Source organism: Gossypium hirsutum, chromosome A08 (genome assembly GCF_007990345.1).
Source record: "Gossypium hirsutum isolate 1008001.06 chromosome A08, Gossypium_hirsutum_v2.1, whole genome shotgun sequence".
Taxonomy (NCBI): Eukaryota; Viridiplantae; Streptophyta; class Magnoliopsida; order Malvales; family Malvaceae; genus Gossypium; species Gossypium hirsutum.
The window spans coordinates 64,921,162-64,993,250 of NC_053431.1; the positions used below are offsets into that span (position 1 = coordinate 64,921,162).

At 36.2% G+C, this 72,089-nt stretch overlaps 2 non-coding genes across 2 annotated transcripts; both read right to left on the reverse strand.

Annotated features, from left to right (window-relative positions):
- Nucleotides 1-17,443: 17,443 nt before the first annotated feature.
- Nucleotides 17,444-17,550, reverse strand: LOC121205524 (small nucleolar RNA R71). Its single transcript, XR_005900600.1, has one exon. It is a non-coding gene; the product is annotated as a small nucleolar RNA R71 (small nucleolar RNA).
- Nucleotides 17,551-40,254: 22,704 nt separating this feature from the next.
- LOC121205776 (small nucleolar RNA R71) lies at nucleotides 40,255-40,361 on the reverse strand. Its single transcript, XR_005900851.1, has one exon. It is a non-coding gene; the product is annotated as a small nucleolar RNA R71 (small nucleolar RNA).
- Nucleotides 40,362-72,089: the final 31,728 nt, after the last annotated feature.

A 72,089-nucleotide genomic window follows, 5' to 3' on the forward strand; every position in this document is an offset into this window, starting at 1 on the left:
CAGAAATCATCCATAAAAGCCTCTAAAGAATCTTCAATCATATCCGAGAATATTTCTATCATGCACCTTTGAAATGTGGCTGGTGCATTGCAAACACCGAAAGGCATATGGCGAAAAGAAAAAGTACCAAAAGGACAGGTGAAAGTTATTTTCTCTTGATCCTCCGGTGCAATAGCAATTTGATTGTACCTAGAATAGCCTTCTAAGAAGCAGTAACAAGCTTTTCCAGCAAGCCTGTCCAACATTTGGTCAATGAAAGGAAGTAGGAAGTGGTCCTTCTTTCTAACAGCATCAAGTTTGATATAAACCATATAGACTCGCCATCTCGTAGGAATGCGTGTGGGAATTAATTCATCTTTTTCGTTGCTAACCACAGTGATGCCACTTTTTTTTAGAACGCATTGCACTGGGCTTACCCAATTCCTATCAGCAATAGGGTAAATAATTTCAACATCAAGCCATTTTCTAATTTCTTTCTTAATAACTTCATTCATCTTCTCGTTTAATCTTCTTTATTGCTCAATCGATTGCTTGCCTTCATTTCCCAACTTGATCTTGTGCATGCAAAAAGATAGACTAATACCTCGAATATCGAAAATACTCCAAGCAATAGCTCATTTATGTTGCTTTAGAATATGGACCAATTTCTCTTCTTGAGTTACATCCAGTGTTGCAGAGACAATAACCGGGAGAGCATTGTTATCACCAAGAAAGACGTATTTGAGATGACTAGGTAGTGGTTTCAATTCCAGAGTAGGAGGTTCATCGATAGATGGCTTGAAAATTGGAGCTATTTTGTTGGCTAAGTCTAAGGATTCAATTTTCCATCCATGCCTGAGTTCAATATTATTAGTTTCAACCATACTGTCACAATTATCTAAGAAGTCATCAGTAGATGTCACTGCAAACTCCTCAAAAAGTATTGTGCTTTGGTCTTTGAATTCTTCCTTAATTAGATCATCTAAGACATCGACAATGTGGCATTCTTCTTTATCCTTGCATTGAATAGATTCGAAAACACTGAAGGTAAGGTACTCATCATTAATTCGCATGGTTAGTTCACCTTTGTAAACATCAATAAGAGTTCGTCTGGTGGCTAAAAATGGTCGTCCCAAGATTATAGGAACCTCCTTGTCTATCTCACAGTCAGGTATGATAAAATCAGTCAGAAAAATGAATTTATCTACACGAACTAAGATATCTTTGATTTTCCCTTTAGGTTGAGCCAAGGATCGATCAACTAGTTACAATGTCACTGCAGTAGGTTTCATGTGACCAATTCCCAACTTTCTGAAAGTAGATAGTGGCATTAGGTAGATGCTAGCTCCCAAGTCACATAAAGCCTTGCCCAACTAATGGTTTCCAATTGAACATGGGATAGTAAAGCTCCTAGGATCTTTCATTTTAGGGGTAACTTATTTGTCAAAACAACACTACAGCCTTCTGTGAGTGCAATAGTTTCAATATCACTAAACTTTTTCTTATTAGACAAGAGCTCCTTCATAAATTTCCCATAATTTATAATTTGCACGACAGCTTCAGTGTCTTCAGAAACTGTTGGTACTGCTTATCCTGCTCATTCGTCCTAAATCTTTGTGGAAAAGGTAAAGGTGGAGATACATCTAATTGCGTCGACACCTTTAATTGCGTCGATAGTTCCGAAGGTCGGACATTAGCCATATGAATGACAATTGTTGGAACTGCTTTGTCTGGTACATCGACCTTCTCACCAAGGGTCACTTCACCAGTATCTTGAGGTGCTAAAGTAGAGTCTATAGTAGACTTGCTAGTTTGTTTACCACTCTTGAGAGTGATAGCCTTACAGTGTTCTTTCCCTCTTAGACTGGAATTTTCTGTGTCACTTGGTAATGTACCCGGTGGTAAAGTATTAAGATTCGAAGCAAGTTGTCCTAATTGTGCCTCCAACGCCCGAGTAGAAGATGAATTCCCTTGCACAATAGCTTTTGTGCGAGTCATGTGCTCCCGCATTAAAGCTTCAAGAGCTGTTAACGGGTTAGAAGGAAAAGCTTGCGTGTATTGTTGTCGTCGATGTTCTAGAACATGTTAATTTGGCATTAAAGAGTGCTGTGGCTGTGTCTAATTCTGATGTAGATGCATCTTGCTCTGATTGTAGTTCTGCTATTATTTATTGTAATTCCCTTTTCTTGAGTTATAATTGCCTTGGGTAGATGTGACAGCCCAAAGTTGACCCTAGTCGGGAAGTGGTTTCGGGACCGCTAAACCGAGTCACCAAAATGTTTGAATGTGATACTTATTGTCTAGAATATGTAATTATGAATGTGTGAAAATTTCAAGCTTCGATTTAGTCGATTGCATGTGAATTTAGTCAATAGGACTTATGTGAGAAAATTTTAAAATGTGATAGGTCAATGTGTGAGGACCTATTAGTGCATGTGGACAAAAGGGGAGGACTTGCATGTCAAATTTCCCCCCCCTAATGAGTAGTGGCCGGCCATGACAAGGAATGATGGGCAAAACATGTCATGAAACATGTTTTGTTAATGGAAGAATAAAATAAGGAGTATGGGTAATAAAGAAATGGAAACAAAAGAAAAAAAAATGTGTGGTTGCCCCCCATTGCCGTGAGCTAAAGAGAAGAAAGGAGAAAAATTTGTGTTCATCCTTTCTCACCTTCATTTAGCCTAAATTAGAAAGAAAAACAAAGAAAAAAAAATTTCTCATCCTTTGGTTCATCCTTGGCCAAAAATTTTGAGGAGGAAAGAAGAAGAAAGGTGAAGAGATTCGGCCATGCATGTAGCTAGGCTAAGGTATGTTTGATGATGTTCCATGAGATGCATGCATGTTTTAGTTGTTAGCTTGAGTTCTACCTAGCCCATGGTCTAAATCTTGCTATGTGATGGAAATGGCACTTGACCATGGATGCATCATTCTTGGTTGATGTTTGATGTTGTGGTGATGAGGCATGAGGATGAGTTAAGATTCGGCCTAGGTGGAGGTTGTGTTAATGCCATTGCATGCAAAATAAGAAGCTTGTTAATGATGCATGTGATGATGGCTTGATGATTCTTGAACCTCCTTTTTAGCATTTTTTTGTGTGAGCACATATGTGCATTGGTTGCTAAATGGAGAAGAATCGGCTAGCAAGATGTGTGCTAAGGCCGAATGTAACTTTGCATGTTAATGAGCAATGCATGTGTTAAATTAATGAAAAGGGGGAGGATGCTTTACTAGTGTGTATATGTGTGTATTAAGTGTTGAAATCGACCCCAAAAATAGACATGCATATTCGGCCAAGGGGAAAGAAATTAGCTAATATGTTGTGTTGATGCATGATTTTTGCATGTATGAGACTTTAATGTCTAATGTATAAATATGGGCTAAGTGCCTTGTGTTCATCTTTTGATGCCTAAATGATGAAATCAATTTATTTGTTTAATTAAGCTCAAGAGCAAAGGGGAAATAAATCCGATAAAGGGAAGGAAAAAGTGGTGAATAGCTAGCGGAATCGTTCGACAACACCCGAGGTAAGTTCTTGAGTAAGAGAGCTTAAATTACGATGTGATTAAATCATGCTCTATGATGAGGCTATTGAGCCGAATGTGCAAGGATGATGTGTGCCTTGTGTTGAGTTTCGCAAATGAAAATGAAATATGAATGTGCCATGAATTATTGTTAGATGTGCATGATTAATTGAATGCTGTCCGGGCTAAGTCCCGAAGGCTTGTGCTAAGTGAATATATCCGGACTAAGATCCGAAGGCCTTTGTGCGAGATACTAAATCCGGGTTAAGTCCCGAAGGCATTCGTGCGAGTTATTAAATCCGGGTTAAGTCCCGAAGGCATTCGTGCGAGTTGTTAAATCCGGGTTATGTCCCGAAGGCATTGTGTGAGTTACTAAAACCGGGCTATGTCCCGAAGGCATTTGAACGAGGAGCTATATCCGGTTAAATCCCGAAGGTACGTGATTTGGTAATGAATGAGCTTGCTGTAAAATTCCAGCGAATACTCGAAAAACATCCCAATATGGGGATATGTTACGTATGTGTTGAATTAATCGAGCCCTTACAAATAAATGTTCGCTCAGTTGACAAACGAGCTACCGGCCTTCGGCTAAGTTAGTCTATTGTGTATGTACATAAGGGTTGTAATGTTGTGAAGCAAGTTTGATATCGGTAAATTGCGTATTATGAAATATTCCATTTAGCCAAATGTGTGTTATTCTTTGTTTATGCTGGAATTCCTTGCTCAAACTTACTAAGCATAAATTGCTTACTCGTTCCATGCTCCTCTGTTTTATAGATTTTTGGTTCTCCAGCTATCGGACTCGGGATCTTGAAGTCGAAGTCGCCCACACTATCAAAGGCTCTTTTGGGTACTATTTTGGTTGAATTTTGATATGGCATGTATAGGACTACCCATGTTGTCTTTCGAGTACTTTATGAAATGTATAAGTGTACAGCCATGCGAAAATGGCTTGTAGAAGTGGAGTATGGCATTAGACCATTCGTGTTTATGAATGTATAAATGGTTTCATGATGTAACTATAGTTGGAATGGAAGTGTTGAGCAAATGATCAGCCACTGGAATGGCTAAGTATGATCATATGTGGGCTATGTTTGACAAGGCCCTAGTTGGTCCATGAAACCCCAAATAGGTAAGGTTTACTTTGAAAACAGAGCTGATAGCAGCAGTGGTGTGGATTGGAAAAATCACAAGAATTCGTAGGAGTGGAATTAAATAGTGATAAATTATGTAATCGAACCTTGATGAATCTACTTTCATATGGAAGTAACGAAACAATCATAGAACAGTACAGTAAGAGATATTCGGTTCTTGTGGACAGGGCCAGAACAGTTTCTGGATTCCCTGTTCCGCTTTGGAAATTCACTATAAATTACCAGAGATAATTAGGGTCATACCATATATGTATGGATTCCTCTCTGAGTCTAGTTTCCATAGAAACAAACGGCATCAGTATTGAAGCTCTGTGCAGAGAGATATCCAAGTCGTAATGGAAAGGTCAGTGTAGTCGACCCCTGTAACATGGGAGACTTTGACTAATAAACTGTACTAATTGGCCGACCAAAATTCTAGAAAAAAATACATAGGTGGGGACATGAGTTTAGTTTCAGGGAAAAATCACAAAACTGAATTTCGAGTTGTGAAACTCAAGATATGATTTTTGAAGCGACTAGTACTCAGACTGGGCAGTGTCTGGAAAATTTTTTCAAAGTTTGTTAACATCTCGTGTCCGACTCCGGTGTCGGTCTCGGGTTCGGGGTGTTACATTTTATTGGTATTAGAGCTACGGTTTAGTCGATTCTAGGACTACCGTAATGTTTTGGGTCTAGCTATACATGCCATTTTATGTGATTACTTGATAGTGTGGTGATTTCTGACAATTGTAAATGTGTTTATTTATAGTAATGGATCCCGATCGTGACCGAGAGGTAGCTGATGATCTTGAGAGTGTAGCGCCTGCTCCCGCACAGGGGACAGTGCCGGCAGACTCTCAACCTAATGCTAGTAATCCGAATGATGAAGCTAGACAAGCATTCTATAGCGTGATGAATGATTGGTTTAACCAATACATTCGAACTAATATGGCTGTTCCACAACCTCCATTCCCGGCAAATACTACCCCCGCACCTACAATACCACCGGTAACGGACCAAATAAGGTCAAATAAGCCCCCAGTTGACAGAATCCGAAAACATGGGGCTACTGAATTTAAGGCTATGGATAGCGATGATGCCGAGCAAGCTGAATTTTGGCTGGACAACACTATCCGGGTACTCGATGAGCTATCTTGTACACCCGATGAATGCCTAAAGTGTGCTATCTCCTTGCTACGTGATTCTGCCTACTATTGGTGGAGTACTCTGACTTCTATTGTGCCCCGAGAGCAAGTAACTTGGGAGTTTTTCCAAACTGAGTTTCGGAAAAAGTATATCAGTCAGAGATTTGTTGATAAAAACGGAAGGAATTTCTTGAGCTTAAGCAAGGCTCCATGTCGGTTACTGATTACGAGCGAAAATTTGTTAGACTTAGCAAATACGCTCGGGAATGTGTTTCGTCCGAAGCTATTATGTGTAAACGCTTCGAGGATGGGCTGAATGAAGATATAAAAATGTTCGTTGGCGTTCTTGAAATACGAGAGTTCGTGGTACTTGTTGAACGAGCTTGTAAAGCCGAAGAGCTTAGAAAAGAAAAGCAAAGAGTTGATGAGGGAACTGGAGAGTTTCGTAAAAGATCCTCGGGGAGGTCTCTTCAACAGACATCGAAGAGATTTCGAGATGATGCGGGCCAGTTTAGAGGCACTTCGGGCCTTTTTGGACGAGATCGTGATCGACCCCCTGTGGGTACACGAGGCACTTCGGTCGCCAGTGTTGGGAATGAACGTCGAGACAGGACGAAATGCCGATATTGCGGTAAATGGCATTCGGGGAGTTGTAGATTTCCTGACCGCTCCTGTTACAAATGCGGATCAGTTGACCACTTCATTAAAGATTGCCCGAGGTTGTCGGGACAGAATGCAAATCAGAGTGGGAGACCGGGTGCTACCACTGCTCGAGGTAGACCATCTGGAAATATGGGCAATGCTAGTGGTGGTCAGAGAGGATCTAGAGATGATATAACCAGATCCGAAGCCCGTGCGCCTGCTAGAGCTTATGCTATATGTGCCCGCGAGGATGCTTCTTCGCCTGATGTTATTACCGGTACATTCACTCTCTTTGATACTAATGTAATTGCTTTGATTGACCCCGGTTCTACTCATTCCTACATATGTGAAACCTTAGCATCCAGTAAGACTTTACCTATTGAGTCTACTGAGTTCGTAATTCGGGTGTCAAATCCCTTGGGTCGTTACGTGCTTGTCGACAAAGTGTGTAAGAAATGTCCCCTGGAAATTCGAGGTTCCTGTTTTCCGGCGGACTTGATGCTTTTGCCGTTTGATGAATTTGATGTTATCCTTGGGTTGGATTGGTTGACCGCGCATGATGCGATTGTGAATTGCAAGAGCAAGACTATTGATTTGAGGTGCGCAAATAACGAAGTAGTCCGAATTGAGTCTGCGGACTTGGAGGGGATGCCAGCTGTAATATCAGCAATGTTGGCACAGAAATATGTAAGAAAAGGGTGCGAAGCATACCTTGCGTATGTACTTGGTGACAAAGAATTAGAAAAGAAACCCGAATCTGTGCCGGTGGTTTGTGAATACCCGGATGTTTTTCCGGAAGAATTACCGGGTTTACCACCTGTTCGGGAGGTAGAGTTTGGTATTGAGCTTGTACCTGGGACTACGCCGATTTCGATAGCTCCGTATCGTATGGCACCAACCGAGTTAAAGGAGTTGAAAGATCAGTTGCAAGAACTGACGGATAGAGGTTTCGCTCGACCAAGTTTCTCACCTTGGGGTGCACCAGTATTGTTCGTGAAAAAGAAGGACGGAACCATGAGGTTGTGCATTGACTATCGTCAGCTGAATAAAGTGACATAAAGAACAAATATCCGTTGCCGCGCATCGATGATTTGTTCGACCAACTGAAGGGAGCCTCAGTGTTCTCAAAAATAGATTTGAGATCGGGCTATTATCAGTTGCGAATCCGAGATTCAGATATTCCCAAAACTGCCTTCAGAACGAGATATGGTCACTACGAATTCTTAGTGATGCCGTTTGGGCTCACTAATGCCCCTGCAGTATTTATGGATTTGATGAATCGGATCTTCAGACCGTATTTGGATCGGTTCGTAGTGGTGTTCATTGATGACATTTTGGTCTATTCAAGAGACGAGACCGAACATGCTGAGCATCTGAGGCTAGTGCTGCAAATTTTACGGGATAAGCAGTTATATGCTAAGTTCAGTAAGTGTGAGTTCTGGTTAAGAGAGGTTAGCTTCTTGGGTCATGTGGTATCCGCGTCGGGTATTCGAGTTGACCCGAACAAAATTTCAGCCATACTTGACTGGAAACCTCCGAGAAATGTTACTGAAGTTCAGAGCTTTTTGGGGCTCGCCGGTTATTACCGACGATTTGTGAAAGGTTTCTCGATGATAGCCACACCAATGACGAAGCTACTTCAAAAGGATGTTAAGTTCGAGTGGACGGAGAAATGTCAGAAAAGTTTCGACCAACTGAAAACTCATTTGACTGAAGCTCCAATTTTGGTGCAACCCGAAGCAGGTAAAGAGTTTGTCATCTATAGTGACGCATCCCTACTTGGGTTGGGTTGCGTATTGATGCAAGAAGGTCGAGTCGTGGCCTATGCGTCGAGACAATTGAAGCCACACGAGAGGAATTATCCGACCCATGATCTCGAACTAGCTGCCATCGTGTTTGCTTTAAAAATATGGCGACATTATCTGTTTGGTGAGAAGTGCCATGTATTTTCAGATCACAAAAGTCTCAAATATTTGATGACTCAACGAGACTTGAATCTGCGACAAAGACGTTGGCTTGAGTTGTTGAAAGATTACGAGCTTGTCATTGATTACCACCCGGGAAAGGCTAACGTGGTTGCGGACGCCTTAAGCCGGAAGTCATTGTTTGCTTTACGAGCGATGAACGTGCATTTGTCTGTTCTACCAGACAGTGTGTTAGTAGCTGAATTAAAAGCTAAACCATTATTGACTCACCAAATTCGTGAAGCTCAGAAAGTCGATGATGAATTGGTTGCAAAACGGGCTAAGTGTTTTCCGAACGAGGAATCGGAGTTTCAAATTGATGATGATGATTGTTTGAGGTTCAGAAATCGTTTGTGTGTTCCAAGGAATTCGGAACTCATTTCGATGATTCTGAACGAAGCCCATTGTAGCCGAATGTCAATTCACCCGGGGAGTACGAAAATGTACAACGATTTGAAACGTCAATTTTGGTGGCATGGTATGAAACGGGACATCTCCGACTTTGTTTCGAGATGTTTGATATGTCAACAAGTGAAAGCGAAACATCAAGTGCCTTCAGGATTACTCCAGCCGATCATGATACCCGAGTGGAAATGGGATCGAGTCACAATGGACTTTGTGTCCGGACTGCCCTTGTCAGCAAGTAAGAAGGATGCGATATGGGTTATTGTTGATAGACTGACTAAGTCGGCTCATTTCATCCCCGTACGTACGGATTTTTCATTGGAGAAACTAGCTGAATTGTACGTTTATCAAATTGTGAGATTACACGGGGTACCTGTTTCTATCGTGTCGGATAGAGATCCGAGATTCACCTCACGATTTTGGAAGAAATTGCAAGAAGCTCTGGGTACCAAGCTGCATTTTAGCACTGCTTTTCACCCCCAAACCGATGGTCAATCCGAGCGGATAATTCAGATACTTGAGGATATGTTGAGATGTTGCATCCTCGAGTTCAGTAGTTCATGGGAACGGTATTTACCTTTGATTGAATTCGCTTACAACAATAGTTTTCAATCAAGTATTAAGATGGCACCTTACGAGGCTTTGTACGGTCGTAAATGCCGTACACCATTGTTTTGGACCGAGCTCGATGAAAGTAAAATTTTCGGAGTTGATTCGATTAGAGATGCTGAACAGAAAGTAAAGGTAATCCGTGAAAGTCTGAAGGTAGCCACGGATCGTCAGAAATCGTACGCAGATTTGAAACGAAAAGACATCGAGTATCAGGTGGGAGACAAAGTGTTCCTTAAGGTTTCACCTTGGAAAAAGATACTCAGGTTCGGCCGTAAGGGCAAGTTGAGCCCAAGATTCATTGGGCCGTACGAAATCTCCGAACGAGTTGGTCCGGTTGCGTATAGATTGATTTTGCCCCCGGAGCTTGAAAGGATTCATGACGTCTTTCATGTTTCGATGCTTCGACGCTATCGATCTGATCCATCGCACATAATTAGCCCATCAGAGGTTGAAATTCAAGTCGACATGAGCTATGAAGAAGAACCGATGCGTATCCTAGCTCGTGAAGTGAAGGAGTTGCGAAACAAAAGAGTTCCGCTAGTAAAGGTGTTATGGCTCAAACACGGGATCGAGGAAGCTACTTGGGAGACCGAGAGCTCGATGAAAGAACGATACCCAAACCTATTTACCGGTAAGATTTTCGGGGACGAAAATTTCTTAAGTGGGGGAGAGTTGTGACAGCCCAAAGTTGACCCTAGTCGGGAAGTGGTTTCGGGACCGCTAAACCGAGTCACCGAAATGTTTGAATGTGATACTTATTGTCTAGAATATGTAATTATGAATGTGTGAAAATTTCAAGCTTCAATTTGGTTGATTTCATGTGAATTTAGTCAATAGGACTTATGTGAGAAAATTCTAAAATGTGATAGGTCAATGTGTGAGGACCTATTAGTGCATGTGGACAAAGGGGGGACTTGCATGTCAAATTCCCCCCCCTAATGAGTAGTGGCCGGCCATGACAAGGAATGATGGGCAAAACATGTCATGAAACATGTTTTGTTAATGGAAGAATAAAATAAGGAGTATGGGTAATAAAGAAATGGAAACAAAAGAAAAAAAAATGTGTGGTTGCCCCCCATTGCCGTGAGCTAAAGAGAAGAAAGGAGAAAAATTTGTGTTCATCCTTTCTCACCTTCATTTAGCCTAAATTAGAAAGAAAAACAAAGAAAAAAATTTCTCATCCTTTGGTTCATCCTTGGCCAAAAATTTTAAGGAGGAAAGAAGAAGAAAGGTGAAGAGATTCGGCCATGCATGTAGCTAGGCTAAGGTATGTTTGATGATGTTCCATGAGATGCATGCATGTTTAGTTGTTAGCTTGAGTTCTACCTAGCCCATGGTCTAAATCTTGCTATGTGATGGAAATGGCACTTGACCATGGATGCATCATTCTTGGTTGATGTTTGATGTTGTGGTGATGAGGCTTGAGGATGAGTTAAGATTCGGCCTAGGTGGAGGTTGTGTTAATGCCATTGCATGCAAAATATGAAGCTTGTTAATGATGCATGTGATGATGGCTTGATGATTCTTGAACCTCCTTTTTAGCATTTTGTGTGAGCACATATGTGCATTGGTTGCTAAATGGAGAAGAATCGGCTAGCAAGATGTGTGCTAAGGCCGAATGTAACTTTGCATGTTAATGAGCAATGCATGTGTTAAATTGATGAAAAGGGGGAGGATGCTTTACTAGTGTGTATATGTGTGTATTAAGTGTTGAAATCGACCCCAAAAATAGACATGCATATTCGGCCAAGGGGAAAGAAATTAGCTAATATGTTGTGTTGATGCATGATTTTTGCATGTTTGAGACTTTAATGTCAAATGTATAAATATGGGCTAAGTGCCTTGTGTTCATCTTTTTGATGCCTAAATGATGAAATCAATTTATTTGTTTGATTAAGCTCAAGAGCAAAGGGGAAATAAATCCGATAAAGGGAAGGAAAAAGTGGTTGAATAGCTAGCGGAATCGTTCGACAACACCCGAGGTAAGTTCTTGAGTAAGAGAGCTTAAATTACGATGTGATTAAATCATGCTATATGTGAGGCTATTGAGCCGAATGTGCAAGGATGATATGTGCCTTGTGTTTGAGTTTCGCAAATGAAAATGAAATATGAATGTGCCATGAATTATTGTTAGATGTGCATGATTAATTGAATGCTGTCCGGGCTAAGTCCCGAAGGCTTTGTGCTAAGTGAATATATCCGGACTAAGATCCGAAGGCCTTTGTGCGAGATACTAAATCCGGGTTAAGTCCCGAAGGCATTCGTGCGAGTTATTAAATCCGGGTTAAGTCCCGAAGGCATTCGTGCGAGTTGTTAAATCCGGGTTATGTCCCGAAGGCATTGTGTGAGTTACTAAAACCGGGCTATGTCCCGAAGGCATTTGAACGAGGAGCTATATTCGGTTAAATCCCGAAGGTACGTGATTTGATAATGAATGAGCTTGCTGTAAAATTCCAGCGAATACTCGAAAAACATCCCAATATGGGGATATGTTACGTATGTGTTGAATTTAATCGAGCCCTTACAAATAAATGTTCGCTCAGTTGACAAACGAGCTATCGGCCTTCGGCTAAGTTAGTCTATTGTGTATGTACATAAGTGTTGTTAATGTTGTGAAGCAAGTTTGATATCGGTAAATTGCGTATTATGAAATATTCCATTTAGCTAAATGTGTGTTATTCTTTGTTTATGCTGGAATTTCTTGCTCAAAACTTACTAAGCATAAATTGCTTACTTCGTTCCATTGCTCCTCTGTTTTATAGATTTTTTGGTTCTCCAGCTATCGGACTCGGGATCTTGACGTCGAAGTCGCCCACACTATCAAAGGCTCTTTTGGGTACTATTTTGGTTGAATTTTGATATGGCATGTATAGGACTACCCATTGTTGTCTTTCGAGTACTTTATGAAATGTATAAGTGTACAGCCATGCGAAAATGGCTTGTAGAAGTGGAGTATGGCATTAGACCATTCGTGTTTATGAATGTATAAATGGTTTCATGATGTAACTATAGTTGGAATGGAAGTGTTGAGCAAATGATCAGCCACTGGAATGGCTAAGTATGATCATATGTGGGCTTATGTTTGACAAGGCCCTAGTTGGTCCATGAAACCCCAAATTAGGTAAGGTTTACTTTGAAAACAGAAGCTGATAGCAGCAGTGGTGTGGATTGGAAAAATCACAAGAATTCGTAGGAGTGGAATTAAATAGTGATTAAATTATGTAATCGAACCTTGATGAATCTACTTTCATATGGAAGTAACGAAACAATCATAGGAACAGTACAGTAAGAGATATTCGGGTTCTTGTGGAACAGGGCCAGAACAGTTTCTGGATTCCCTGTTCCGCCTTTGGAAATTCACTATAAATTGACCAGAGATAATTAGGGGTCATACCATATATGTATGGATTCCTCTCTGAGTCTAGTTTCCATAGAAACAAACGGCATCAGTATTGAAGCTCTGTGCAGAGAGATATCCAAGTCGTAATGGGAAAAGGTCAGTGTAGTCGACCCCTGTAACATGGGAGAATTTGACTAATAAACTGTACTAATTGGTCCGACCAAAAATTCTAGAAAAAAATACATAGGTGGGGACATGAGTCTAGTTTCAGGGAAAAATCACAAAACTGAATTTCGATTTGTGAAACTCAAGATATGATTTTTGAAGCGACTAGTACTCAGACTGGGCAGTGTCTGGAAAATTGTTTTCAAAGTTTGTTAACATCTCGTGTCCGACTCCGGTGTCGGTCTCGGGTTCGGGGTGTTACGCCTCCTCTCCATTCCACATCCTTAATGTATATAGCATTCTTGTAAGTACGATTTCACAATTTACTAATAAATACTCACATCAAACTGTCCACACGAGTCATAGTCACTTACTTATAATTCGAGCTACAGACCTCCAAATTAAGATCCGTAAATTTCCCCTAAAACTAGACTCACATATATTTTCACCATGAAATTTTAATAATTTTTGGTTTAGCCAATTAGTACAGTTTATTCATTAAAATTTCCCCTATTTCACTTTCTGGCAGTTCTGACCTCTCTTCACTAAAAATTAATTATCTCATAGTACAGAACTCAGATAATGTTCTTGTTGATTTATCTTGAAAATAGACTCATTGGGGATTTTAAAAATATAAGTTTAAACCTCTAATTATTTTTATCCAAATTTTTGTGATTTTCCAAAGTCAGAATGGGGGATCACGTAATCATTCTAAACCAGTCTCACAAAAACATAAATATCTCAAAATATAGATCTCCTTTTCTTGATCTGTTTCTTTTATATGAAAATATACTCATTAAGCTTTAATTTGATATCTCATTCAGTCTCTGATTCAATTTCTACTATTTTTGGTTATTTTTCAAAGTCACGTCACTACTACTGTCCAAAACAGTTTTATTGCTAATTCACTCTTTCACACTTTCTTTGTATTAACCTCATTTTAACATACATATCACAAATCATTTTCACCACATTTCATACATCACAAGTATAGGCCAATGATCACAAGGTCACCATAAAATCATCCTCATGTATAACTTACTTGTTTATAACCTCACCACATCCTGGTCACTTAATGAAGACATCATTCACATAATCAAGTTCTTGCACTTATTCATCACAAAACTCACAAAGCAATACATAGAGAGTCTCCCGTTGAACACTTCGGATCAATCCTCGATACTTGGTGGTTTCAGCACATAGCTCCACCCATCATATAGTTCGGCTCTCTTGTACACATGGTGAACACTGAGTACCACCCATGTGACCTAGCCAGTTTATCTCGTAGCTCTCTTGTCTACATGGTGTCCTTCACCTGGAACCACGCATGCGACCTAGCTACATATATCCTGTAGCTCTCTTGTCTACATGGTGTACACATAGTATCACCCATGCGACCTAGCTACATCATAATGTCTTGTAGCTCTCTTGTACACATGATGTGCACTCAGCACCATACATGTGACCTAGCTACATACTATCTGTATCATCCAATCTTTCCGAAGGTTCAACAGGGATTTCTCTCTCTTTTCTAACAATTTTCACCAATCAAGTAATTATCCACAAATATATTTCCAATATTATTATAAAATATCATAATACAAGTAATATTGATGTATTACTTACGTATAAACTTACATCTCATTTAATATCAAGGCAATAACATTAAATTACACATTGCCTTATTAAAAATCATATGAACTTACAATTTCCCATAATATCCATAATCATAGAAATCACATTTATGTATGATAATTCAATGCACTTCATGTACCATAGACATATTTTTAAATCAATTCATAAACTTGGCACCATAATCATTTAATTTAACATAATTCAATTAATTTACTAAATTTAACTTTCAAATATAAATTACAGCATTATTGCTATATTATTATCATGCCAACTTACATACTTTCAACACCTCGGAAATCTTAGTAAATATATCAATTTTACATTGAAACATGCATAAATTAATGCTTATTATACATATGAACTTACCTCGATACTAAAACGACCATTTTACCAACTTTTCCAATTTTCGATTTTTCTCTCATTCTAGGTTCAAATCTCGTTTCCGGGGATCTAAAACATCATATTTTACTTATTTAATGAATGTACTATTCAAAACAGTCCTTAACTCAAACTTTGGAAAAATTACAATTTTACCCCTAAACTTTTGCATATTTACACTTTTGCCCCTAGGCTCGGGAATTAAACTTCATCCCTTATTCTTATGTTTTATGGCATGCTGATTATTTTTCCCTTCTATGGAAACATCGAATTCTCACTCTAACATATACTTATGACTATTAGGTATTTTTACCGATTAAGCCCTTTTACTCGTTTTCACTCAAAACCGAGTAGCACAAGTTGTCTAGCATAATTTAAAACCTCATATTCTATTATAAAATAGAAAAATAAACACATTTCACCTATGGGTATTTTTCCAAATATGAACCCTAGCTTAAATTATTGCTAGAATAAGCTTAATCAAATTACCGGGATTCTAAAAACGTAAAAAAATTGAAAAACGAGGTTAGAACGAACTTACTATTGAGCTTGGAAAGCTTGAAAACCCTAGCCATGGCTTCCCCCATGCTAATTTCGGCCTCCATGAAAAAGATGAGTCAATTTTGGCTTTATTTTCTCTTTTTATTTCTTTTAATTACCAAATGACCAAAATGCCCTTCCTTACTAAACTTTCAAAAATTCCATCCATGTCCAATTTTTGTCCATAACTTAGAAATTGGTCAAATTTCTATTTAAGACCTCCTAATTAATATTTCAAAGCAATTTCATACTAGAAACTTCTAGAATGCAAGTTTTGCAACTTATTCAATTGAGTCCCTAACTTTAAATTGAGCACTTTATGCATAGAATTTCTTCACGAAATTTTCACACAATCATGCAATCATATCATAGACCAAAAAATAATCATAAAATAATTATTTCTATCTCGAATTTTGTGGTCCCAAAGCCTCTGTTCCAACTAGACCCAATTTTGGGCTATTACACCATGTCTAATTCTACTTGGAAAAGGCTAATTTTGAGGGTTTGGAAGCATTCCAAAGTCTCTATAAACACACTAGAAGAGGATCAAAGGGGGACACAGAGAATAGAAGGAACAAAACACTCAAGAACAGCCATCGGGATCAGCTCGGAAGGAGATCTACATCAAGACTGAAGATTTCCATCTAATTTCCTAAAAGTTCTTTGGGTTTCTTTATGTTTTGTTGTTTTCCCAATTTTGAGATGTTTTCCATTATTATGAACTAAACTCTCTAAATACTTAAGGGAGATGAAACCTAAGACGAATCTTATTACTATTTGAATTATATGATAAATACTTGTTATTATTCTTAATTGTGAGTTCTAATTCTTACTTTAATATTCCAGGATATTAATTCAGGTTTTTGATGTGCTTATTCAGTTGAGCAAAAGTCCCTATTTAAAAGTAGATCATTCATAATTAAGCGGAGTTGCATGCAATACTAGAGATAGGACAACATAAATCTATCGGATTAGAGTCAAATCTAATAAGGGAATCCATAGATCGAGTTAATTTGACAATAGGGGTTTTAATTAGAAAGAGATTTCGATTAATCAACCTAGAGTCAGTTGTTTTTAGTCTCGAGAGAGATAATAACATAAACTAGGGATTTCTATGGATTAAGTCAAGTGAATAAATCGTCTAATTCAGAAGTAATAAGTGAAGTCTAGGTGGATTCTTCCTTGGGTATTGTCTTCCCCATCTATTTTCTAAAAAGTATTTTCCAATTTTTTATCTCTGTCGTAATCTTAGTTAATTAGATAATTAGTTTTAGTTAAAAACACTCTCTTAATTTTTAGGCTAGATAAAAAAAAGATAGTAATTACTAGTACTTTTAGTCATTTTTACTTTTATTGCAATTTACTTTTTGCTTTTAGTTTAATTTTTCTTGTCTAAATTTTTCTTTTTAGTTGCTTCTCGCAGGTGTCTCTAGTTTATGACTAGGAGGAACCCGTCAGGACCTTTTCTTTTTGATAGTGAGATCGAGAGCACAGCTTGCAGAAACTCAAGAGAAATAAGGTGAAGCCTACAATAAATAGAGGAAGGGCTGATAATCAGAATAACCCTTTACCTCCGGTGGTTGTTGCAAATCCAGTAGATCATAATCCTGCTTCTCGTACTATGTATGATTTTGCTAAACCTACTTTAGCAGGAACTGAATTGAGTATAGTTAGACCTGTTGTTTCTGCAAATAATTTTGAACTAAAACCTAACACTATTCAAATGATACAACAGTTTGTTCAGTTTGATGGTTTGCAGGACGAAGATCCAAACACTTATTTAGCAAATTTTCTGGAATTCTATGATACTTTCAAAATATATGGCGTTTCTAATGATGCCATTCGCCTTCGGTTGTTTGCCTTTTCATTAAGGAATAAGGCTAAACAGTGGTTGAACTCATTACCATGAGGGTCAATCACCACTTGGGAACAAATGACCAAAAAAGTTTTACTTAAATATTTTCCGCCGGCTAAAACAGCTAAATTGAGGGATGATATCTCTTCTTTTGTGTAGATGGATCTAGAAACTCTTTATGATGCATGGGAGAGATACAAGGACTTATTGAGAAGGTGTCCTCACCATGGGTTACCTCTACTTTTTACAACGGTGTGAACCCCTCTACAAGGCAACTTATCGACGCAGCTGCCAGTGGAACTTTAAACAACAAAACACCTGAAAAGGCTTAGGAATTCATTGAAGAGATGTCACTGAATAACTATTAGTGGCAAGTAATGAGAACAAAGCCAACAAAAGTAGCTGGTGTTTTCAGCCTCGACGCGGTCACTATGCTATCTAACCAGGTAGAACTTTTAATGATGGTTTGTATGGTTCTACTCAGGTACATCCAGTGATGAGGTGTGATTCATACGGAGGAGGAGTACACAACACAGATTATCCATCCTTCAACTCTAGCACCGAGGAGGAACAAGTCCACTACATGGGTAATAATTCTAGACCTCAAAATAACCCGTATAGTAACACTTATAATGCCGGTTGGAGGAACCATCCCAATTTCTCGTGGGGTGGTCAAGGAAATCAAAGACCACAACATCCTCTAGATTTTCAACAACCACCTTACCAACAAGAGAAGAAATCGAACCTTGAAGAGATGCTTACAAAATTCATATCGGTGTCAGAAACTCACTTTCAGAATACCGAAACAGCACTTAAGAATTAGCAAACATTGATTCAAGGGTTTGAAACTCAAATAGGATAACCTGCTAAGTTGATTTCTGAACGACCACAAGATAACTTGCCAAGCAACACTGAAACTAACCCAAGAGAACAGCTTTATGCGATTACTGTTTGAGATGAAGAAGGGTTAGTTGAACTTGAACCAGAACCAAGGCAAGGACTTGTGGTAAGTAAAGGTAAGGATGAGGTGAACCACAGTAAGCAGCAACCAGTAAGTAGAGAGTATACACCTCGTTTGCCATATCCCAACGCAACTAAGAAAGATTGCACCAACGAACAATTTGGTAAATTTTTTAAACTCTTAAAAAAGTTGCATATTAACTTATCGTTCATTGAAGCTCTTTCGCAGATGCCCAGCATAGTTAAATTTTTGAAAGAACTTCTGTCAAATAAACGGAAGTTAGATGAGTCATCGCATGTTGGAATTAAATACAGTCTGCTTGGCTATTTTGCAAAACAAGTTACCTAACAAACTGAAAGATCCGGGGAGTTTTACTATTCCTTCTTTAATTGGTAGTTTAAATATTATGCGTTGGCTGATCTAGGGGCGAGCATTAATGTCATGCCTTATAAAATGTTTAAACAACTTGGTCTTGGGAAACCCAAAAAAACTAGGATTAGAATTCAATTGGAAAATAAAACAATTAGATTTCCTAGGGGTATTACTGAAGACGTTCTTGTCAAAATTGATAAATTTATATTCTCAGTTGTCTTTGTTGTTCTAGACATGGATGAGGATAGTGGCGTACTTTTAATTTTAGGAAGGCCCTTTTTAGCAACTGCTAGAACTATCATAGATGTTGGCACAGGTGAATTGATACTTCGTGTAGGAGATAACATGATTAAACTTCAAGCTCGTGATTCTGCTAATATATCTAGTAATCAAGACGATTGTTTAAGTTCTGTTAACTCGAGTAATGTTAAGGTGCAAACTTCGTTACAGGAATCCCCTAGGAAGAACATGATAGAGCCTCATTCTAATCCATGCAACAAAAATAGAGTGACTTACGAAGAACGAAGGCTTCCGATTGATGAACTAGACGAATGGCGAACACATGTCAAGGAGAAACCAAAAGCACACGATGAATCAAAACGACACCACGATAAGTGTAAGGATGAAACAAAGTAATTTAAGGTCAGGGATAAAGTACTGTTAGATGAAAAGGACCCCCGAATTGCTACTTCAAAGCTTAATACAAACGAGTGATTTGTTTCACGGTACTGAATGTTTTCCCATACTGTACAGTCGAGGTAAATTATTCTCAATTTGGCACGTTTAATGTAAATATTACTCGACTTAGACTTTATGTGGATAATAGAATTAATAGCGAGAAAGTGGAGTCTCGACTCCGTAATCCGCCTTAACCATGCGAATGAGAGGTAAGTCGAGCTTAGTCTCTAAATAAGTGCTTCTCAGGAGGCAACCCGAGCACTAACACCACTAACTAGTTTATTTTAGCTATTTTTCACATTTTAAATGCAGGTACAGTGGCCCACACGGCCTGTGTAACACCCCTTACCCGTATCTGTCGCCGGAACAGGGTACGAGGTATTAACAAATTATAGTATATACTATTAAACAAAACCCAACAAAAATATGGCGTGCAATTTGATCATTATAACATATGCCATTAACAATACAAACCAACTTCAAAGGCTTCGTACAAAATGATTAGTTTGATACTATAAGTAATAATTTGAACCTAGACAATTATGACACGTAACAAAATAACTAAGTCTGTTATACATGCCATATTTCAAAATGTTGAGTTCAGATACCAAGAGTATTGATAGTGCGGGCGGATCTTCTACGATCTCTGACTCCTGTGCTAGCTGGACGACACTATAAGACAAAGGAGAGAAAAGAGAGTAAGCTTATAGCTTAGTAAGTAAGTATACAAATAACAAATAAGAAATCTAATATGTTTACAACATAACTCAATTATATCATATTTTTAATTTTATTGTTTACTCCAATTTGATCAAGTTGTCCTTCCTGCATCATGATCACTAAATAAATCATAACTCGAGTTACGAAACTCGATATTAAAATCCGTAAAATTTCCCTGAATCTAGACTCATAAAAATTCTTACTAATTTGTTTCTAGAATTTTTTGGTTCAGCCAAGTAGTACAGTTTATTAGTTAAAGTTTCCCCTATTACACAGCTCAACTGATCTGACCTCTGTTCATTACGAATTGAATTTCTCTCAGTACACAATTCAAATAACCACGAAACCTATTTCATTTAAAACTAGACTTAATAAGGAATTTATTCATATAAACGATATTTCTTAATTTGTTTTTTACAATTTTTAATGATTTTTCAAAGTTGAAACAGGGGATTACATAGTCATCCTGAGCAAGTCTCACACAATTGTAAATATCTCAAAATATAGAATTCCTTTGCTGTTTTGTTTCTTTTATATGAAAATAGACTCATTAAGCTTTAATTTCACATCTCATTCAACCTCTAATAAAATTCCCTCTATTTTTTGTGAATTTTCAAAATCACGTCACTGCTACTGTCCAAAACAGTTTTAATGCTAATTTCATTCTTTCACACATTCTTTATACTAACCTCATTTTAACTTACATATATATATACTACAAATCATTTTCATCACATTTCATACATCACAAGTGTAGGTCTATGACTACAATGTCACCACAAAACCATCCCGTTGAACAATTCGGAATAATCCTCGATACTTGATAGTTTCAGCACACAGCCCCACCATCATATCTCATTTAATTCGGCTCCCTTGTACACATGGTGAACACTTAGTACCACTCATGCGACCTAGCCGATTTATCTCGTTGCTCTCTTGTCTACATGGTGTCCTTCACTTGGAATAACTCATGCGACCTAGCTACATTTATCTCTCACGTAGCTCTCTTGTCTACATGGGATACATCCCGTATCACACATGTGACCTAGCTACTATATTGTATCTCGTAGCCTTCTTGTACACATGATGTGCACTCGGCACCATACATGTGACCTAGCTACGCTCCATCTATTTTATTCAATTTTTCCGAATGTTCAACCGGGATCTCTCTTTCTATTATTTATTTCCATTCTTTCAATAGTCAATTTATACTTCAACATCAGCTAATATATATATAATAGGCTGAAATATAAAAATGTAAATGAAATTAATGTGTTATTTACATACAAACTTACCTCGGTGCAAAATATGGGAATTTTGCAATTTAGTCCAAAACTTTCTCCTTTCCCCGTTCGAGGTCGATTCCACGCCTTTCTTGATCTATAACAACATATTTAGCTCATTTAACACTCAAACTATTTATTTTAATCCAAAAATCACATTATACAAAAATTACATTTTTTCCCCAAGGCTCGGAAATTTAATTTTAGCCCTTATTCATATGTTTAATGACCTACTGATCATTTTTCTCTTCTATGGCAACATCAAATTCTCACTCTAACACATAGTTATGAACAATAGGTATTTTTATCGATTATGCCGTTTTGCTCGTTTTCGTTAGAAATCGCTTAGAAAAGATCGTTCCCCTAACTTCAAACATTCATATTCTACCATCAAACAACAAAATACATGCCTATCATTCATGGGTAAATTTTTAAACATAAACCCTAATTCGAACTAATGGTAGAAATAAGTAAACCGAGCTACGAGGATTTCAAAAATGTGAAGAACATTAAAAACGGGGCTTGAATTCACTTACTATGAAGCTTGAAAGTTGAAGAAACCCTAGCTATGGAGGAGAGAAATTTTCGACAGCAACTAATGAAGATGATAACCAATTTTGTGTTATTTTTCCCATTTTATTTCATTTAATATACAGATGACCAAAATACCCTTACTACTAAACTTTCAAAAAAATTCCCTCCATGTCCAATTTTTGTCCATAACTTAAGAATGGGTTAAATTGCTATTTAAGACCTCCTAATTAATATCCCAAAGCAATTTCATACTAAAAACTTCTAAAACACGAGTTTTACAATTTATTCGATTTAGTCCCTATTCTCAACTTAAGCGCGAAATGCACAGAATTTCATCACGAAATTTTCATGAAATCATGAAATCATATCATAAACCCCAAAATAATTATAAAACAATTATTTCTATCTCGGATTTATGGTCACGAAACTACTATTCCAATTAGGCCCTAATTCGGGTTGTCACAGCCTGGACACACGGGCGTGTCCTTGGCCGTGTGGAAACAGGGCAAAAAATTCCAAGTATCGAGCCACACGGCCATAAATTCGATCCACACGGGCGTGTCTTAAGCCGTGTGAAAACTGAAGCTAAATTTTCAAATTTTAAACAAGTCAGAGAGTTACATGGGTAAGGCACACGGTCGTGTGTTCGTACACACGGGCGCAAGAGAAGCGAACAACGTAGGACACGGTAATGCGATACAGTCGTGTGAACCACACGGTCTGGATACACAAGCGTGTCCCAGGCCGTGTGACGAATGGGCATTTAATATTCACGATTAACACGGGTTAAACTCGAGCCATATGAGCGTGTGACAGGGCCGTGTGGCCCAACACGGGGCCTTAACATGATCGTGCCCCTATTTTAACCCATCAAACCCTAATTTATTTTCCTACTTTTTGCTCTTGTCTTCAACCTCTAACCATCGCCGCACCCTCCCCTCCACACTCCAACCACCGTCGTCTCCTTCTCTCTTTTAAATTCACCCCTCTCCCCACAACCTTTCACCTCTCCCCAGAGTCGAAACCCCCTCCCTTCTTCCCTCATTTTTCCCCTCCTTTCTCTCTTCTTACCTACATTGACGAACCACCACGCCCACAACTATCCCACCGCTATCAGCAACAACTGCGTCATTGCACTCCGACCTCTCTGCTTCAACCACCGTGTTCCCATCAGTTTTCTGAGCTTTGATCACCCCCGTCGGTTTTCCTTTCCCTCATTCTCTTTATTTTATTTATTACTTTTATTCTATTTTACTTTATTTTAATTCTTGCAAATCCTTTTTTATTACTTTTATTACTTTGTTATTTTTGTCTCATAGTTCTTATCCATATTATTATTCTATTTTTTTAGGATCAGTATTGAGTTCTATTTGATTTATTATTTTGTCATACTACTATTTGCTATGTGTTCTTTTCATTAGTAATTCTGATTACTCTGGTGGTCTTGTGGTTTGGTTATTTCTTTATTATTCATTTCTATCATATGTGCATCAATTTGTCCCTGTTAGTTCAGTAATAAATTTTTCTGCCATCTTAGTCGATTAGTATAGTAAGTTGATTTCAATTAATCAGCTGTTATTTCCTGCATGTTAGGTATTAGTGCATATAGGATTAGATTATACATCTCACCCATTTTAATTTTCTTCACACTAGAGTCGTCCAAGGGCATATCTTCGTCTTCTTTACATGTTCTTCATAAGAATCCTCAATGTGTGTTGATTGATGATATTATTATTCCTACTTTTACTAATGTTTAAATAATTTACTTTTGCAGGTACACATGACAAACATATGAGGCAAGAAGACTGTCATCCCTGCTTCGAAAAAGAGGAAGGGTCCTGGCGCAACCTCCTTGAGCACCTCGACCAAAGCTCGTCACCCTCTACTTCGATTCTCGTTAGGCCCACAGGATGACTTGTTTCAGCTTTTGCGCGTGCGACAGCTAGGAGCAGGGCACTGCATAGATTGGATTATTGGAACAGGTCAGACTAGCTGATGAGGTCCGTGCTTTCATTACCACTACCCCATGGGATCGGTTCTTTGCGATTATCGAGCCCACCTATTTAGAGCTTACCTTGGAGTTTTGCACTACTTTCCATCTACAGCATGTCATGAATACCCATGACGAGGTCGGTACTATCACTTTCTCACTTGGTGGCTTAGTGCAACATATGAGCATACTTGAGTTTGGCACAGCTTTGGGAATCTACACCAATGATTTTATAGGTGCTGATAACTTTCTTCAACTCCACTGTCACATCCATTACTCATCTTCATGTTATTGGACCGATCCCACAACTAGTCAGATCCGTTATGATGCGAGTCGCTCGAAGGCGACATCTCTTTCTCCAGCTCTACGATACATCCACGCCTTATTAGCTCACACATTGACTGGCAGGAGAGAGATCATAGGAGTTGTCAGCACTACTGACGCATACTATCTTTGGAGCATGGCAACTGGTCATGTATTTGATTTGGCATACTTTATAGCGCTTACTTTTTACCATCAGACGGACCACCATAAGTGGGGTCCTATCTGTCTTGGTCCTTACGTGACTCACATCGTTCAACACTTCAGACTCTTCGACACTCCAGAAATGTCATCGACACTCACACTAGTAGGCCAAATGGCTCCTCAGGGAATTTTTAGTATGATCCACGTGAGGATGATAGAGCGACGCCATGGATTTGACCCCCCTCAGTATAGACTCATTCACTCTGATGATTAGGATGAGCCAGAGGACATTACTGATGATGTCCCTCCCCTCTATGAAGACCCACCTCCACCACCATCACAGAGTCATCGCCCCACTACTGCCACTTTGAAAAATATATCTGAACGACTCACTCGCTTTGAGCAGCAATGTTTTGAGTGATTCAATAGCATCGATGCCACTCTTCGACAGATTTGCCACCACCTCCACATCTCTCCTTTATCACCATCGACCCACGAGGCATCCGATGATGAGGACCTTTGATTTCATTTATTTTATTATTATTATTATTAATTTTATTTTTCTTTTATTTATTTTTGAAGACTTATGTTTTATATTTTGAACTATGTTTACCTTTATAGTTATTATCGACTACTCCCTTAATTCTCTTCCACAGTTGTGTTTATTTTCTTATTAGTAACTCAGGATCATGCTTTTCATTGGCCTTATCTATAATTCTAGCTTTCACTATTCCAAGGATTTCATCCAAAAATTCAGAGCAGTTTTGCTTCTCTCCCTCTCTTCTGATATTATGCTTATATTGTTATTATCTATCTTCGTACATTGAGGACAATTTACACTTTAAGTGTGGGGAGGTTATTATATGTTTAATAGAAAATCCCTGAATTTTTATTTTGTTCTCAAATAATTTTCTCATATTATTATTAGAGTGAATTCTGATTGATTTATGATTTTTATTAATATGTTTTGAATTTAGCCATAGAGAATTATGCATTGATTGTTTAAACTTTAAAGGCATTAGAGAATCAAGCATGATATGTTGATTTTTGAGAATTAAAATTGTTAAGTTGTTTCCTTAAATTGAGGTATTATCTTGAAGTTTTGAATTTAAGGATTGACATTAAATACCCATAATTTTCGTCAGATTTTGAGCCTTTTAGAGCATATATCTTTCTTGCTCACTGATTTTTTTTAGTGTGTCAACATTGATTTGCTATTCTAGAACTTGCCTCGATTATACATGTCGACCACACCTTTGATTTGATATACTAAAATGCTAAAGGCACTTAGGTTTTAACCCATTTACCCCATAAAAAGCCTACCCACATAATTGACCCATGGTGAACCCCTTTGAGCCTTAACTATTGTTCTTGATTTTCCCCTTAATATTAACCCACAACTTAACCCCTTTTGATTCATTAAGAATTTTTCCTATTTTATTGATTCTTTTTTGTCGAGATTTGATTTGGTTAATTGCCTAACTATCTTCTTCCATTTTAGTTCTATAATTCTCTCTCGTTACTTGTTCTTATTCTTAAAAAAAGTTATTATATGTTGATTATCATTATTTCTTTGTATGAGATTAAGTATTTAATTCCATATTCTGAGAAGAAGCTCATGTTTATCTTTAATATATTTGATTAATGTAATTATTTAGTGTTAGTTTATTTTTCCAGTTGAGTAATTTATCAATTCGATCTCGATTCTAACCTTCTTTTTCAACCTTTTTCCACACCTTTAACCAAGCCCCGTTACAACCCTTTAAAGACCTTTTGATTTGTGTATCATCTCATTTATAGTGGCGGAGATTTGATTTTCTTGCAAGCCTATAGTAATAACTTTTCATGTTTGACTATTGAGTATTTAATTATTTGAACCTTAAACACTTTGAGTGATTTGAGTGAATCTTTAGTGAGAATGTCAACCCTCGTCGATTTGGAATTAAAGGTAATTACTTAGATAAAGGGGGATACCTATGATTTTATGATTAAAATGCTCAACCTGGATTGTGTGATACTTTGATGTACTTTTAGTTAGACTCTCTATATATGGTTACTTTTGGTTTACTTAGATACATTAGTAATGAGAATTATAAGTTGAGAAGAATTTATTTTAATTGAGAGTTGAGGATTTTGCTTGAATTCCCTTCAAATTCATGGAGAAAGCTTTATACTTTGCAGCATCTGAAGCTCCTAGAACATTCATGTAGTTGTTATACTGTATCAGATGTAGCCGCGGGTCCCTTCTTCCCTTAAAGAACTATTTTGGAACTTTAAACTCTGAAACTAAGCTCACCACTATAATTTCTAGGGCTAAAGGATTGTTAGAACAAAGGACCCAATCCATGTCCTCAACGTAAGGACGTAGCGCCTAGATGTCTTGACACAAGGCATCCATCTCCAACTGCCACAGTCTTGTATTTACTCTATATCCTTTTCCTCCTACAGAGGCATGATATTGTCATTGTGGTCAAAGTGGTCCGACTGCATCTTTCTCATCATCTGCTTGCTCTTTCTAAGCTACTTTTGATGAAAAAGTTGTTGTCTGTATCTGAGATTTTGTTGTAACATCTACTCCTTTAAAGTGCGTATTTGCTCCTGTAAGCTCATAAGCTGTTGATGTTACATCTCCTAGTCAAAAGGATTAGAAATTCCTTTATTTGAAGAAAAATTAAGATTGAAAAATTGATGGATGCCTCATTGGTCGAAATTACCTAGGTTATCTGGCCGGTGAGTGAACCAACCAGCGAAAAGATTTGACCTTTGAGGGGGGTTGTCAGTATCTTTCCTCTCTGTTTGAGGGAAGGTGATTCAGGAATCACTCATTCAGGTGATCCATCTCTGACTTTCTAATTGAATCTGAAGGTTAGAAGTGTGTCCACACTAAACGCTCCAATTGTTGATAGATCTTTTTCACCCCCTATCTCATGGTGTTTTTCTTCATATTTATAAGGTATGGTTCCCTGATGGGACATGCTAGGGGATAACAGGGTTCCATGCATGAGGACACATTATCCCCTTAAACCTGATGTAACACCCCGATTTTTGGGCCTGGAAGTATTGGGCCTTGAGTCTGGGTTCGGGTGGAAAATGGCCCGAATAATTTGGATGTTATTATTATTATTTCGTATGTTTAGTTTAGTAATTAAATAAATTACAAAGGGTTTATGGTGTGGGAAAAAAAGGCCCAAGAGTAAATTTAATTCGAGGCAATTCCTGAATTTTAATTTTGGGAGAGAGGGTTCTGGTGATATGGACTTTTAAAGTTGAGCTGGTAAAATAGGACACAAAATAAGGCCTTGGTAAAGTGGCAAGGTGGCGCCACTAAGTTCCTAAAAAAAAGGCGTCTGGGAAGGAATTAAAGGTCTAGGGTTCAAGTTGCAAGGTAGGCATATGGTTACTTTTTAATTTTAGGCATGCGCCGGGCATGTGATCACTTAAGTGAATTTCGGCAAGGGCCTTAGGGAGGTTAGGCTGATTGTTTTAGTTGATATTAGGGTTAGGTTCTTTTTTTTTCTGTCTTGGAGAACTAGGGTTGGCCACCTGAAAGCTTTCACTGCCATTCATCCTTTCTGAGTTCTCACAAAAGCCGAAAACGCAAATTCCTTCTCCTTGGTGCTGATTTCTTCTTCCTCTCTTTTTCCTCCATTTTCTTTCTTCCTTTTTTCTTTTTCTTCTAGCCGAAACCTTCTGATCACCTTACTCACCTCCTTTGTCAATCCCATCCTCCACAAAACCTCCATAGCCGATTGCAATAAAAGCCAAAATCCCGAAAACTCACTTCTTGTGCCGATTTCTCCAAGCCAAAATCCTTCAGTTATTTTTGTTCCTTTTGATCAACTTTCATCTTCTCTAAACCCTTAGTATCTGTCGGCAACATTACTTCAAAGTTATAGCCTCAAATTGTCATCTTCTTCATCATTTAAAAAGCCGAAATACCACAGATTTAGGGACTCATACCCGAAACTTCAAATCTCCTGGATTCGAGTTCTACTATCGTTTAAAGGACAGATCTGTATCAGATCTGCATAGAAATCAAAGAGGAATAAGTGGTAAGTTCTCATCACCTCAGATCTAGTCTTATTTTACAATTTAGAAAAGCTGAAGTCCCTAAAATCTAGAGAGGTTGTCGATTTGGGCATAGGGCTTTAAGAGACTTTAACCGACGATTTCTTTTGGTGACTAGTGTCTTCTAGAGGTTTGATCGAAGGCTTGGATCTTTGGAACAACTAGACTTAGATCTAATCATCGGTTTTCAGCAAAAAGGTAAGATTCTAAAGGCTTTAGGAGCATGGTTCGAATACGGGTTGCTGAATATTGGGACTGGTTGTTGTGGTTTGCAATCTAAGAATTGTGGTAATCAATTGTTGGACATCGTAAGGGATCTCAATAGCAGTTGTCGCAAAACAGGTGTGTATCGAACACCCTCTCATAGTTCAATTCGGCAAAAGCCGAAATGTCGAAATTCCAGCATTCCGTAGGCTTGTGAGTGTGCGAGTGCTCACAAGACGTTTAGAAATCACTAGATCTGAAATTGAAAAGTGGTAAGTTAGTCGTGTGTGAAATTTCGTGCACTTCGGTAATTGGGCCTCAATAGGCTAAAACTGGGCCCAATGGGCTTACGGGCCCATACAGGTATAATAATAAAAAAATAGGCAATAAGTATGTTCTGTTAGACTATGGAATCGAAACTGCTTAAACCGGTAAACTGGTCATAAAACTTGAATTAAATGGGCTTAAATTGCTAGTAGACACTGTAGGGCGCATTAGGGGTTTTAGGGCCCAATGGCTAAAATTGTGAAATTGAGACAAATAAATTATTGCGATGACAAATGGGCTAATAAGGACAGTAACATTCGTGAAAACCCTTAAAACTGATAAAATTACTGAAATACCTTTATAGGTGGAAATTTACAGATTTACTCCTAAGAGCAAAATTACTGATGTACCCCTAGGGTTAAGGTTGACCGAATGCATGTTTGACTATTACTATTTACTGCATGCCATGTTATTATTATCTTATGCATGGGACTGGGTTATTCATGGAGGAAGTACTGAAAGTGGCTTGTCCACGTACTGGAGGCTTTGCCTCAACTTACTGACATCTGAGCAGCAGTGCTGCAACTATGGAGTGTAGGGCTGGGTGGGTTGAGCCATTCCCCACATAGAGTGTAGGGCTGGTACGGGTGGAGTGTAGCGGTTGGTGATAGGCTGGGTTGGGCTTGCATACACGAATATGTCTGTTCTGTTCTGGAATGGGCCTACGGGCCATACTGTTAACTGAAAAGGGGCTAAGGCCCAGTTTACTGTATTCTAAAAAGGGCTTCGCCCAGTACCCGCTGCTATCTGAATAGGGCTTAGGCCCAATGGGCTTGAGCTGACTTGGGCTTTGGATGGGTTTTCCATACACACTGAGTTTTCCAAACTCACCCCCTTTCTCTTCCATCCATGCAGGTGAGCCCTAGTTGGTGGACTTGGAGCTAGGCGGGATTCAAAGTGGCCACGAAGATTAAATTTCTGGTTTTCAAATAAGTTTCAATTAGCTTCCTTTTAAATTTCGCATTTATTTTTTATTATTTCTATTTTGGTTAAAGTTGTAATAAGGCCGCTCTATTATTTTTATTTTGGGTTTTTAAATTACTTAAATCGTTTTCAACTTGAGATTCACATCACTTAAATTGATTCCTTAAAATTGGTTAGCTCTAGGGCGCGTTTTATAAAAGTTACTTATTTTCAAAATATCACGATAACCGAGCAAAGCTTCCGCAACGTAAATGTTTTCAAAGGAAATAAATATTTTAAATAGACTTAAACTTAATTTGTTGTTCGTGGACAAGTAGTAAGCTTAAAGTGTGGTAATGGATGTGTGCATGTCTAGGATTGGATCATGGAAGAGCTTGGTACTTAAGCAGTCTAATCGACTCACCTCCTCTTTTCTTGAATCCTACCTGGTGCGTAGTATCCATTCACTTTCAGCCATAACAAAGAAGGTTTGATTTTTTGATACCTAGCTGTTTTTAAAATAACATGTTTCTGCCACTACAAAGGTTTACAAGTTTTCAAAGTTTCCCATAAGATTTTACAAGGTTGTTAACAATGTTTTGATTATTACAATGAATCACGTTTTGATAAAAAAAAAGTAAGGCTAAGGTTTTATACAAGTTTAAACGGTAAAAGTTTCTAAACATCAAGAAGGGTTTTCAATGAAAATATGGTTTTCGAAAAACACTTCAAGGTGACACACCAGACTAGGCCATAACGTCTGGGCTGGGTTTGGGGTGTTACACCTGACATGTATCCCGTGAGGTGTACGTTTATACAGACAATGGCATAGCGGACTGTGGACATCTAGTGGACACGAGAGATGAAAAGTTATGTTGCGAGGCGAATGCGAAGCTGGGGAGCTCCATCTAGCGAGCATGAAGATGGTGGGCTCCATCCGGTGAACATGAAGATGGCAGACTCCATCTGGCGAGTCATGAACTAGGTCGCGGAATATATAATTATAACAGTCTCCAATACAAATGTGTCACTAAAATCTAGATCCATATCCATCAAACCACATCCATCACGTAACATTATAATTATATGATCATGTCTTATATCATTAGTAGGATCTTCATCATTATTTTCTTCTGTTTCTCCATGTAAGTGCCAATGTCATGGCGCTAGAACTTTAGTCTCGTAATTCATGCGGCCTTAGGCGATTCTATCATTTCAATCATGCCTAAGTCAGCCTACCTCCCACAAAGGGAGGATTCTCGTGGAATTCCTCCAAGGAACCACAATTTATATAGTGGTAGCAACACAAAGCCAAAAGAATGCTTAAAAGAACAGAATAGTCATAGAAAACAATGCACGAGAGATGTTTGAGTAAATGCTCTCAATTGCATCCACTCTTAAAGAATACAAAACAATGGGTACAATGGATGATTTACAACTAAAGGGGAGACTCTCTATTTATAGTTGAGCTCCTCCAAAACCGATGGTATAGATCAAATTACATCAACGAACAAGGTGAAGCATATCACTACAATTAAGGGATTTACAAGATTTATATAATCAAATAAACTCAAATCTAATCAGATATAATTCTCTTCAATCTTCTAAGATTAGTTTCTATATTTACCAAGGTAGCCTAATTTCCCATATTTGCTTCATTAAACCACTTGGGCTTCAAATAGACAGACTTCTACTTCAGTTCTTTGAACCGAACCAGTTCTCGTGGATCAAATTATCCCCATTTAACCGATAGACCTCCATGAGATGTATTTTGTGCGATGGTCACAGGCTTTGAACTGCAACCCGTGACACTAGAATGTGTAATTACTTAGAATTCTATTCTTGAAATATTTGTATTATGAAAATCACATTCTTACAACTATTGTAGGTGGAGGTGTACAAACGGTCGGTTCAGTTATTACCTGAATCGAATTACCTAAAATGTAAAAATATTTAACCGTTACTAAACCAAAATTTTTTTTCAAATACATTAGCTGAACCAAAATATTTCGGTTAATTCTGTCGGTTAATTGAATTAACCGAAATTTGTATGTTTTTGTCTTTTGGTTAAAATAAGTATAAAACATATAAAAAATATATTGCTAATACTCATTTTTGTAATAGGTAAAAAATATATATTATATACAATATATTATTTATTTCGATTAATATAAAAATAATAGTTTAAAAAATACGTTGCTAATATAAAAAATATATTATATATAATATATATTATTTATTTCGATTAATTACCCAATTTCGAATTGAATTAATAGATAATCAAAATTTTAAAAAATTATTAACAAATCTCCGACTGAATTAAATTCGACCACCAACTGATCAATCGAAGTATATCTATTCGGTCGGTTAATTCAATTTTCACTTTTAACTATAAACATAAGGGCATGTAATATTGTGACGGGCATTTACATGATCAAATTCGAATTCTAGAAGGCACCAACTCCATGTACATAAACAACACTGATTCTGTCATTCAAACTCATCCATTGCTTGTTCAAAACCATCTGTAATGAATTGAGAATTAAAATGTAATCTAAAACAATGAAGTAATTAAAATATTATAAGCTAACATAAATATAAATAAATACCTTTGAAATAGTGTCAGTCATACACTGTTAATGTGTAATTGATATATTGAAAATAAATATCTATTAAAATTTACTTATAGAATGACGAAGAGAGAAACAAATACTAAGTGGTAAGTTTATAGAATTCCCTACTAATTAAATATATATGTTTACCCTAACCCCTAATTTAAGAAAAGTAAGTGACATTTTATTAAGCACATTATTAACATTTATATTGCAACATTGTAAATTTTAATTTAATTAAAAATTTTAAATTTAATGGACTCATGTATTATCACAATTAAGTAATTTAATTTTTTTAAAAAAATCACAAAATAAGCATACCCTAACGGGTTCATCTATTTGGTGTTTTTTTTTTTTTTCATTCTTATTCTCCTGCTCTTGCGTTTCCAACCAGAAAAAAGAAGAAGAAGAATCTATATCTCAAGCATCAATCAAAGTAAAATTTTGAGGAATTGAATCTACAATTGGTTTTCTCTTTTCTTATTCCAGGCTAGTGTTGATAACCCATTTCCAATTGCTTTCAAAAGTTCCATTGTTCTTTTTTTTAGTCTTATTATGTATTCTTTTATGTGAATCTTAAGTGGATTAGATATATGTTTTTTAATATTTGGTGTCCAATGTTGAAATTGAAAGTAAAGAAAGTTAAGAGATAATGAGATTACCTTCTTGTTATGTTATCTTTTGTCTTGATTTACTTGCTCAACGTTTCCAACTAATTTTTATCTCAAACCACTGTTCAAATCTTGTCCTAATGTGGGTTCTTGAGGTTGTAGGAAGATTCGTGGCAAACCACCCAAGTTTCAAGTTTCTCTGTCCTTATTTTTTTTTAACCTCTTATCCTACATTTAATCTCCTTTTACTTATCAGTTTTGAAGTTTCAAAGTTAAGAAAGATTTCATTTAATATTTAGATGAGAAAGCAGGTAGTAGCCTGGAAAAATCACCAAAATGTTCTTTTTTTAACATATGAACCCCATGCTCATGTCAAAATAAGCATTAGATACTGGTTTCCAGCAAAAATACTTCCAAGGCAAATGAAAATTTAAAGCAACGTAGCCTACAGTGCAATTGATCTCCTTAATAAATAACAGTTCTATTTACTTCAGTTTTCATCAATGAAAAATTTTGGAGAATTGGAAAAACAATAATTTTAAAACACACACATAGCAGAGAAAAATGTGAGATGGCAGTGAAGTATGGAACTCGGCTATGCTCTATTTTTGGTTCCGTGAGGATTTTGACGTGTTTAATGACATGAATGACCTTGGTCAGCTAATATGAAAGTAGCATGTTGGGCATGTTTTTTGGTAAAATAAAAAGGTGGTCTTGTTTAACTAATAAGCATTAAGTTAATGAAGGTGAGATTTGCATGTTCCTGTAAGAGAGAAGAGTTGGTCCATGGTGTTCCTTAGTTTAAATTTTCAGACTGTTCTTGCCTCTATGATGTTGCCTTTTTCTTTATCATTTGTAATAAGGTTTGACCTTTCAGCTGAGAGACAAAAGAGTTCATGAATGAATGGCCTCAGGTGTTAAGCTGAATCATAATTAATTTTTTCTCTATAGCATGTGCAGAGTTCATCAATGGCATGTAAAAGAAAACATGCTGCCACCCCTTGTACACGGAAAAAGCCTCCACCATCAGCTCCTGTACAGAATACTAGGACTCCAATGTAAAATTTTAGTTTGTGTTTCGAACTCCGGAAGATGAAGAACGTTACTACCAAAAGTTCTGTCACCAAGAAGTCAGGGCTGGAAGGGTAAGGTAATTGACTTTGACTGCTTGCAATGTATTAATTTTCCATATATCTCAATATTTGTGGAATTTGGGTGGATGGAATTTTTGAGATTGAGTATCGTTCATGAGAACTTAAAGCATTTTATAGTAATGCCTCTTGTGTTGAATTGAATAGCCATGGTAATGAGTTTTATGTTGGTAGATTTAAGACTTATGTGACGGGTAAAGAAATTTTGGTAACCAGACAATTTTCTAGCCAATGCCTTAGGGGTAGTTAAGGAAGGAGAAATCAATACTCAGCTCAAATACCCTTGGTCTTGCTCGGGAATTTTTGCCGATGAAACCTTAATGCAAACCCCTTCCTCTACCGCTCTTTTGACTATTCATGACCGGTTACCACATCTAATCATTACACACAATATAAAACCTTTTGGAATAAGATATTCTACTAGAAGAAAATAAGATTATTGATGGATTTCCAAGATAAAAGATAAGCGAAAACCAAACTTGAGTAACTTTATATTTGAGGATAAGCATGAGTGCAGCTGTGTATTTGTTATGGTTATGAGTAAACTTCTTACCAGTTTTGGTATAAATACATCAAGTGATTCGACTGTTTCTCTTGTTCGAAGGATGGAAATTGAGAGATGCTCACTACATCAAATGGGTTACGAGGAAACTACTGAATTTAATTGGGTAAAGAAAGTAACGACGGTAGATAAAGGAGGGGAACCACAAATGGAAGTAGAAGAACCCGAGAATCTAGTTCAGATGCAATCTTTTTGTGAATCCTTTAGTACTCAAGGTGCGTAAAAGTCGATTTTAGAAAAATTATAGATGGGTTGCGAATCAGGTTGAAATTCATGGAACAACGATAAGGGACAATTTTAGAAAAATTAGATGGCTTGACTTCTAGGATTGAAGGCATGGAACAACGACATGAGACGCATCTTCGGGATTTATTTCCTCATTGCCTCCATAACGATGTTTAGTGAGTAAATGTTACCAACATGTTTCTTTTTCTTTTTCTTTTTCTTTAAAAAGTTTGACTATTTATTATTTTGTAAAAACGTTTAAATGTTACAAAAAGTTGTGTTGTAGTTGTTCATGGACTCTCCATGGTTTGGTTCATTACTCTTGATAGTTGAATCTTATTTATCTATGATTTTCTCATGAGTTCACAATTGGGAGCTGAGTTTGTTGATCCGACCTTTATTTGACAAAGTCATTTTGATATAACAAATACTATGCTTTGAATAAAAATCACTTTAAACAACACTTGATAAAAATTGTACTTCAAATCATATTTAAAAGACAAAAATTTTAAATATATAATTAGAAAAATTTTCAAGGCCAAGTTAATTAAAAACAATACTTCAAATGTTTGACATTTTCAAACAAGTTAAAAATGCTCCAGGCCAAAAAGTATCGATTCAGTATCGATACTTTTTGTCAGGTATCGATAAATTTCTAAAATTGATACCAAAATAGGCTACTAACTTGCAAATGAGTAACCAAATATCGATACGGTATCAATACCATTTTGCTTGGTATTGATAAATTTTAAATGATATCGATTTTGGTATACTTTAATTCATACATTTTTAGTATCGATACGAAATCAACATTCTGGCTTTTTGAGGTATTCATTAACCATCGATCTGGTATTGATATATTTTATTTGGTATTGATAATTTTATCCTGGTATCGATTTTATCGGTTTAACAATCATTGAATCAAGGCATTAAATACTAATATTACCGATACTTTTTGCAGGTGAATTAAATGAACTAATATTTTCATCCCCAGCGGTTTTATTTAATTCCATAACAACCACAACGGTTGGAAATCAATTAGAGGGTATAAATACCAACTTCCAAAGGTCCTATAACAACAAGAAAGAAAATCAAAGTTAAAGATCAATCAAACAACCTTTGTCTTAAATTTTTCTATATTTTTCTTACATACACTTGTGCGTTTTATTGTTATTCTATCAGCTTAAGTGTTCTTCTTTGCAATTGTGCTTAATTGGTAAACACTTTGATCTTGTAAGCATTATTTCTTTGTTTGCTTATTTGTATTTCTTTGAGAGGGTTTGTGTCTTAAGGTTTGGGTAGAAACCTTAAGGGAGTTTGTAAGGTTAAACATTGTCCTCAAAGGTTGTCAAATTAGTGAATTTAGAAAAATCCTTAGTTGTGGAAAGCTAAGGTAGTGGAGTAGGCAATTGGGACCAAACCACTATACATTGTTGTGTTCATTGTCTCCATTTATTTTCTTTGCTTCCACCAAAATTTTAAAAGGTCAATTCCCTACCCTCTGTGCAATTTTCTATTGTTTTATCGAGTTAATAATTGGTATCAAAGCTATTCTTTTTTAGACGGTTTAACTATGAAAGAGGAGATCCTTGAGGAAGCTCAATAATCATCAACTCAATTCAAATAATAATGTCTACTTCCAGATCAGTTTTTCTTGAAGAATCCCAATTTATCTCCAAGCCTCTTTAGTTTAATTGTGCTAACTATTCCTATTGGAAGATAAGGATGATGTTCATCCAAGCAAATGACCTTTGTCGTATGGGACACCATCATTGATGGTCTCTCTATACCACTTAAGCAAGAAGGAGAGCCTTTAGTTCCAAAGAGTAAGAAGGAATGGAACAATGAAGATATGAGAAGCGTTCAACTTAATGTCAAGGCAATGCACACTTTATTTTGTGCACTTGGTTTGAACGAGTAAAGTAGAGTGTCATCATGCTCAAACGCCAAGGAAATTTGGGATAAGTTAGAGGTCATTCATGAAGGAACAAGTCAAGTGAAGAAATATAAAATCGAAATTCTCACTCTCAATTGTGAAAATTTGAAGATGAAGCCAAAAGATGATATCAAGACATTTTCCAATCGTTTCACTATCATCATCAATGGTTTAAAGTCTTATGACAAGATTTATCCAAATGAAGACGTGGTAAGGAAGATGCTTCGAAAATTACCTAAATCTTGGGAAGCCAAAGTGACTTCAATTAAAGAGGCAAAGAAGGAAACATTAACTTTAGATGAGCTCATCGATTTTTTGCTTACACATGAGATGAGACTCAATGAAGGGATTGAGTAAGAAAAAAGTTGAGAAGAAAAAGGTTGGTGTTACTCTTAAATCCACCACAAATGAAGGTAGTGAATCAAGTGAATAGGTGGATGGAGACAAAGAGATAGCCATGTTTGCTAGGAGATTCAAGAGGTTCATGAAGCCCAATAAAGGAAAAAAGATTTCAAAAGAATAACAGATTGAAGCTTGAATCTACCAAGGAGAAAGATTTCATTATTTGTTATGAGTGTAACAAACTAGGACACATCAAGTTTATTTTCATCGATGGAATAAGAAGGGATCAAGGAAATAAAAGCTTAAGGCCAATGTGGCTACTTGGAGTGATGAGGATTCCTCCGATAAAGAAGATCAAGAAGTAACCAACCTTTGTCTTATGGCCATTGATGAATCTAAGGTAACTTCTAACTCGTCTAGTTCAATTTTCTATTCATTGGATAAGTTATAAGATGCCAATGATGAGTTGTGTTTGGAAATTGAAGTCATGGTTTCAGAGTAAAAGAAAAATATTTCAAATTTGAAAAATGATGTAATTTACCTTAACATCATAATCATAAATCATTCCATCACAACTTACCTCAGATTCATCATTTCATGAATTTAATAAACATAAGCTTTATGTACATACTTGTGCCATCATGAAATGAACTTGTAACATCCCTTACCATGTCCGATGCTAGGACAGTATACGAGGCATGACCGACTTAACGCAGGCAAACATACAAAATCGGGCCATAAAATTTCATTTCAACCAAATTCATTCATACATATACAAATTGTCCTTTATATGGGCCTCATAGGCCCAAAACATACATCGAAAGTAGTTTAGGACTAATCCGAGAACTTTAGAAAACATTGGGAAAACTTAGGAAAATTTTCACGAAACAGGGTCACACGACCGTATGGGTAGTGATAAACTGTAATTTATACATATTTTTATCCCATGCTTAGCCCATTTATGAAAGGTTTCACCTTAGATTTGGTGAATTCGATGCTCCTAATCCTTTAATTTCATTTTTTATACTTAGGAGAGCATAGGAGAGTAAAAAGAGCGAGAAACGGGCCGAAAATGGAGAAAATGGACCTACGTGGGAAATCAACACGGCCTGGACTTCCTCACGCGGCTTTGTCCATTTGGCAGGATTGAAGCATGACTTACACGGGTAAACTACACGCCCGTGCCTATTCAGTAGCCTTGACCACGGGCTGGAGCAATCACACAAGGGCGTGTCACACGGGCATGTCCCTGTCGAGCCCAAGTATAGTCCTATTCGGAAAAGGCCAAGTTTTAGGGCTCTTAGGCACCAAAAAAACTATTTAAACACCTAATGAGGAACTTAGAAGAGGGACGCAGAGTAGGAAGCAAGGAATTACTCAAGGAAAGCCAATTGATCCATATCAGGAACCGGATTCATCATCAAGACTGAACATCTCCCTTCAAGTTCCTTCAGGAGTTTTAGGTTTTCTTATGTTTTGTTATCTATATGCTTTTGAGATGTTTTCTTTCATAAGTATGAACTAAACCCCCTAAATACCTAAGGGGAATGAAACCTAAGACGGATCTTGTTATTATTATCTGAATCGTATGATCAATATTTGACTTGTTCTTAATTATGTGATCTTAATTCTTGTTTTGATATTTCAGGATATTAATTCAAGTTAAGCTCTTATTTAGAGGATGAATAGACCCTATCTAAGAGTAAATTTGTCATAATTAAGCAGAGTTGATTGCACGCCTAGAGATAGGGTGATAAGATTTTGCCGGATTAGGGTGAAACCTAATAAGGGGATCCATAGATCGAGTTAATGCAATTCTAGGGTTTTAACTAGAAAAAGATTTCAAATATTTAACCTTGGGTTAGATGTTATTAGTCTCGAGAGAGATAATAATATAACTTAAGGATTTCTACGGATCAAGTCAAATGAATAAATCGTCTGATTCAGAGTCAAATAACAAGTGAAGTCTAGGTGGATTTTTCCTTAGGTATTGTCTTAATCAATCGAATTTTCCCAAAAGTATTTTCCCAAATTTTCTTTCTGTGCATTCTTAGTTAGTAATTAGTTTAGATAACCAAACCTCTTAATTTTTAGGCTAGATAATAAAAAGGAAGTAAATACTAGTACTCGTAGTTCCTTTGGGTTCGACAATCCGGTCTTGCTGAACTATACTACTGTTCAATAGGTACACTTGCCTTAATCGTGATAAGAAGTTAGTCTCAAGAACGATTCTTTCATAAATCTTTAAAACCTGTCACAAATATCACGTATCAAGCTTTTGGCGCCGTTGCCGAGGAACTAGGATATTAGGAACACTCGATTTTTATTACTTTAGCCATTTTACTATTATTGCAATTTAAATTTTTATTTTCTTTTCTAATTTTTCATTTATTTCCTTCTGACAGGTTTTTCTAGTTTATGACCTGAAGAAACCCGCCAGGACCATTATTGTTTGATAGTGAGCTCAATCGCATAGTTCACAGAAATCCAAGAGAAATAAGGCGAAGCTTATGATACACAGAAGAGCAAGAGGACGATACTTCAACCACAACCGAGGAGATGGCTAAAAACCAAGAAAATCAAGAGGACGATACCTCCTGCGATTGCTATTAATCAGAATCCTGCTCCGCACACTATGTATGATTATGCTAAACCTTCTTTAACAGTAATTGAAATGAGCATAGTTAGACCTGCTGTAGCTGCAAATACTTTTGAACTGAAACCTAACACAATTCAAATGATACAGCAATTTGTTCAGTTTGATGGTTTGCAGGACGAAGATCCCAATGCTCACTTGGCAAACTTTTTGGAACTGTGATACATTTAAAATTAATGGCATTTCTGATAACGCCATTCACCTTCGGTTATTCCCTTTTTCATTGAGAAACAAAGCTAAACAGTGATTGAATTCGTTACCACGGGGGTCAATCACTACTTGGGAACAAATGACCGAAAAGTTTTTATTAAAATATTTTTCGCCGGCTAAAACGGCTAAATTACGTAATGATATCTCTTCTTTTGTGCAGATGGATTCAGAAACACTCTACGATGCATGGGAGAGATACAAGGACCTTTTACGAAGATGCCCTCACCATAGGTTACCACTCTGGCTATAGGTCCAAACGTTTCACAATTGCCTGAACCCTTCGACTCAACAGATGGTTGACGCAGCTGCTGGTGGAACCATCAATTATAAGACACCTGAAGATGCCTATGAATTTATAGAGGAGATGTCACTGAATAACTATCAATGGCAAGTCATGAGGAAAAAGCCAACGAAAACAGCCGGTGTTTATAATGTCGATTCGGTCACCATGCTCTCTAATCAGGTAGAACTCTTGAATAAGAAAATTGACGGTTTTCTTAGTTCTTCACAGGTTCACCCAGTAATCCAGTGCGAAGCAAGTGGAGGTGGATCAAGCAGTTCAGAATACCCACCTTATGGCCACAACATGGAGAACGAGCAGTTAAATTACATGGGTAACAATCCTCGATCTCAAAACAATCCTTATAGCAATACTTACAATGCAGGTTGGAGGAACCACCCAAATTTTTCATGGGGAGGCCAAGGAAATCAGAGACCACCACCTACTCCAGGCTCTCAGCAACCACCGTACCAGTAGGAGAAAAAGCTGAACCTTGAGGAGATGCTAACCAAATTCATCTCGGTGTTAGAAACTCATTTTCAGAATACTGAGACGGCACTAAAAAATCAACAAGCATCAATCCAGGGGTTCAAAACTCAAATTGGACAGCTCGCCAAGTTGATTTCTGAATGACCACAAGGTAGCCTGCCAAGCAACACTGAATCTAACCCAAGGGAGCAACTCAATGCAATTGCCATTCAAGATGAGGAAGGGTTAGTTGCAAAACCAAGGCCAGAAACAGTAGTAAGCAAAGGTAAGAATGAGGTAGGCCAAAATGACCCAAAGCCAGTGAGTACAGAATATAAACCTCGTATGCCATACCCCAATGCGACAAGGAAAGACCGATCAGACGAACAATTTGGTAAATTCCTTAAACTTTTAAAGAAACTACATATTAACTTACCATTTATTGAAGCCCTTTCGCAGATGCTAAATGCAGTCAAGTTTTTAAAGGAGCTTTTAACAAATAAATGAAAGTTGGATGAGGCGTCGCATGTGGAGTTGAATGCAGTTTGCTCAGCCATATTACAGAATAAGCTACCCAACAAATTGAAGGATCCAAGGAGTTTTACGATTCCTTGTTTAATTGGTAGTTTAGATGTTCATAATGGATTGGCTGACTTAGGGGCAAACATTAATGTTATGCCTTATAAAATTTTTAAACAGCTAGGTCTTGGCAAACACAAACAAACTAGGATGAGCATTCAATTGGCTGATAAAACCATTATATTTCCTAGGGGTATCATTGAAGATGTTCTTGTTAAGATCGATAAATTTATATACCCAGTAGACTTTATTGTTCTAGACATGGACGAAGATAGTAACGCACCTTTAATTTTAGGAAGAACCTTTTTAGCGACTGCTAGAACCATTATTGATGTTGGTACAGGTGAACTCACACTTCGTGTGGGAGACGAAACAATCACCCTTCAAGCTCGTAATTCGAGTAACACATTAAAAATTGAAGGTGGTTGTATAAATCATTCTACTAGTACTGATCATGTGGTGACACCCTCTATGTAGGAAACAGTTTCGAAGTACACATACAAAGGACCTATCTATGAAGAACGAAGGCTAAAAACCGAGGAGCTAGATGAATGGTGGACACAGAAATCGAGAACACCCGACAAACCGAAATCGAGCCAGGACAAGCTCAATACCTCACCAAATCAACTTAAGATTGGAGACAAAGTACTACTAGGTGCAGCAGATCCTCGCATTGCCACTCTTGAACCTAATGAAGAAATTCCTCTTACTGTACTCAGTATTTTCCCATATGGTACAGTAGAGGCAATTCATCCCAAATTCAGTACATTTAAGGTAAACAATACCCGTCTTAAACCTTATGTTGATAAAGTTGATAGCAGGGATGAGGAATGTAAACTCCTCGTACCATATTGACCATGCAGAAGAGAGGTAAGTCGAGCTTAGACTATAAATAAGAGCTTCTTGGGAGGCAACCCGAGCACTAATAGTGTTAATTTCTTTAAAATTTTAGCTGTTAACATCTAACATACTAATCGAATCATGGAACGCAAACTTTCTAAAGATCACATGGCCAGGCACATGGGCGTGCATTAGGTCGTGTGAAAATAGGACAGGATTTTTTCCCCAACACGGGATGCGATAAGTTGCCACGGTCGTGTGACATGGCCGTGGGCGAAACTGCCAAAATACCATCGGCGTGCAACACGCCAGTGTTTTGAAATCATGGGCAAACCTGTCAATTTATCATGGGTGTTCGACACACCCGTGCCCAGCCTCGTGGTCGACACTATCACAATAACACGAGCATGCGCTTGCATACACGGGCGTGGGAGAAGCGATTGAAGATTGACACAGCTGTGCAACATGGCCGTGTACACCAATGCACCCAATTTCGAAAACCACGAAACGCATGGGCTGAAATGAAGGCACACGGGCATGCCCCACGGCCGTGTGCCTTAATTTCTCTATAAACACCTATTATCTATTTTAGATTTATCTTTATATTTTGAAATTACTTTTTATTTCCTGTTAATACTATTTTATCTTGAGTTTTTACAATTTTTATTTTCGGCTATTTTATTACGAGTAGCTATGCTTCATTATATTTCCTAAAGAGTTCCTGATTTTATCACAGTCATAAAGAGCTCCAAAGCTCATCATCAAACATGAACTAAAATCTCCAACGGCGTAGGACTTATGGACTAATGAACCTCTACCACCACCGGAGTATCCTCCTCCAGTCTCATCATTGCCTTGGCCGATTATTCTCCATAACTCCAATTCAAGGAGTCTATTCATCATTCAGGAAGTTTCACTTCTCTCCCTAACTTATGATTATAAATCTATCTTTGTCAATATATCTTTCTTTGTACATTGAGGGCAATGTACATCTTAAGTGTGAGGGGTCTTTTATATCATCATTAGAAATCCCTGAATTTTGTCTTATTCTCATGTGAATCACTCATATCACTATTAGAATGAATTTTGATTAATTTATGATTTTTATTAATATGTCTTGAATTAAAACATAGGCATTTATGCATTGATTGTTTAAACTTTAAGACATTAGGGAATCAAGCATGATAAGTTGATTTTTGAAGAATTAAAAACTTTTAGGTTGTTTCCCTAAGTTTCGGTATATCTTGAGTTGAAATTCACAAGTTTTAACATCAAAAACCCATAATTTTTGTGAGATATTGAGCCTTTAGAGCATATTTTATTCCTTTCATGCTCACTTTCATTATGAGTACGTCAGTTTTGATTTGTTATTCTAGAACTTGCTTGATTATGCATGTCAATACCATACCATTTGATTTGATATGTCAAGATGATAAAGGCACTTAGGTTTAACCCACTCACTCCACAAAAGCTTACCTCCATAATTAACCCTTAGTGAACCCCTTTTGAGCCTAACAAGCCATTAATTGATTTACCCTCAATATTAACCCATAAACCATTATTGTTGAAATCCCCTAATTTGATCCCTATTTTTGTCGAGATTTGATTTGAACAAATTGCTTAGTTATGTTTTGTGCTTCTAAATATTTAATTTTTTTTTAAAAAAACTTACATACATATTAGTAGTAATTCGTCATTTTTGAGCTTGAGTGTTAATTCCATATTCTAAGAAGAAGCTCACTTGTATTCAACTGATGACTAGTTATTTTTCTAGCCAGGTAATTTTTCAATTCAATCTCAATTTTAACATCTTCTTTCAGCTTGTGACCACACCCCCTAACTAAAGCCACGTTACAACCCTCTAAAAGGACCTTTTTGACTGATGTATCAGCTCAATATATAGTGGTGGAGATTTGATTTTCAAGCAAGCCTATGGTAATAACTTTTCACATTGACTAATGAGTGCTTTTATTGATGTCTTTAAACACCTTGAGTGATTTGAGTTAATCTTTAGCGAGGATGTTAAACTCTGTGATAGTTTGATCAAAGGTAATCACTTAGATGAGGTGAGACACCTATGTTTTTGTGATAAAATGCTCAACTTGGAATGTTTGAAACTTTGATGTACTTTTAGTTGAATTTTCAATGTATGAGTACTTATGGATTATTTTGAGATATTATTGAGAAGGATTATAAATTGAGAAGAATTTATTTTGATTATGAATTGAGGATTTTTGCTTGAGGACAAGCAAATGCTTAAGTGTGGGGGTATTTGATAAACCGTAATTTATACATATTTTTATCCCATGCTTAGCCCATTTAATGGTTTCTCCTTAGATTTGGTGATTTCGATGCTCCTAATCTTTTAATTTCATGTTTTATACTTAGGAGAGCATATGAGAGTAAAAAGAGTGAGAAGCGGGTCGAAAATGGAGAAAATGGACCCACGTGCGAAATCAACACGGCGTGGACTTCCTCACACGGGCGTGTCACATTGTCGTGTCCATTTCGCAGGATTGAAGAATGACTTACACGGGTAGACACGCCCGAGCGTATTCAATAGCTGACCATGGGCTGGAGCAATCGCACACAGGCGTGTCCCTGCCGAGCCCAAGTATAGTCCTATTCGGAAAAGGAAAATTTTTAGGGCTCTTAGGCATCTAAAAGCCTATTTAAACACCTGATGAGGCACTTAGAAGAGAGACGCAGAGTAGGAAGTAATGAATTACTCAAGGAAAGCCGATTGATCCATATCAGGAACTGGATTCATCATTAAGACTGAACATTTCCCTTCAAGTTCTTTCAGGAGTTTTGGGTTTTCTTATGTTTTGTTATCTTTATGCTTTTGAGATGTTTTCTTTCATAAGTATGACCTAAACCCCGTAATACCTAAGGGGAATGAAACCTAAGACGAATCTTGTTATTATTATCTGAATTGTATGATAAATATTTGACTTGCTCTTAATTATGTATTCTTAATTCATGTTTTGATATTTCAGGATATTGATTCAAGTTAAGCTCTTATTTAGAGGAGGAATACACCCTGTCTAAGAGTGAATTTGTCATGATTAAGCGGAGTTGATTGCACGCCTAGAGATAGGGTGATAAGATTTTGCTAGATTAGGGTAAAACATAATAAGGGAATCCATAGATCGAGTTAATGCAATTCTAGGTGTTAATTAGAAAGAGATTTCAATTATTCAACCTAGGGTTAGACGTTATTAGTCTCGAGAGAGATAATAATATAACTTAGGGATTTTTACGGATCAAGCCAAATCAATAAATCATCTGATTCAGAGTCAAATAACAAGTGAATTCTAGGTTGATTTTTCCTTAGGTATTGTCTTAATCAATCAAATTTTCCCAAAAGTATTTTCCCAAATTTTCTTTCTGTCCATTATTAGTTAGTAATTAGTTTAGATAACCAAACCTCTTAATTTTTAGTTTAGATAATAAAAAGGAAGTAAATACTAGTACTTGTAGTTCCTTTGGGTTCTACAATCCGATCTTGCTGAACTATACTACTGTTCGATAGGTACACTTGCCTTAATCTTGATAATAAATTAGTCTCAAGAACGATTCTTTCATAAATCTTTAAAACCTGTCACGAATATCATGTATCAAGTAGGCAGTGTGGCCACACAAGCCCATGTGGCTTAGGACATGCCCGTGTCCTCAACCTGTGTAACTCTCTTTTTAAGACGCCATCAACACAATTAGGTTCACATGGCCAAGTCAAACGCCTATGTGCTTATGCCGTGTGGCGAATTAAATTCCAAAAATTAAGTGCAGACTTCACACGGCTTGAGAACACACCCATGTCCTGAGGCCGTGTCCTTCACGCGGCTTAGACACATGGCCATGGCTCTGCCCGTTTGTTTACTACTGGACATTCTGTTTTGCCTAATTAGGGTATAGGGGACACACGGCCAGATCACACGCCCATGAGGAAGACTGGGTGTTACATACGGCCTCGACACATGCCCGTGTCTCTACCCTTGTGGACAAATTCTAGGCTAATTCTTAAGCCATTTGCCACCCTTAAATGCTCACTCACTTATACATTTTTGATGGCATGCAACATAGCATGTCTAGTCACTCAAATACTCACAATCATGATTAATCCATGACTTTGTAATGTCAACATATCACATACTCAAACCATCATGCTTTCATATGTCATTCCACACAAATTTCATAATTATTCATCCTTATAAACCTAACTTCAATCTACTCAATTATACCATGAACATAGTCATATCTATTAGTCCCAGTTCATTCATTATATAACACCCCAAACCCGGCCCAGACGTTATGACCGGATCCGACATGCCACATCGAAGCGTTCAAAACATTTTATATTGTTGATCCAGAAAAACTTTAAAAGACAATTTCATTATAGGTTAAACTGAATGGAAGCTGTGCACCAGGTAGGAAACCGGAAAAGAGGTGGAGAGTCCATTAGACTTGCTTAAGTACCAAGCTCCCTTCGGATCCAATCCTAGACATGCAAACCGCCATTGCCACACCTTAACGTCATGGATATTTCTAGGAAACCGATTTGATTAAGTCATTTTTAGGAAAAGTGATTAATTTTGGAAAATACTTTCATTGCAGAAGCTTTGCTTATTGTCGTGTTATTTTGAAATCAATTGTTGTTTTTGAAAACGCGCCCTAAAGCTATCCAATTTCAACATTTAAAATAAGTAATACCTATATTAGTAATACATATTAAAACCATCAAAAATAATTAAGCGGCCTTATTACATTTAAAAACCCAAAACTTCAAACGTAAATAAAATGATGTCCAGTTCACTAGAAGAAAATCAAACTTTCAGAACGGGTGGCCACTCTGAATTCCCTCACAGCTCCAAGCCCACTATGGTTGGGTTTACCTACATGGATGAAAAATAACGGGTGAGTTTAGGGAAACTCAGTGTGTAAAATAACCCAACCATAGTCTAAATCAGCTCAAACCATAGAAACATAATAAGTTGGGCTTAGCCCAGAATAGAAATTTAGAATAAAGCCCATAGGCCCATAACAGAACATAACAGATATTACATGTTTATGCAGAAACCCAACCCAGATTCATCCATAACACCCCCGTACCAGCCTTACACCATGTGGGGAGACTACTCGACCCACCCAACCGCTACACACCACAGAAATCGCAGCGAGGATGCCAGATATTGTGACGAAGTCACCAGATACAGATATTGTGGCAGAGCCACCAGAACAGATATATGTGGCAGAGCCACCAGATCAGATAATCGTGGCATAGCCACCAGAACAGATATATGTGGCAGAGCCACCAGATCAAATAATTGTGGCATAACCACCAGGACGCTTCCTCCATAATATAACCCATGTCCCCATGCAACAGATATATAATCATGACATACATCATACAGAATCAGATCGTCATGCTTTTCAGTCAAAAGTAACCCTAGGGGTATAATGGTAATTTTTGCATACATAGGGGTATTCAAGTAATTTAACTATTCTTAAGGTTTTCATACATAACATAGCCATTTACGTACGATCAGAAACACTTACCGCGTTTTCTTACCAATTTAGGCCCGTTGGCCCATTAAGCCCAAAAACATCAAAATGCACGGAATCGCGCACTCTGCAGTCTTATCACTTTAATTTACCATATACATCAAACTATTAATCTCATGAGCATTAGCACACTCACAAGATCTCAAAATACCAGCTTTTCAGCTTTTGCCGATCTAGTCTATAAGAGGGTGTTAGTTACATACCTGTTTGTGACGATATGCTGACGAGATCCACACATGAACCGCCTACAATTGGATTACTAACACGTTAATCTAACTATTCAAATACAAACTATGTATTAACCCCTTACAATATTTGGCCAACCACACCTACAGATCATAATAAGCTTATAAGAAAACAACAAGCAACTCATTAACAAATTTTTGTCAATGTTTACCACATAATCATAATTTCACTGCAAGTTGTCTTCCTGAGCAACAGTCACTAAATTATTTATAATTGGAGCTACGAAACTCCAAATCAAGTGCCGTTAATTTTCCATGAAAATAGACTCATATATATTCTATCCATAAAATTTTCAAAATTTTTGGTACGTCCAAACAATACCAGATTTTTCTTAAATTTTCCCATGTTTCACTGTTTGACTAATCTGACCACTCTTCATTACGAATCAAATTTCTCATTGTACAGAATTCGAAATATGCTCTAGTTTATTTCATTTGAAACTAGACTCATTAAGCTTTAATTAAATAATTTATTCAGCTTCCAACTCATCTCCCACAATTTATAGTGATTTTCCAAAGTCACGTTACTGCTGCTGTCCCAAGCAGATTTATTACCAAATTCACTCTTTCACACATAACTTGCATGCATGTTATTTAAACATGTATATCACCAATCAATCATCACATATCTATGATTTTACTTAAGTATAATCTCCATTTCATCATTTTAAAGCACAACATGTTAGCCGATTTTTCCCCTTAGCATCTAAGGCACATGCATGTTCATTTGTTTGGCTCAACTTCACCTATCTTCCATTTTTCATCAAAAGAACATGAAACAACAACCATTTCCTTCATTTTAATTCATGACCAAATGCTCACAACACAACCAAAAACCAAAATATGCTTCAAGAGTTAAGGTAGAATCAAGAAGAACTCATGAACATCAAGATAGAAGCAAACTACCATGAACTTACCTTCAATTTTCTTCCCCAAGTGACCAAACATTCAAGAGCTTTCTCCTCTCCTTTCTCTTCTCTAACTTTCGGCTATGATGAACAAAGATGGACAAAACTTTGTTCTTTTCACCCCTTTTTCTTTTAATAAAATTTCATATTTCATCTATTTAATTCTTTAATACAAAAGACATGAAATGCCCATCATGGAACATTTACCTAAACCATTATCATGAAACATTTACCTAACCCATTATCATGGAATATTTACCTAATCCATTATCATGGAACATTTACCTAACCCATTATCAAATTGTACCATGAATTATGGATATCAAGTGCTCATATTGTCTACAACAACATGATGGCTGGCCACTTCATGTAAAATGGGAGGTTTGTCATGCAAATCCTCCTATTTTGCACTCCTATTTATTTGGCCACTTCAATTTAGCCTATAGCATTTTCAAACATTTTCACATAGGTTCTATTTCATAATTTCACCCCCTTTTTCTTATGGAACAAAAATTAACTAAAATTTTCGGGTTCTATCTTAAGCTTGGGCCTTCTAGAGGCCCACTAACATAATTAAACCTATGCCAACATTCACAGAATTCCTGAAAATTTGGGCGTTACAACTCTACCCTCCTTAAAGAAATTTCGTCCTCGAAGTTTACCTGATCCAACTAGTTGAGGGTATTGTTGACGCATAGTCTCTTCTGATTCCCAAGTAGCTTCTCCCCTTCCATGATTACGCCAAAGTACTTTTACTAACAGGACAGATTTCCTTCTGAGAACCTTAACATCTCGAGCCAATATTTGCACAGGCTCCTCCTCAAAGGTCAAATCAGTCTGAACTTCAATTTCTGCAACTGGCAGGACATGAGCAGGGTCAGCATGATAACGCCTTAACATGGAGACGTGAAAAACATCGTGAATCCTGTCTAACTCTGGAGGCAATTCCAACTGATAAGCCACTAGGCCTACTCGCTTCAAAACCCGATAAGGCCCAATGAACCGCGGACTCAACTTGCCCTTCTTACCGAACCTTAATATCTTCTTTCAAGGAGAAACCTTTAAGAAGACCATATCACCTACTGAGTACTCAATCTCCTTATGCTTCAAATCTGCATACGACTTTTGCCTATCAGATGCTTCTTTTAACCGGTCCCTAATTATTCTGACCTTATCCTCAGTATCAACTACCAACTCTGGTCCAAGAACTTGTCGCTCTCCTAGTTCGGTCCAAGAACTAGGTGTACGACACCTTCATCCATACAGTGCTTCATACGGTGCCATTTGAATACTCGTCTGGTAATTGTTATTGTACGTAAATTTTGCCAACGACAAGTAATCCTCCCAACTACCTCGAAAGTCAATCACGCATCCCCTCAACATGTCCTCCAGAATCTGAATAACCCTTTCCGATTGACCATCAGTCTGGGGATAGAGAGCCGTACTAAAATTCAATCGCGTCCCCAACGCCTCATGCAACCTTTGCCAAAACCGAGATGTAAATTTGGGATCCCAATCAGAAATAATTGAAACTGGGACTCCATGAAGTCTCACAATCTCTGCCACATACAACTTGGCTAACTTTTGAAGTGAAAAGTCAATATGAACAGGTATGAAATGGGCCGATTTGGTCAACCTACCCACAATCACCCACACCGAGTCTTTCTTTAATGGTGTCAAGGGTAACCCACTCACAAAGTCCATCGTTACCCTCTCCCACTTCCAAAGTGGTATCTTCACTGACTGTAACAGTCCAGAGGGTAATTGATGCTCAGCTTTCACTTGCTGGCATGTCAAACATTTCCCTACAAACTCCGTTACTTCTCGCTTAAGTCCAGGCCACCAGTACAATTCTCGAAAGTCGTGATACAACTTATTCCCTCCAAGATGCGTGGCACTTAGTCCCCCATGAGCTTCCTTCAATATTGTTTGCCTTAAATCAGAGTCCTTCGGAACACAAATTCTTCCTCGGAAACACAGAACTCCTTCACCATTTAACCCAAACTCAGAAGTTTCCCCTTCCTTAAATTGTTGAAAACGAGCAACCAAAGACTCATCTTCCAACTGCTTTTCCTTAATCTGGTCCACCCAGGTTGGCCTTACTTGCAATTCAGCCAACAAACTGCCATCATCATACAAACTCAAACGAGCAAACATTGCTCTCAGATCAGATACGGTTCTACGACTTAAAGCATCGGCTACCACATTAGCCTTGCCTGGGTGATACTCGATCGAACAGTCATAATCCTTAAGCAACTCAATCCATCTCCTTTGCCTAAGGTTCAGCTCCTTCTGAGTCAACAAATACTTAAGACTCTTGTGGTCTGTGTATATAATACACCTCTCCTCGTACAAGTAATGTCTCCAAATCTTAAATGCAAATATCACTGCTGCCAACTCTAAATCATGAGTCGGATAGTTCCCCTCATGAGGCTTAAGCTATCGTGATGCATATGCAACCACCTTATCCTATTGCATTAACACGCAGCCCAAACCCACGTGTGATGTGTCACTGGACACACTAAAATCCTTCCCAGACTCCGGCTGAATTAACAAAAGTGCTTCAGTCAGAACTTTCTTTAACTTTTCAAAAGCTTCCTGCTGCTTCTCAGTCCATACAAATGGTACTCCTTTCCTTATGAGTTTTGTCAGAGGTGCTTCCATCACAGAAAAACCTTCCACAAAACTTCTGTAGTATCCTCCAACCCTAGGAAGCTTCGAATTTTCGACACCGTCCTAGGTGGCTTCCACTCCAAAATTGCTTCAATCTTTCGAGAGTCTACCTTAATCCCTTCGGCAGAGACCACATGTCCTAAGAAGGTTACCTCCCTCAACCAAAATTCACACTTGCTGAACTTCGCAAAGAGTTCCTTCTCCCTTAACACTCGCAACACTATACGGAGATGCTCATCATGTTTCGCTTCAGTTTCAGAATATACCAAGATATCATTAATGAAGACGACTACGAATCGATCCAAGAATGGTTGGAACACTCGATTCATCAGATCTATAAATGCTGCAGGAGCGTTCGTCAATCCAAATGGCATAACCAAAAACTCGTAATGACCATACCGAGTCCTGAATGCCGTCTTATGGATATTTACCTCCTTGACCCTTAACTGATGATATCCGGATCGGAGGTCGATCTTCGAAAATACAGAAGCCCCTCTAAGCTGGCCAAACAGATCGTCAATCCTTGGCAGTGGATACTTATTTTTAATTTTCAGTTTGTTCAACTGGCGATAATCAATGCACATCCGCATTGTACCATCCTTCTTCTTCACGAATAGCACCGGTGCTCCCCATGGAGTCACGCTTGGCCTAATGAAGCCCCTATCCAACAACTCTAGAATTTGAGCCTTTAACTCCACTAACTCCTTCGATGCCATCCTATACGGTGCAATGGACAAAGGTGTCGTTCTAGGCAACAAATCTATTCCAAACTCAACTTCTCGGTTCGGAGGCAATCCTGGAAGCTCCTCCGGAAAAACATCCTGGAACTCCTTTACAGTCCTAACCTTATCCACTGACAATCCCTCCTCTTTCGACTAACTTAGAAATGCCAAATAGGCCTCACAACCTTTCTGAATCCACTTTTCGGCTCTTAAAGCCGACACCATATTGGACAAATAATCCTTTCGCTCACCTATCACTATAACCTCCTCATCCTTTGTGGTCCTTAACACCATTCGTTTAGCAGCACAATCCAGGGTCGCCTTATGCTTAACAAGCCAGTCCATTCCCAAAATGAGATCAAACTCTCCAAACTGTAACTCCATCAAATCTCCAGGGAAAATCCTACCTTGAGTTTCTAAGGGTACATCCCTATACAGTTTGTCTACCCTAACCGAGTGACCCAAAGGACTTAGTACAGATACCCCACTCACAATCTCCTCAGAGCAGTCCAAATTGTCCATAATCCGTTCTGTGGCCTCCAATCAATATTCTGCCACATTCGAGGCGATACTAGACATGTAACACCCCTATCCCGTAACCGTTGCCGGAATAGGACGAGACGTTACCAGAAATTAGGAATCGGACCAGAACAGTAAAATTTTAAACCTTTTCTTAAATAAAAGATCATTTATTTATATAACTAATAGACACAAACAAGGATCGAATTTAAAACTTATAAAAGTAAACTTCCATAAGATGCCATATTCGCATGGCTTATATACAATAGTCAAAATATCATTCTATTTATAGTCTATCCTATACATGCCATAAGCTAAGTCCAAATCACATGATTACTACAATAGTAGATAGTGTGACGAAGTGCTGATGATCCCCGAGCTAATAGTAAGAGTCAACGATCTACAAAAATAAACAGAGAAACATAACATTCAAAGTAAGCTTATAAGAAATCAATAAGCAACTCATTAGCGAATTTTTATCAATTTTTACAATATAATCACAATTTCACTATAAGCTGACTTCCTGAGCAACAGTCACTAAATTATTTATAACTAGGGCTACGAAACTCCAAATCAATTTCCGTAAATTTTTCTTGAAAATAGACTCATTTATATTTTATCCATAAAATTTTCATAATTTTTGGTTTAGCCAATCAACACCAGATTTTTCCTAAAGTTTCCCTTGTTTCACTGTTTGACTAATCTGACCACTTTTTACTACGAAATAAATTTCTCATTGTACAGAACTCACAACATGTTCTTGTTTATTTCATTCGAAACCAGACTCATTAAGGAGTCTAAGCATATAAATTTCATCATTTGACTATTTTTATACATTTTATAGTGATTTTATAAAAATAGAACAGGGGATCTAGAAGTCATTTTGACTCTGTCCCACATTACTTCAAATATCTCATTATCGAAAATTCTTTTGCTTTATAGTTTCTTATATAAGAAACTAGACTCATCAAGCTTTAATTACATGATTTATTCAGCTTCTAACTCAACTCCCACAATTTATGGTGATGTTCCAAAATCACTTTACTACTGCTGTCCCAAGCAGATTATTACTAATTCACTCTTTCACACATCCTTTGCATACATATTATTTAAACATGTGTATCACCAATCAATTTCATTATATATATCTATAATTTCACTTAAGCATTCAAATCGAACGTAAATGAAGACATTTTTAATATAACAACTCATCAATTGTACAGGGCATTTAATTTGTAAAATCCTACTTAATATATATTATGTTTTAGACATTGTAAAATCATCAACGATGCAAGTTACTAAATCAGCATAACAACATCACATTCGGATAGTATTATTAACCCAAAATCGACAACTTAATTAACACCAATTGGCAGTATAACAACATCTAACTTTAACTGTGAAATCAACAGCTTCGAACAACTACATTTACTAAATAAAACAGCATATATTGTAGTGCATCGAACAATGAATTTAACACATTCGGACAGCTACATTTACCAAATAAAACAGCATAAATGATGATGCTTTGAATAGTGAATCTAACACATTCGAACAGCTTAATTTTAAGCTCACTATCAGTTAATTGGTGAGTGAATAGCGTATACAAATGTTGCATTTATAGCATGTTTTAATCAGTTTAAATAAGAGGAATTGAATGCTAAAATTTTCGGCATTCGGACTGCAAATATCTCTTTCAGACAGAGATAAGGTTAACATTTAACAACTAATATTTTTCCTTATTTACAACAACAGCAGACCAATTACACCAGAATTTAATGCACTTTCAATACAACAACTACATGCTGAAGAAATAGACATTCATGCGGCAAATTTCAACAGCAACTTATGCATTTATTCATCAAAATTTTTCTTCACTTCTAACTGCAGTATTTTGCTAAAAATAACATGTATTTTAAGCTACTAAACTCTACTTAACGGTCCTATTAGCCAAACATTACTTGCATGTAATAAATATATTTTAAACATAAAAAAATTTACAAAGTTTCCTTTGAAGAACTTACTGAACAGCAGTCGAGCCCACCCTTGAACGATATCCTTCCTCTTCTTGCTGCTACCGAATTTCTTATGGAACCAGCTCCTAATTGAGCTCAAAATTAACATGCAATAGCTTTCCTCTTCCTTCTAATTTAGCTCCCCCAAATAACCCAAATTTAAAACATGGAATAGGTAGCATTCAAACCAATCATCCAAACTATGCATAATTTTTCAAGAATTTCTTAGTACTTACCTCATTATAGCCAACACCTAAGCTGAAAATTTAAGCAAAAATTTCCTTCTTCCTCCCTTCAAGCTACGGCAATGGAGGAGTAAAAATGGATTCCCCTTGGTTTTTCCTCCCACTAACTCTTTATCTTATTTTATATATTAAAATGCTAATATAAAACCTATATAATATATATTAATCAATATCATGGCCGGCCACTAAAAAAAAATGGCTAATTTGACATGCAAGTCCACCTTTTTGACAACATGCATTAATAGACCACTTTACAATTTAGCTATCACATTTCACAATTGTCTCACATAAGTCCTATTTAATAAATTTCACATTCAAATAACAAAATTAAAGGTATGTATCTTTCACACATGCATGTTCACATACAATAAGCATAAAATATAACGGTTAATTATTTTTATGACTCGATTTTGTGGTCCCGAAACCACTTTCTGACTAGGGTCAAATTAGGGCTGTCACAACTCTCCCCTCCTTAGGGATTTTCGTCCCCGAAAATCTTAGTAGCGACTAGGTTAGGATAACGTTCTCTTATTGAATTATGTCCATATAAACATTAGCTCATCAATAACAATTGTAATTCATTACTGCTTTCACATCGATCTATAAAATCACTTTCTTATCTTAAAACAAATACATAAACATTTCTACAAGTATACACATACATCTCATTTTCTTGATTTCATAAGCAATAATCACTTAATTGAATTTATATGTGCATTTCAAACACATATAAATCACATGTTAACATGTATAATACATAACATCAACTCACCTATTCATAACCCACATTTTCATTCATGTATAAGCTGTAACCTGGCCGAAAGTATACATATTCTCAAACATCCCAATGAATATCCTTTATAACTTTATCACATCTCAATATTCAATTTAACTCATTTCCAAAAGAAAAGTCAACTTCCACGTACCTGAACATTTAGTTCATTTAGCATATTCAATCATAGTTAACGTTGCCCGTATACAGTCGAATAGCCATAAAGCCTAATATAATACACTGGCATGAGATTTATTCTAGCGCATAACTCGTATATCCAAAATTATCAGCATTCATCGAAAATTCTTTCAAACTTTCGAATGTCGAAACTTAATCAAAATAATTTCTTGAACAAGATTAACAAAATAGTGTCCATTCAGCAATAGCACATATAACTTCATATACCGAGAATCTCATAGACTAAATCCATAACACATTTTCAACTAAGCACTTAAGTGTACATATAACATAATCCATTCCTTAACAACATATCCACCATTTTTTTTTCACGTATCCACTTATAAAAAAATTACAGCCGAAACAATAATCAATCGTCAATTTATATCTATTAATCCCCATTTCAAACTCAAATACCGAATATCAGTATCTAATAAAAATTCAACATCTAACTTCAATTCTACTTCCTACCATTTGTCAATTTAAAGAGCATCGTACTTGTCTGAGTATGTCGTTTACTTTAAGCCATAGTCCAACCATGGTCTTACATGTTATCACATTTTGAGTCGATGCCATGTCCTAGACATAGTCTTACACAACATCTCAAATCAATGCCTTCGTCCCAAACGAGGTCTTACATGAATCTCATTTCACACACTTAGTGCCCACTGGCCGATCTCGCATACATAGTGCTCGGTTGAAGAACTCGCACACACAGTGCCTCAATTACCGATCTCGCACACATAGTGCTCAGTTAAAGGAATTTGCATACACAGTGCCTCTAATCATTCGCACACATAATGCTCATATTCATTCGTTATTACACATTGAAATGACTTAACCAAGTTTATAAAACATAATATATGTACACTTTAAACGTATTCTTTCATTTAACTTTGAATTCATATAGTAATGAACACTTAAACCTTGCTCGAATCACCGGCATTATGCTAGGCACGAAGACCCGAATACACATCACTGGACGAAGCCTACTAGGCACGAAGGCCCGAATACACATCACCGGCACAAAGCCTGCTAGGCACAAAGGCCCGAATACACATCACCGAGTTTCATGCATATTTATTCACATTTTAATACATTTCATATATCATATCATATTTGTAATTCACTTACTTCATTTCAATATATACATATCATATCAACTTGACATTATATCATAGATATCATTTACATGTAGGCTCATTCCAAATACATTATTTTCTCTTCAAAGTTCTCATTCACATATTTAAAACATAACATCATATATAACATTAACAAAGCATAAACTACACAGTAATTCCATCTCTAATAGATGACATATATATGTATAGATTTCGCCCATTTACATAAAATCCTGAACCAAAATATAACTTCTCATGCATACAATATACATCACTATTATCCTAATATACTTTTCCATATTTATTTCATAACACATTCAGGAAAATTACTTTGCATTTCAATACTTCAAATGTATATCATACTTCTATTCATACCTTTCTCAATTTTGACACATCATAAGCATGTTTCAATCCTCTCAGTACCATCTGCTACAGCTTGATCGGGATCGAAATTCATTGTATTATGAAAAACACATTTTAACTGTCAGAAATCATCACACTATCATTTTATCACTTTATGGCATGTATAGCTAGACTCACACGTGCTACGTTAGTCCTAGAATCGACTAAACCATAGCTCTGATACCAATAAAAATGTAACACCCCTATCCCGTAACCGTTGCCGGAATAGGACGAGACGTTACCAGAAATTAGGAATCGGACCAGAACAGTAAAATTTTGAACCTTTTCTTAAATAAAAGATCATTTATTTATATAACTAATAGACACAAACAAGGATCGAATTTAAAACTTATAAAAGTAAACTTCCATAAGATGCCATATTCGCATGGCTTATATACAGTAGTCAAAATATCATTCTATTTATAGTCTATCCTATACATGCCATAAGCTAAGTCCAAATCACATGATTACTACAATAGTAGATAGTGTGACGAAGTGCTGATGATCCCCGAGCTAATAGTAAGAGTCAACGATCTACAAAAATAAACAGAGAAACATAACATTCAAAGTAAGCTTATAAGAAATCAATAAGCAACTCATTAGCGAATTTTTATCAATGTTTACAATATAATCACAATTTCACTATAAGCTGACTTCCTGAGCAACAGTCACTAAATTATTTATAACTAGGGCTACGAAACTCCAAATCAATTTCCGTAAATTTTTCTTGAAAATAGACTCATTTATATTTTATCCATAAAATTTTCATAATTTTTGGTTTAGCCAATCAACACCAGATTTTTCCTAAAGTTTCCCTTGTTTCACTGTTTGACTAATCTGACCACTTTTTACTACGAAATAAATTTCTCATTGTACAGAACTCACAACATGTTCTTGTTTATTTCATTCGAAACCAGACTCATTAAGGAGTCTAAGCATATAAATTTCATCATTTGACTATTTTTATACATTTTATAGTGATTTTATAAAAATAGAATAGGGGATCTAGAAGTCATTTTGACTCTGTCCCACATTACTTCAAATATCTCATTATCGGAAATTCTTTCACTTTTATAGTTTCTTTTATAAGCAACTAGGCTTATCAAGCTTTAATTACATGATTTATTCAGCTTCTAACTCAACTCCCACAATTTATGGTGATTTTCCAAAATCACTTTATTGCTGCTGTCCCAAGCAGATTATTACTAATTCACTCTTTCACACATCTTTTGCATACATATTATTTAAACATGTGTATCACCAATCAATTTCATTATATATATATATCTATAATTTCACTTAAGCATTCAAATCGAACGTAAATGAAGACATTTTTAATATAACAACTCATCAATTGTACAGGGCATTTAATTTGTAAAATCATACTTAATATATATTATGTTTTAGACATTGTAAAATCATCAACGATGCAAGTTACTAAATCAGCATAACAACATCACATTCGGATAGTATTATTAACCCAAAATCGACAACTTAATTAACACCAATTGGCAGTATAACAACATCTAAATTTAACTGTGAAATCAACAGATCCAGACAGCTACATTTACTAAATAAAACAGCATATATGGTAGTGCATCGAACAATGAATTTAACACATTCGGACAGCTACATTTACCAAATAAAACAGCATAAACGATGATGCTTTGAATAGTGAATCTAACACATTCGAACAGCTTAATTTTAAGCTCACTATCAGTTAATTGGTGAGTGAATAACGTATACAAATGTTGCATTTATAGCATGTTTTAATCAGTTTAAATAAGAGGAATTGAATGCTAAAATTTTCGGCATTCGGACTGCAAATATCTCTTTCAGACAGAGATAAGGTTAACATTTAACAACTAATATTTTTCCTTATTTACAACAACAGCAGACCAATTACACCAGAATTTAATGCACTTTCAATACAACAACTACATGCTGAAGAAATAGACATTCATGCGGCAAATTTCAACAGCAACTTATGCATTTATTCATCAAAATTTTTTTTCACTTCTAACTGCAGTATTTTGCTAAAAATAACATGTATTTTAAGCTACTAAACTCTACTTAACGGTCCTATTAGCCAAACATTACTTGCATGTAATAAATATATTTTAAACATAAAAAAATTTACAAAGTTTCCTTTGAAGAACTTACTGAACAGCAGTCGAGCCCACCCTTGAACGATATCCTTCCTCTTCTTGCTGCTACCGAATTTCTTATGGAACCAGCTCCTAATTGAGCTCAAAATTAACATGCAATAGCTTTCCTCTTCCTTCTAATTTAGCTCCCCCAAATAACCCAAATTTAAAACATGGAATAGGTAGCATTCAAACCAATCATCCAAACTATGCATAATTTTTCAAGAATTTCTTAGTACTTACCTCATTATAGCCAACACCTAAGCTGAAAATTTAAGCAAAAATTTCCTTCTTCCTCCCTTCAAGCTACGGCAATGGAGGAGTAAAAATGGATTCCCCTTGGTTTTTCCTCCCACTAACTCTTTATCTTATTTTATATATTAAAATGCTAATATAAAACCTATATAATATATATTAATCAATATCATGGCCGGCCACTAAAAAAATGGCTGATTTGACATGCAAGTCCACCTTTTTGACAACATGCATTAATAGACCACTTTACAATTTAGCTATCACATTTCACAATTGTCTCACATAAGTCCTATTTAATAAATTTCACATTCAAATAACAAAATTAAAGGTATGTATCTTTCACACATGCATGTTCACATACAATAAGCATAAAATATAACGGTTAATTATTTTTATGAATCGATTTTGTGGTCCCGAAACCACTTTCTGACTAGGGTCAAATTAGGGCTGTCACAACTCTCCCCTCCTTAGGGATTTTCGTCCCCGAAAATCTTAGTAGCGACTAGGTTAGGATAACGTTCTCTTATTGAATTATGTCCATATAAACATTAGCTCATCAATAACAATTGTAATTCATTACTGCTTTCACATCGATCTATAAAATCACTTTCTTATCTTAAAACAAATACATAAACATTTCTACAAGTATACACATACATCTCATTTTCTTGATTTCATAAGCAATAATCACTTAATTGAATTTATACGTGCATTTCAAACACATATAAATCACATGTTAACATGTATAATACATAACATCAACTCACCTATTCATAACCCACATTTTCATTCATGTATAAGCTGTAACCTGGCCGAAAGTATACATATTCTCAAACATCCCAATGAATATCCTTTATAACTTTATCACATCTCAATATTCAATTTAACTCATTTCCAAAAGAAAAGTCAACTTCCACGTACCTGAACATTTAGTTCATTTAGCATATTCAATCATAGTTAACGTTGCCCGTATACAGTCGAATAGCCATAAAGCCTAATATAATACACTGGCATGAGATTTATTCTAGCGCATAACTCGTATATCCAAAATTATCAGCATTCATCGAAAATTCTTTCAAACTTTCGAATGTCGAAACTTAATCAAAATAATTTCTTGAACAAGATTAACAAAATAGTGTCCATTCAGCAATAGCACATATAACTTCATATACCGAGAATCTCATAGACTAAATCCATAACACATTTTCAACTAAGCACTTAAGTGTACATATAACATAATCCATTCCTTAACAACATATCCACCATTTTTTTTCACGTATCCACTTATAAAAAAATTACAGCCGAAACAATAATCAATCGTCAATTTATATCTATTAATCCCCATTTCAAACTCAAATACCGAATATCAGTATCTAATAAAAATTCAACATCTAACTTCAATTCTACTTCCTACCATTTGTCAATTTAAAGAGCATCGTACTTGTCTGAGTATGTCGTTTACTTTAAGCCATAGTCCAACCATGGTCTTACATGTTATCACATTTTGAGTCGATGCCATGTCCTAGACATAGTCTTACACAACATCTCAAATCAATGCCTTCGTCCCAAACGAGGTCTTACATGAATCTCATTTCACACACTTAGTGCCCACTGGCCGATCTCGCATACATAGTGCTCGGTTGAAGAACTCGCACACACAGTGCCTCAATTACCGATCTCGCACACATAGTGCTCAGTTAAAGGAATTTGCATACACAGTGCCTCTAATCATTCGCACACATAATGCTCATATTCATTCGTTATTACACATTGAAATGACTTAACCAAGTTTATAAAACATAATATATGTACACTTTAAACGTATTCTTTCATTTAACTTTGAATTCATATAGTAATGAACACTTAAACCTTGCTCGAATCACCGGCATTATGCTAGGCACGAAGACCCGAATACACATCACTGGCACGAAGCCTACTAGGCATGAAGGCCCGAATACACATCACCGGCACAAAGCCTGCTAGGCACAAAGGCCCGAATACACATCACCGAGTTTCATGCATATTTATTCACATTTTAATACATTTCATATATCATATCATATTTGTAATTCACTTACTTCATTTCAATATATACATATCATATCAACTTGACATTATATCATAGATATCATTTACATGTAGGCTCATTCCAAATACATTATTTTCTCTTCAAAGTTCTCATTCACATATTTAAAACATAACATCATATATAACATTAACAAAGCATAAACTACACAGTAATTCCATCTCTAATAGATGACATATATATGTATATATTTCGCCCATTTACATAAAATCCTGAACCAAAATATAACTTCTCATGCATACAATATACATCACTATTATCCTAATATACTTTTCCATATTTATTTCATAACACATTCAGGAAAATTACTTTGCATTTCAATACTTCAAATGTATATCATACTTCTATTCATACCTTTCTCAATTTTGACACATCATAAGCATGTTTCAATCCTCTCAGTACCATCTGCAACAGCTTGATCGGGATCGAAATTCATTGTATTATGAAAAACACATTTTAACTGTCAGAAATCATCACACTATCATTTTATCACTTTATGGCATGTATAGCTAGACTCACACGTGCTACGTTAGTCCTAGAATCGACTAAACCATAGCTCTGATACCAATAAAAATGTAACACCCCTATCCCGTAACCGTTGCCGGAATAGGACGAGACGTTACCAGAAATTAGGAATCGAACCAGAACAGTAAAATTTTGAACCTTTTCTTAAATAAAAGATCATTTATTTATATAACTAATAGACACAAACAAGGATCGAATTTAAAACTTATAAAAGTAAACTTCCATAAGATGCCATATTCGCATGGCTTATATACAGTAGTCAAAATATCATTCTATTTATAGTCTATCCTATACATGCCATAAGCTAAGTCCAAATCACATGATTACTACAATAGTAGATAGTGTGACGAAGTGCTGATGATCCCCGAGCTAATAGTAAGAGTCAACGATCTACAAAAATAAACAGAGAAACATAACATTCAAAGTAAGCTTATAAGAAATCAATAAGCAATTCATTAGCGAATTTTTATCAATGTTTACAATATAATCACAATTTCACTATAAGCTGACTTCCTGAGCAACAGTCACTAAATTATTTATAACTAGGGCTACAAAACTCCAAATCAATTTCTGTAAATTTTTCTTGAAAATAGACTCATTTATATTTTATCCATAAAATTTTTATAATTTTTGGTTTAGCCAATCAACACCAGATTTTTCCTAAAGTTTCCCTTGTTTCAAATTTCTCATTGTACAGAACTCACAACATGTTCTTGTTTATTTCATTTGAAACTAGACTCATTAAGGAGTCTAAGCATATAAATTTCATCATTTGACTATTTTTATACGTTTTATAGTGATTTTATAAAAATAGAACAGGGGATCTAGAAGTCATTTTGACTCTGTCCCACATTACTTCAAATATCTCATTATCGGAAATTCTTTCACTTTTATAGTTTCTTTTATAAGCAACTAGGCTTATCAAGCTTTAATTACATGATTTATTCAGCTTCTAACTCAACTCCCACAATTTATGGTGATTTTCGAAAATCACTTTATTGCTGCTGTCCCAAGCAGATTATTACTAATTCACTCTTTCACACATCTTTTGCATACATATTATTTAAACATGTGTATCACCAATCAATTTCATTATATATATATCTATAATTTCACTTAAGCATTCAAATCGAACGTAAATGAAGACATTTTTAATATAACAACTCATCAATTGTACAGGGCATTTAATTTGTAAAATCATACTTAATATATATTATGTTTTAGACATTGTAAAATCATCAACGATGCAAGTTACTAAATCAGCATAACAACATCACATTCGGATAGTATTATTAACCCAAAATCGACAACTTAATTAACACCAATTGGCAGTATAACAACATCTAAATTTAACTGTGAAATCAACAGATCCAGACAGCTACATTTACTAAATAAAACAGCATATATGGTAGTGCATCGAACAATGAATTTAACACATTCGGACAGCTACATTTACCAAATAAAACAGCATAAACGATGATGCTTTGAATAGTGAATCTAACACATTCGAACAGCTTAATTTTAAGCTCACTATCAGTTAATTCGTGAGTGAATAACGTATACAAATGTTGCATTTATAGCATGTTTTAATCAGTTTAAATAAGAGGAATTGAATGCTAAAATTTTCGGCATTCGGACCGCAAATATCTCTTTCAGACAGAGATAAGGTTAACATTTAACAACTAATATTTTTCCTTATTTACAACAACAGCAGACCAATTACACCAGAATTTAATGCACTTTCAATACAACAACTACATGCTGAAGAAATAGACATTCATGCGGCCAATTTCAACAGCAACTTATGCATTTATTCATCAAAATTTTTTTTCACTTCTAACTGCAGTATTTTGCTAAAAATAACATGTATTTTAAGCTACTAAACTCTACTTAACGGTCCTATTAGCCAAACATTACTTGCATGTAATAAATATATTTTAAACATAAAAAAATTTACAAAGTTTCCTTTGAAGAACTTACTGAACAGCAGTCGAGCCCACCCTTGAACGATATCCTTCCTCTTCTTGCTGCTACCGAATTTCTTATGGAACCAGCTCCTAATTGAGCTCAAAATTAACATGCAATAGCTTTCCTCTTCCTTCTAATTTAGCTCCCCCAAATAACCCAAATTTAAAACATGGAATAGGTAGCATTCAAACCAATCATCCAAACTATGCATAATTTTTCAAGAATTTCTTAGTACTTACCTCATTATAGCCAACACCTAAGCTGAAAATTTAAGCAAAAATTTCCTTCTTCCTCCCTTCAAGCTACGGCAATGGAGGAGTAAAAATGGATTCCCCTTGGTTTTTCCTCCCACTAACTCTTTATCTTATTTTATATATTAAAATGCTAATATAAAACCTATATAATATATATTAATCAATATCATGGCCGGCCACTAAAAAAAATGGCTGATTTGACATGCAAGTCCACCTTTTTGACAACATGCATTAATAGACCACTTTACAATTTAACTCATTTCCAAAAGAAAAGTCAACTTCCACGTACCTGAACATTTAGTTCATTTAGCATATTCAATCATAGTTAACGTTGCCCGTATACAGTCGAATAGCCATAAAGCCTAATATAATACACTGGCATGAGATTTATTCTAGCGCATAACTCGTATATCCAAAATTATCAGCATTCATCGAAAATTCTTTCAAACTTTCGAATGTCGAAACTTATTCAAAATAATTTCTTGAACAAGATTAACAAAATAGTGTCCATTCAGCAATAGCACATATAACTTCATATACCGAGAATCTCATAGACTAAATCCATAACACATTTTCAACTAAGCACTTAAGTGTACATATAACATAATCCATTCCTTAACAACATATCCACCATTTTTTTTCACGTATCCATTTATAAAAAAATTACAGCCGAAACAATAATCAATCGTCAATTTATATCTATTAATCCCCATTTCAAACTCAAATACCGAATATCAGTATCTAATTAAAATTCAACATCTAACTTCAATTCTACTTCCTACCATTTGTCAATTTAAAGAGCATCGTACTTGTCTGAGTATGTCGTTTACTTTAAGCCATAGTCCAACCATGGTCTTACATGTTATCACATTTTGAGTCGATGCCATGTCCTAGACATAGTCTTACACAACATCTCAAATCAATGCCTTCGTCCCAAACGAGGTTTTACATGAATCTCATTTAACACACTTAGTGCCCACTGGCCGATCTCGCATACATAGTGCTCGGTTGAAGAACTCGCACACACAGTGCCTCAATTACCGATCTCGCACACATAGTGCTCGGTTAAAGGAATTTGCATACACAGTGCCTCTAATCATTCGCACACATAATGCTCATATCCATTCGTTATTACACATTGAAATGACTTAACGAAGTCTATAAAACATAATATATGTACACTTTAAACGTATTCTTTCATTTAACTTTGAATTCATATAGTAATGAACACTTAAACCTTGCTCGAATCACCGGCATTATGCAAGGCATTAAGACCCGAATACACATCACTGGCACGAAGCCTACTAGGCATGAAGGCCCTAATACACATCACCGGCACAAAGCCTGCTAGGCACAAAGGCCCGAATACACATCACCGAGTTTCATGCATATTTATTCACATTTTAATACATTTCATATATCATATCATATTTGTAATTCACTTACTTCATTTCAATATATAGATATCATATCAACTTGACATTATATCATAGATATCATTTACATGTAGGCTCATTCCAAATACATTATTTTCTCTTCAAAGTTCTCATTCACATATTTAAAACATAACATCATATATAACACTAACAAAGCATAAACTACACAGTAATTCCATCTCTAATAGATGACATATATATGTATATATTTCGCCCATTTACATAAAATCCTGAACCAAAATATAACTTCTCATGCATACAATATACATCACTATTATCCTAATATACTTTTCCATATTTATTTCATAACACATTCAGCAAAATTACTTTGCATTTCAATACTTCAAATGTATATCATACTTCTATTCATACCTTTCTCAATTTTGACACATCATAAGCATGTTTCAATCCTCTCAATACCATCTGCTACAGCTTGATCGGGATCGAAATTCATTATATTATGAAAAACACATTTTAACTGTCAGAAATCATCACACTATCATTTTATCACTTTATGGCATGTATAGCTAGACTCACACGTGCTACGTTAGTCCTAGAATCGACTAAACCATAGCTCTGATACCAATAAAAATGTAACACCCCTATCCCGTAACCGTTGCCGGAATAGGACGAGACGTTACCAGAAATTAGGAATTGGACCAGAACAGTAAAATTTTGAACCTTTTCTTAAATAAAAGATCATTTATTTATATAACTAATAGATACAAACAAGGATCGAATTTAAAACTTATAAAAGTAAACTTCCATAAGATGCCATATTCGCATGGCTTATATACAATAGTCAAAGTATCATTCTATTTATAGTCTATCCTATACATGCCATAAACTAAGTCCAAATCACATGATTACTACAATAGTAGATAGTGTGACGAAGTGCTGATGATCCCCAAGCTAATAGTAAGAGTCAACGATCTACAAAAATAAACAGAGAAACATAACATTCAAAGTAAGCTTATAAGAAATCAATAAGCAATTCATTAGCGAATTTTTATCAATGTTTACAATATAATCACAATTTCACTATAAGCTGACTTCCTGGGCAACAGTCACTAAATTATTTATAACTAGGGCTACGAAACTCCAAATCAATTTCTGTAAATTTTTCTTGAAAATAGACTCATTTATATTTTATCCATAAAATTTTTATAATTTTTTGTTTAGCCAATCAACACCAGATTTTTCCTAAAGTTTCCCTTGTTTCAAATTTCTCATTGTACAGAACTCACAACATGTTCTTGTTTATTTCATTTGAAACTAGACTCATTAAGGAGTCTAAGCATATAAATTTCATCATTTGACTATTTTTATACGTTTTATAGTGATTTTATAAAAATAGAACAGGGGATCTAGAAGTCATTTTGACTCTGTCCCACATTACTTCAAATATCTCATTATCGGAAATTCTTTCACTTTTATAGTTTCTTTTATAAGCAACTAGGCTTATCAAGATTTAATTACATGATTTATTCAGCTTCTAACTCAACTCCCACAATTTATGGTGATTTTCCAAAATCACTTTACTGCTGCTGTCCCAAGCAGATTATTACTAATTCACTCTTTCACACATCCTTTGCATACATATTATTTAAACATGTGTATCACCAATCAATTTCATTATATATATCTATAATTTCACTTAAGCATTCAAATCGAACGTAAATGAAGACATTTTTAATATAACAACTCATCAATTGTACAGGGCATTTAATTTGTAAAATCATACTTAATATAAATTATGTTTTAGACATTGTAAAATCATCAACGATGCAAGTTACTAAATCAGCATAACAACATCTCATTCGGATAGTATTATTCACCCAAAATCGACAACTTAATTAACACCAATTGGCAGTATAACAACATCTAAATTTAACTGTGAAATCAACAGATTCGGACAGCTACATTTACTAAATAAAACAGCATATATGGTAGTGCATCGAACAATGAATTTAACACATTCGGACAGCTACATTTACCAAATAAAACAGCATAAATGATGATGCTTTGAATAGTGAATCTAACACATTCGAACAGCTTAATTTTAAGCTCACTATCAGTTAATTGGTGAGTGAATAACGTATACAAATGTTGCATTTATAGCATGTTTTAATTAGTTTAAATAAGAGGAATTGAATGCTAAAATTTTCGGCATTCAGACCGCAAATATCTCTTTCAGACAGAGATAAGGTTAACATTTAACAACTAATATTTTCCTTATTTACAACAGCAGCAGACCAATTACACCAGAATTTAATGCACTTTCAATACAACAACTACATGCTGAAGAAATAGACATTCATGCGGCAGATTTCAACAGCAACTTATGCATTTATTCATCAAAATTTTTCTTCACTTCTAACTGCAGTATTTTGCTAAAAATAACATGTATTTTAAGCTACTAAAATCTACTTAACAGTCCTATTAGCCGAACATTACTTGCATGTAATAAATATATTTTAAACATAAAAAAATTTACAAAGTTTCCTCTGAAGAACATACTGAACAGCAGTCGAGCCCACCCTTGAACGATATCCTTCCTCTTCTTGCTGCTACCAAATTTCTTATGGAACCAGCTCCTAATTGAGCTCAAAATTAACATGCAATAGCTTTCCTCTTCCTTCTAATTTAGCTCCCCCAAATAACCCAAATTTAAAACATGGAATAGGTAGCATTCAAACCAATCATCCAAACTTTGCATAATTTTTCAAGAATTTCTTAGTACTTACCTCATTATAGCCATCACCTAAGCTTAAAATTTAAGCAAAAATTTCCTTCTTCCTCCCTTCAAGCTACGGCAATGGAGGAGTAAAAATGGATTCCCCTTGGTTTTTCCACCCACTAACTCTTTATCTTATTTTATATATTAAAATGCTAATATAAAACCTATATAATATATATTAATCAATATCATGGCCGGCCACTAAAAAATGGCTAATTTGACATGCAAGTCCACCTTTTTGACAACATGCATTAATAGACCACTTTACAATTTAGCTATCACATTTCACAATTGTCTCACATAAGTCCTATTTAATAAATTTCACATTCAAATAACAAAATTTAAGGTATGTATCTTTCACATATGCATGTTCACATACAATAAGCATAAAATATAACGGTTAATTATTTTTATGACTCGGTTTTGTGGTCCCGAAACCACTTTTCGACTAGGGTCAAATTAGGGCTGTCACAAGACACACCCCTAAAGATCTCCGCTCCGTTGGCCCGGAGACATTCAAAAATTGATCCTCGAATTCTGTTGCCCGAACTTGTCCCGGCAGCCCTTTCCAGAACACGGAGCATTGCCTGAGACAGAGCGTCATCCCCGGCACCACGATCATGAGACTCCACTTCCGTTGCTGATGGTACCGGTGCATCCACCGCCGGCATATATCCCGAAGACGAAGATCTCGCTCGAGCACTTCCTCGGCCCCATCCACGGCCTCTTCCATGAAAGGCTCTTGTACTTATATCGTATTATCTTGATTACGGATTTTTATTCATTGATTCAATATTCCATTGTTTATTATAGATGTTTTACAAATCAGATAGTAATTCAAAGTTTTTTTTTGCAGAATCGAAGTCTAGCTACAATTTCAATCTCTTATCAGATTTTCCTATGGTTTCAGTATCGTCCTATCTAGAGCGTCCTAGTAGGGTTTCAGTACAGACAGACAATTCAGGAAAATATTCAGAAAAATTCAGAATACTTACAGACTTGAGCCGGAGATTCAGAATGCCACCTTCTAAAGATCTAAATTTTGAAAATCAAGTTTTTCGCATTCTTTATAAATTTTTGGCTTTCAAAAATCTTTGTTTTTGTAAACCCATTCCACAGCCGAGTTGTTGCAACCTAGGCTCTGATACCACTAAATGTAACACCCTAAACCCGGCCTAGACATTATGACCGAATCCGACATGCCACATCGAAGCGTTCAAAACATTTTATATTGTTGATCCAGAAAAACTTTAAAAGATAATTTCATTATAGGTTAAAGTGAATGGAAGCTATGCACCAGGTAGGAAACCAGAAAAGAGGTGTTGAGTCCATCGAACTTGCTTAAGTACCAAGCTCCCTTCGGATCCAATCCTAGACATGCATACCGCCATTGCCACACCTTAACGTCATGGATATTTCTAGGAAACCGATTTGATTAAGTCATTTTTAGGAAAAGTGATTAATTTTGGAAAATACTTTCATTGCGGAAGCTTTGCTTGTTGTCGTGTTATTTTGAAATCAATTGTTGTTTTTGAAAACATGCCCTAAAGCTATCCTGTAACACCCCGTGCCCGAGACCGTTTCCGGAGTCGAACACGAGGTGCTGACCGACTTAATTCATTTACTTGCACAGTTCATTTTAAAAATTTCTAGACAGCTGGCTAACTGTGTCGCTGTCATCTTAAATATCATATCCTGAGTTCCACAACTCGAAAATCAGTTTCGTGATTTTTCCCTGAAACTAGACTTATATATGCATCTAAAAATTTTTTTCTATAATTTTTGGTTTGTCCAATTAGTACAGTTTATTAGTTAAAGTCTCCCATGTTACAGGGATCGACTACACTGACCTTTGCGCATTACGACTTCGATATCTCCCATCACAGGGCTTCAATACTGATGCCGTTTGTTTCTATAGAAACTAGACTCAAAGAGAAATCTATAAATATATGGCATGACTCCTCATTATCTCTTGTTAATTTATAATGAATTTCAAAAGTCGGAAGAGGGAATCCAGAAACCGTTATGGCCCTGTTTCACGAAAACCTAAATATCTCTTAACATACAACTCATATGACCATTTCGTTTCTTCCATATGAAAGTGGATTCATCAAGGTTCATTTACATAATTTATTCACTATTTAATTCCATTCCTAATATTTCTAGTGATTTTTCACATCCACATCGCTGCTGCTGTCAGCATCTGCCTTTAAGGTAGACTTTACCTATTTCATAGTTTCCATGATTCAATTAGCCCTTTTTTTTTTGCATACATAGCACAAAGTATAATCATGACTAACCATTCCAATGGCTAATCGTTTCCAACCATTTCCATACCTCTTAGTGATCAACATACAAAACGATTATAGTACTATGCTAAAAACGTATATAAGCCATTTTCGCATGGCTATCCAAATTTACACAAAATCCATGGGTACGTGACCAACAACAAGAAGGGTAGTCCTATACATGCCATATCCAGAGTTCAACTAAAAGAGTACCAAAAGGGCTTTGATAGTGTGGATGACTTCGACTTCGATGATCCCGAATCCGATAGCTAACGAACAAAATCTATAAAACAGAGAGCCAAAGCAATGGGGTAAGCATTTTAAAGCTTAGTAAGTTTCAAGTAATGAAATCGGCTTTGACTAAAGTATTACATTCACATAGCTAAATGAATCACTTTATTAATACACATTCTCATAATCATACTTACTTCGCACTTCATCAACATATACACACACAAGGTATCAACCTATCTAAAAGCCGAAAGTTCGTTAGTCAATTGAACGAATACTATTTAAAACGAATCGACTTTTCCGATGCACATGCAAACATACCTTATCGTTTGGGTTTTTCGAGCGTATTAATTGAATTTATTACAGCACAAAACGCTCACCTTCAAACCCAAGTTTCTTCGGAATTTAGCCGGATATAACCACAAGCACAATTGCCTTCGGGTCTTAACCCGAGTATAGCAACTCGTACAAATGCCTTCGGGTCTTAGCCCGGATATATCA